The sequence below is a fragment of the Apaloderma vittatum genome, unplaced genomic scaffold (assembly GCF_000703405.1).
Source record: "Apaloderma vittatum isolate BGI_N311 unplaced genomic scaffold, ASM70340v1 scaffold4807, whole genome shotgun sequence".
In the NCBI taxonomy this organism is placed as follows: Eukaryota; Metazoa; Chordata; class Aves; order Trogoniformes; family Trogonidae; genus Apaloderma; species Apaloderma vittatum.
In genome coordinates this window covers 16,104-87,840 of record NW_009727717.1, presented here as the reverse complement: position 1 = coordinate 87,840, position 71,737 = coordinate 16,104, and the positions used below count along the sequence as shown (strand labels likewise).

Sequence of the window (71,737 nt, the reverse complement as noted above, 5' to 3'; positions counted from 1 at the left end):
TTCTCTCTCTCTCTCTTTTTTTTTTTTTTAATCACATATCTGAAACATAAAAGTTTTTAAAACACCCCTTTTCGGTCTTGAGTGCTGTTAACGTTTGTGAGCCTAGACTGCCACAGTTCAGCTCTACTTTTTAGTTCAGTGGTCACCTGTAGTGATGACAGAAAAATAATTTATAAGCCCATGTCAGTGTAGGCTCTTGGAGACGTTCCAAACCGGCACCCATAGGCTGCAGAGATTGCAGTTTGGCCTATGTGAATGGCCCCAATGCAAAGAGGATTCTGAATTCCAGCTTTGGTTCTGTCCGAAGTAGTTTAGTGCTTTTGTGCTAATTCCCCGTTAAACTACCAGTGAAATGGGAGAGGAAGATCGAAGCATGCAGAATTATTGGTGCCAGTAAATGAAAAAAAAAGAGGATACTCTTGCTTTCCAGAAGGTTACTTTTTTCTGCCTGTGCCTAAAGAAATTTTGATGACTGCCTTAGTCATCTTTCTCATGCTGGAAAATGTGGTTTTTTATTTCCAGCTAAATTGTTGCTATACAGGAGGAGCACAATGGGGAAAAATGATTCCTTAATTAGGTCCCAGATTACTGAATCTAGTTGTTCTTGGCTCACAACTCCTGCTAACTCTTCAGATAACTGAGATTTGCCAGTTGGTGTCTGGCGTGCGTGGGGATATCTGGCTTCTCTCTGAGCTGCAAGGCTCTGTTGGTGAGAGACAACATGTTGTGTACAAGAACAATATTACATTTTAGGGTTCTGTCAGCTAGCTACAGTTCTCTAGGCCTTTCAAGGTGATCTTGTTAGTTCAGGGACCGCAGTCTTTCACGTCTGGCTCGTGGTAGCTGGTGCTGTCTGCCTGAATGGCCAGGTTTGCCCATAGTTTGCTGTGTTTATAATACAGTAAGGGGTGGATCCAGCAGTCCTGGTCACACCAGGAGGCAAAATGGTTTTAATCAGCCACCAGAGGCAGTGATTTGTGGATCAGCATGTGGTACTTGAAATATCTCAGCTAGGTAATGGTGTCTCAAAGCTGTTGCTTCAGTCAGTTCTTGTGAGTGATGAAAATGGAATATTTTCACTGAGTGTGGCTAGGATCTTACTTTAAAAAGTGTGCATTCCACCACTTTGAGTTTTGATATTCAAGTTCTAGTCCTTTTTTTTTTTAAAGGAGAAATGCTATAGGAATCATTTTTGTCTAATTATTTGAAAGGAGTTCATGCCCTTGTAAGCTCTCAGACTAATGTGAGTTAGAAGGCACTTCTGGAGACCATCTAGTTCAGGCTCTTGCTCAGAGCGGCTTCAGCGAGAGTATGATGCTCATGGCTGTGTACAGCTGAGTTTTGAATACCTCCAAATGTGTAGATTTTACAGCCTCTGCAGACAGTGTATTCTAGTGCTGGACCACCCTTCTGTTTTAAAAAAAAATGAGGAGACATTTCAGAAGTTGAAATATTGTTTGTTTCAGCTCATATCTCTTGCAGCTTATTCACCCCTCAGAAGAGTCTGACTCTGTTTTATCTAGACCTTCTTGCTAGATAGTTAGGTAAGCAGTAAAGTCCTGCCAAAGCTTTCTGAAGGCTGAACAAACTCAGTTATCTGTGTCTCTCCCAATGCGTGGTATGTTCTGTCCTGATCATCCTGGTAGCTCTCTGCTGGCCTCACTCTGTTATGTTAGTGTTTGTCTTTTGGTGGGGAGCCCAAAACTGGGCTTCAGACTCAATCAGAGAATTTTAGAGGCAAATATGCTGTTGCAGCTGATTCAGTGTCATTGAGCTGCTGATAAGAGTTCCCACTTCTTCTCCCTGAGGTACCCCTCTTGCAGCCTCCTTTGTATAAAATCTCATGGTCTCACAGTTGCTGGTTGTGACAAACGCATCACCCAGACACAGAATTGATTAGATTTCCCCTAGTTCTTGATACTTTTCTGATTTCCCTGCGGCCATGCACTTGCGAGGTACAATCCAAGCGTGTGAGACCTGGAGTTACCTCAGATATAGGGTAACATGAAACTGTATCCTAGGATTCCTTGTGGAGACTGTGAGTAGGCAAGAAGGGTGTGACTGAAGTTGTCAGCAGTGAGAGAAACAGTAGAGTTTGCGGTGATCCTTGCTTATTCCTGTAAAACTCTTCTGTGTTAAAGCAGGACGAGATTACATGTATGAGAAAGTCGGAAAAGAGCAGGAAGAGATGACATGGATGAGAAAGTTGGAAAAGTGCAAATTGTTCAGGAGGGTGGTTTTTTTTTGGTTGATTCTTTTTGAGGTAAGAATACAGTAGCCCTATTTAAGTCAAATAGGAAGAGCTCTGGTAATATTATTGGATTCAAATAAGAAAGACTTCCAGAGGTGAAGAGAAACAAATTCACAGTGTCAATTGAAGCATCAGAGAGCAGAATCCTATATTTTCTATTAATTTTTATATTTAGGGTAGTTGCTGAGACCTGCCTTTTAAACTGATGCTTTGGGTCAATAAATACCATGGAGATGTGAATTGTATCTCCTGTCTGTCCAGGGAAGTTGAAGCCTTGTTCAGAAGTAGTCAAAAAATTAACTGAAACGGTTGTATTCAGATCAATGCCAATTATTTTTTGTTTTATGCATATATTTACTGCTGAAGTGCACACCAGAGGGCAGTAAAGATATTTCAGCAATATTTCTAATAAGAAACAAAAGGCATTTTTCTCTCCTCTTCAGGAGAAGATGGAACTTTTGTATATTCCCCAAATGAAGCCCACTTGAAAGCTGTAGGTTAGTTCATTGAAAATTTTCATTCCTCTAAAATGATGTGACGTTGAACAAGTCAATTTGTGCCATCTCAATAAAGGCATATCACTTGTCTATCTTTCAGGATATTATGAGGCTTAATTAATATTTTTTTATTCTAATCAGGTTCTTCTACAGTCTCCATCTCCACAGTATCCAAATGACTTGCACAAACTTATTAAACAATGTGACTAGCATAATTACCTGTAGATTTTTCTGCCCTTTTCCCCAGGGAAAACTATGTGGTGGTGGTTTTTTTTTTAAAATTTCATTTCTTACAAAAATAATTTGACTGTTTTTGTATTAACAAGGTTTGCTTATTTAATGCTGAGGTTAGTCTGATCAAGGTGGAGAAACTTTAATGTAGGAGATTTCACAGAAAAAGCGATGGGATTTTTACTGAATTATCAAGTGCACTGATTTATATAGATGGGTATTTGACATATTTTAAAAATATTGAATGTAATGAACTATCTACTGGACAACCATTAGCTGTCATTATTTTCTAGCTAGAAGTGTCTGTGAAATTTGGTCTCTTCAGAAGAGAGAGAAGGGTTTCATTAGCAGAAGACAGCCCCTCCTATCTGAGTGCCCTATTTCCTCTGTAATGGTGTTCCAGGAATGGTGATGATGTAATGGAGCAGAGAATGGAGTTTGGGACAGGAGGAGGAGAAGAGAAACTCAGGAGAGCACTGTTTCTGTCTTAAATATCTCAATATTCTACCAGATCTATGTGCAGTACAATAGAGAAACTTAATCATCTGGTGTACGTGGGATCTGAGACCGTTTATGAGCATGGCAGGTACTTGCTGGAATAGTATTGAATAGTATTGATGGGAAGACTACAAGTTTTGAAGAGTATATGCTATTCATGCAGAAAAAGTATAAGGTTCATCACACTGCAAATGAAATATGCGTTCAAACGTCTGCCCAAGTTGTTTTGGAGACATAAGCTTTATTTCTTTTGTCCTGGGTGTCATTGTATAGTCGCTAGATCAGCAAGAGAAAGATGGTCTTATAGATACAAGTTTGCTGTGAATCCACTTTTCTGAATGGAATGATGAGGAGGGGTTTGCGAATAAATGATCACAAGATGATCTTTTAAATGTAACAGAAGGATGAATAAAAATAGTTGTTTTCCAACACTAGTTTTATTTTCAAAACTAAGTTTGTTATGGCCTTAAAACTAAATCAATATTTTTCCTTGTTTAATGTGGGAATTTTATGAGTAGGGATGCAATGAATGTGAGGGGTGAAGATAAAACAAGTAACAAGAATGAGGTTATGAAAAATGGAACAATCAGTGTTGGTGTAAAAACGATTAAATATATTCAAAATGCAAATCTGAAGATGTAGGTACACTAAACAGTGGAATGACTTATTATTTTCAAGTTTTTCAAGTCAGGGGTAATGCTGTAACTGAAACATGATAAATGGACTATTTAATCCATTCTGAAGTCCTGTACATAATTTTATGTAGGGGAGTAACTGAAAATCAAGATAAATGACCTAAAATGAAGTTTAGAGTTACAAAGATGCTATCAGATTGACCTGGCAGTTTTCCACATCTTCATCTAAAAATTAGATGGCCTTATGTATTTAAACAAAATCCTTTATGGAGGTGCATTGCCAAAAGGAAGATCACTGCTTTTCCTAAGGGAAGGAGGAAGAAGTGGAGAAGTTAGTGTGGAGTGCATAAAGAATAGTCTCATATGGTGGATTTCTTTCAAGCAGTGGTTTTAGGATTGATATACTTTCAGCATTTTTAGTAACGTTATTAGCCCAAAATGTCTCTCAGCTCTGATTAGAGTTTTGAAATATTGCAAATAATTAGGATAATCTGAGCACACGATAACAAGAAGAAAGGAAATTATTCGAAGTAAAATGACATACTATGATTCTTCATGCACCTTTGGAAACATTGCACACACCATTAAATGTTTGTTGAGTTTATCAATTTGGAAGCAGTAGAGGGGGAAGAGGATCTGAGTGTTTTATCTGAAGAAGGGGTGGAAAATTGAACTACCTATGACGTACGTCTCTGAAAAAGGCAGATATATTCTTTTATGGTACCATCATTAATGCAGAATACCAATGTGTCTCTAATAATGAGACCTTGTATCTTATATTGTGCATGCTTTCTGTCCGTATTGATTTAAGAAACAAGAATTCAACCAGGAACAGGTCCAGTGAGGTAATGTGGGTGCTAGAGCTGTCTTGGGAGGAGCAAAGGGACAGCAAGATTTCTTCAGTCTGTTGAAGTGAGTCCTGAAAAGGCATCCGTTTACTTACATTTCTGAGAACATTCCAGCAGAATAAATACTAAAGAGAAGAGAAGCATTTGTCTAGAGGAAAATGTATAGATTGATGATTAATAGATTTAGCTGAAAATTGGAAGGGAGAATCTTGAGGAATCCCTCAGTGGAGCAGCAAGAGTGAAGTCCTGTTTGGGATGAAAAAGCTTTGGTTGCCCTGAGACAAAAAGGAATTACTGCATGCTGTGACTGTAGGATGCAGAGTGGGTAACTCTTGCTACATGCCTCAAGAGTGGTGCTTAGTAGGCTTGTGTTCTTAAAATTCCTTATCTTTAAGAGCTTTTGAAGAGTTGCAACAGATTCCGGGAAGCAGACAGCATGACAATGGCATTTTTGCTGTTTCCAGGTACCTCTATTTGCCCTTTATCATCTCTTTCTTTCTTCATGACATTCTACTAGTTTCTGTGAGAGTTCCAATATAGATACACCCTGAATTGCCATAGATTGTATAGAAATAAAGAACATGGTAGTGTTTTTGCTGTACCTTAGATCTAGATATAATTATTTTTCTCCCATTCTTTGGTGTAGTGAAGAAAGAAGGGTGAACCTGTACCTTTTCTAATATCTTATTCTTAATATCTTAATATCCATATTTATTTAATATCTTATTTAAGCCGTGAAGATTTCTGATCTATAGTTGAATTTAGTACATACGAAAACTACCACAAAAAATTGAGGAACAGGCTATTTCCTGCAAAACTTTATGCCAGATGTGAAGGACGGTGGAGGTTTGATGGCAGGTGACAGCTACCATTGCACTGCCCAGTTAAGCATAAATTAAAGCAGGCAGGTAACAGCATGTTGATCCAAAGTCAGTGTGCACATGAAGGTTTCTCATCTGGCAACCCAATGTGTTTCCTTAGTCTGACAGAAAGAGGCCTCCTGTAGCCCCTGGGGAGGAGCATGCTGGAGCAGAGGGGTAATTCCTGAAGGAGCTGCAGCCCGTGGAGCAGGCTCCATCCCATGATGGAGCAGGGAAAAGCGTGAGGTGGAATGAGCAGCAGAGGAGCCACTACAGACCGACTGTAACTCCCAGTTTCCCCTGTGGTGGGGGAGTTGTGGGGTGAAGCTGTGCCTGGGAAGAAGTGGAGGGGAAAGGTGTTCTGATTTATCTTTGTTTCTCACTGTCAGAACCCATTTTATTTGTCACAGGATCCTCAGAGTTAGAAGAGACCTCTAGACGTGATCTAGTCTAACCCTGCTGCTGAGGCAGAATTGCCCAGAGCACATCACACAAGAACGCCTCTAGGCGAGTTTTGAAAGTCTCCAAAGACAGATGCTCCACAGCCTCCCTGGGCAGCCTGTTCCAGTGCTCTGTCACTCTCACAGTAAAGAAGTTCTTCCTCATTTTTAGATGAAACTTCCTGTGTGCCAGGTTGTGCCCGTTTCCCCTTGTCCTGTCATTGGGCACCACAGAAAAGAGTCCGGCTCCATCCTCCCTGCACCCACCCCTTAGATATTTATAGACATTGATAACGTCTCCTCTCAGCCTTCTCTTCTCCAGGCTAATAAATAATTTGACAAAAAATTACATTAGTTTTCCCCAAGTTTGTTTTACCTGTGAAGGTAAGTGTTAGGCAGTTTCCCTGTCCTTACCTTGACCTTTTCCATCTTATTTTTTCTGCCTGTTCTGTAGGGGAGAGTGGGGTGAGAGAGCAACAGGGAGGGGATCTGGCAGCTGGGCAAGGTCAACCCACCGGACTTCCTTAGGGCTTTGTCTTTTTTGTTTACGCACATCCATGGACTCAACAGGTATCTTTTGCAAGCGTTTTGTGTAAGTTCTTAAATGTTTTCTTTACGCTATTTGCAGATTTCAAGTTTGGCTATGTTAGTGCCGTATTTTTAAAGTAACTTTTAGTGTGAATTCATTATGTTTCTTCCGCCGATTAAGTTGTGTGTTGCTTTTTCACTGATAAGTGAAATAAGTTCTTTACAGTACTAACATTACTTAATGATAATTAGTCTATACCAAGAAGTAAATCATAGTTTTACACTAGAAGTACTAAGAGGTAATCTTCTTAAAGAAAAAAATTAATTGTGGGCAGAATGTTTGATTTCAGAACTACGATCCTGTGGTTATAAACAACAATTTGCAGTGTTTTTTACTCTGCTTAAGCTCCTTTTAGAAGCAGCTGTTTTTATTGGTTTGGCTGAATCAAACGATTGATAAAAGAAGGTGTAAAGCCTTTCAATTAGATTGCTTTAGTTAAACTCAGTCCCGGGTGGAAGTGACTAATGATTGTTCCTGTCTTGTTGCTTAGTGATAATTGTGCAATAAATTAAGCTTCAGTCCAGATCTCATAGCTACATGGTGCGCTGCTCTGGTTGGTAAAGTGCACTTGTTAACAAGTTTCAGCAAAGGCCAAGGGCAAACTGAATCTGGAAGCAGCGTGTTTCATCACAGGTGATGGTTGAAAGACTGTGACAGAATATGAGGAAGCCTGCACAGTTTCTCCTTGTGTACTGTTCTGCTGAGAAATAACTTTGTTGGTCAAGGTTGTGCATTTATCTAAATGCAGTGGCTTTGCTGTGGAGTGGAGTTGTTTGAGGCATTTGGAAAATGCTTCCGTTTATTCAGCTTAACTTGGTAGTAAATGTGGTAAGAGAACAGGGATAGAAACTCCCAGAAAGGTTGCTGGAGCTTACCTGTGGATTTTAATTTCTTTTACTGTAATGATTTCGGTTAGTCAGAATAGTTGTAAACAGTGAGGTGCATTTTAGCTTTGATTATTTTACCATTATATTACAACCTCAGGATGTATTTGATGTTATATTCTCAGCGTCGCATTGATTTGGTATTTTTCGTTATTCTTTCCTAGTATTTGTGTGATAGCAAATTTAATTGTTGTATGTGTCACTGATACAGTTTTATCTGTGCTCCGTATCATCCAGGAAGGCAGACTTATTTATTCCTTAGATGCAGAAATTAGGTAGCAGATGCAGCTAATGCCAAGATGTCTTTTGTTTAATTTCTGCATTGTTAATTTTAATCTTTGTTTAATTTAATGTATTATAGATTGAATATGAGCTGGCATATAATGCTGCTTTTCAAGTAGTTCTAGTGTTGTTGATTGTTAGCCAGTCCTGAAAACTTCCCAAGTAGAAGTTTAATTTTGGGGTTCTAGTTCTGAGGACTAGTCCAAATTCAAAAGTTTTTGCAGATGTTTCTTCCTTTATTACATTCACAAGACTATCTTCTAGCATGTAGAAGGTAAGATTCCCATTTGCTAAACAGAGATTTCCCATTGTCTGGATTTCTGAGAAAGTGGCTTCTCTAAGCCCATTGATGCTGGGTTTTTATGCTGTTCTCAGCTGACCTTCCTAAATGTATTACACAGCCTAGCTTCCTGATTTAAAACAAAACCCCCTCAGTCAGTCCTCAAAGGACTTCAAAGAGAGCTTGTGGAGTACCATTCATTATGGTGCTTGCTACCGTAATCTGCAGAATATGATTATTTCTCCTCTCATCTAACCCTGCTGCTGTTCCAAGCGGCAGCACTCCAAGCTGGCACTGTAGCTGTGCACAGCTCACTATGGCAGCTGCCAAGCTGATGTGAGTGATGCATTCCTCGTAGGGCTTCCTTATGTTTTATTGGGCTATTAAAATGGAAGTGGAGAAGTATCCAGCTGAACTTCCTTAGTAATAATAGCGTTTGCAACTCTAGAGCCAGCTCACTCTCTCTCTCTCTGTCTCTCTCTCCCCCTCCCCTTGGGTGTCTTGTGCCATGTTACAATTTTAAATTGGACAAGCAATTAAGCAAAACTGTTCTGTTTTTATTCAGGGTGATTTGTCGGTAACCATAGGTGTCGTTTTGGGAAGGAGTTACGCTCGTTTAATGAGCTGGACATGGGGGGAGATCACTGAGCTGTGTTGCAGTATTATGGACTACTTAAAATTGTTTAGCTTTAATTAATTAACCATTTTCTACAAACAGAGAAGCAGCACATTTAAAATGCAGACTAACCTATCGTCTGTGTATTACAAATGAGTATGATATTTCCCTCTGCCTGTTCACCTTCTACCACCTGAAGAAAAAGATGGTGTGATGGCATGATCTAAACAAGTGACTGGCTTTGGTGGTTTGATGTTTCTCACCGGTGGGTGATCGTAGAATCCTAGAACGTCTTAGGTTGGAAGGGACCTTAGAGATCACCTAATCCACCCTCCCTGCCATGGGCAGGGGTGCCCTTAACTAGACCAGGTTGCTCAAGGCCTCATCCAACCTCGCCTTGAACATCTCCAGAGAGGGGGCACCCACAGCCTCTCTGGGCAATCTATTCCAGAGTCTTGCCACCCTTGTACTGAAGAAATACCAGCAGAGGAGCTCCATCCTCCACCTTTGTGCCGTGCACTGACATGCAGTGGTGGCTCTGACCTGCGCGCTGTCCTTACGACTTCCCTCCTGGGAAGCTCAAATCTTGGCACTAAGGGATCTCCTGCAGGGGCTACTCAGAGGTGGGGAAGGCTGGGGAGCCTGGGCGGTGCGCAGCAGCACTTCGCTGCAAGAAAAAAACACCAAACCAGCAGAAAAGAGTTTCCCATGCCAAAGTGCTGCCTCAGAGCTTTCAGTGAGGGAGTGCTGCGATGGCGTAGGACTTCAAAGGGCCTTCTTCACTGTTATTTGGGAGTAGACAGCAAAATGTGCCACTGAGTAACTACTGAAATATCAGTGTACAAGGTAGAGCTAGGAGTTGGTGGTGCTTTCTTTTATAGCTCTTAAAGTTAAGTGTTATATTTAAATATTTATTTATTTATATTTATAGACTATGTAAGACATACATTCATCTATATTTTCTATATTTATATATTCATATTTTCATTTTTAGAGCTTACTGACTTTCTAGATGTTTTTATCATTTCAAGGAAGTTGAAGAGAGGGCTTTAAGTTCTTTCACCTTAAATCTTTTGACAGTAAACATGCTTCTTAACATCTGGTTGGCATAAATTATGAAATTCTGAGCCTTGTGTGAATGTTGTTATTGATTCTTGTCTCCCACGTCTTAAATCCATGTGACTTTTAAAGTTAAGAGCTGGCTGCGTAGATCCACATGAATTTGGCGTGCTTTCCTACTAGGCTGAGCATTAGTAATGAGTTACACCTTGCTGTGTGGTAGCAGCACACTGATTAAATGAATTAGTACAATGACAGCTCCTTATAGCAAGTCAGTCCTGCAACTTGTGCTTACTGTTAATTCCTCTAAATGTAAAAAATAATTTATAATTTTATTCCCTTAAATGAGAAATGGACACATTATAAGCTTATCAGTGGTCTTTCATATTTTAATTAAGAAGTAAAGCCTATCTTTTTTTTTTTAAAAAAAAAAGTAATATTTTTAACCAGCATTACTGGACACTTTAAAGTGAAGTGTTATAGAGTGTTGTGTGAGAAGTCTATCATAGCAAATATAAATAAAATTGAAGAAAACTTGCAGTACTGAGGTACTTATTTTTCTGTGCTTAGCATGGACTGGGAAAGACTAGTAGGCAGAAATAACAATGGGCTACAGTATGGCAACAGTAGTTTTAGATTATGAAAAGTTACAAACTCAAATGTATAAGCTTATGCTAAATTTTACAAAGCAAATGGGAAGACAGAAATGGCTGGGGCAGGACATATTTGGACAGTGTCTGGTGTTTCCTCTTTAAACAGGTTTTCACCTTTCTTCATTTTTTTTCCCTCCTTGTACAGTGGAGACAATGGTATCTTTTAAGTTCTAAAGGTTGATTGTATACAGATGTACCTACCTAAGGTGGTGATGTCTGAAACAGTTTATTAACAGTCCACATGGAATATTAAGTATTTGATGTCAGCTGAAATGGATCTAATCTAGAAACTATATAAATGGCATTCTTCATGTCTTATAATGCAATGCACTGTGGTTTTTTTATCTTGTGTAATATTTTGACTTTTTTTGTTTTGAATGCAGAGGTATTTTCTTGTTGGAAGTAATCCTGCAGAAACTAAATACCGTGTTTTGAAAATAGATCGCACTGAACCAAAGGATTTGGTTGTAATTGATGATAAGGTGAGTGCGTCTCTAATTTCTTTTTTGGTTATTCCAAATAAATACTGTCTATACTGAGCTGAATTTAAATATTACACATTTAATCTGTTTCAACAAAATTACGTTACAGAATTATAGAATCATATAACAGTTGAGACTGGAGGGGATCTCTGGAGATTGTCTAGTCCTACACTCACACTCAGAGCACTGTCAACTAGGTTGCTCAGGACCATGCCTAGTCACGTTTTGAATACGTCTGGGGACTCCACAACATCTCTCTGCAACCTTTTCTGTTGTTCAGCCATCCTCACAGTACAAAAGCTTTTTCCTATGTTCAGATGGAATTTCCTGTATTTCAATTTGTGCCCGTTGCCTCTTGTCCTTTGACTGGATACCACCAAGAAGAATCAGACTTCTTTACTTGCTTCTGCAAGTTATTTATGCACACTGATAAGATCCCTGCTAAGCTTTCTCTTCTGCAGGCTGATCAATACCAACTCTCTCCGATTCTGTGACTCTCTGATTCTCCTTGTATGTCAGATACATACAGTATTAGGGACCTTCACTTTAATGAAATTTTCTCATGTTCAGCTATACTGTTCTAAGTGCAAACTATATATAATAACTATCTAGCCAAGTTTTTAACATATCTGTTGTAATGTATCTGAAGCAAAATAAGCAGCAGCAAGAGTTTTAATGCACATGTTAGAGTAAGAAGTATATGATTTACAATCTTAATGCCTAAGACTTACATGTGACCACGACTCTTTCTGTTGCACTGTTTTTTGTGTAAAAAACTTGTTGGTAGGACCGAAGCATGACACAGAGGATGTAGAGCAGATGTTTGGTTTATTGTGTATTAGGTAACTTCTACTATTCTCTGACATGAAATAACATTTAACAACCAAAGCATTGACTTAAGTGATCGTTTATTTTAAAGCATGTGTATACACAACAAGAGGTGAGGGAACTTCTTGGACGTTTAGACCTGGGAAACAGAACAAAGATTGGTCAAAAGGGCTCTTCTGGGTTATCTCGAGCCGTCTCTGCTTTTGGTGTAGTAGGTAAGTGTTTCCTTTGGTTTTATAAAATCTCTTGTTTCTTAAGGAGCTGATGCTTACTGTGTCATACTATATATATATTTTTCTATCTCCTCTTGATTTTATTTCTTTTAACTGAATAGGATTGAGAAATTTTGTTCTCAAAGATAAATAAGTTTCTTTGTGAAAACGAGTGGGCCAGTACAGGGATGAGAGTTTTGCTGTAACTAGCCTCTTGTTTGTTACTATGGGAGAGATCTGGGAAATATCTGAACTCTAGAAGCTTGGTTGAAGATCTCACCAAACTCAACTGATTGTAGAATACAAATCGTGGAACCTGGCCTCCTGAATTCCAGATTTCACAGAATGTTTTTTTTAAAAGAAAACAAAAATTGACATCCTTTATTAGGTTTTATTTCTTCATCACACACTTTTCAGAAAGATGACTTAATCTTCCTTTGGATTAACTTTTTGCAATGACATATTTAATTATTTCCTTTACATATTTGAACAGGTATAACTGACTACAATGTCAATTGAATTTTTGAATGCTGATCAGCTGTCCGTAATCCTAGAGAACTGCTTCAAGGATTTGATAGTGTCTTCTTAGGAAGGTCACTACTTTCCTCCCTGTTGTCAGACACTGAGGTTGATATATTGATGGGTGATGTCTTGAAAGTAAATGTTGATGTGAGCTCTTACAGCCCCCAAGAATACTTTTTTTGCTTTATTTGCATCGAAGTACACTTGAAAATCTAAATCAAAAACTGCAGAGGAAGTGGAGAATGTAATTACTTTAAAAGATGCTTCTGAAATTTGCATTATTAACCAAAACATAGGAGAATATTATTAGTATTCCAGTGTAAAGCGACAGATAAAGCAAACTTTCTTTTGTATTCTTTTTGCCCATAAAGTATTTTGTAACTTATCCATGAATCCACTTTTCAAAAATTCCTTACATGAGGTTTATGTTTTATTAATAATATGGGTAAACCTAAAGAAGCGTCTAACAGTCTTGCAGCATTGGGATTTTTTGCACAAGCCATTAGTCCTCACTCTCTAAATATACGATAATACCTTTGGTTAGAGAGTGGTGATGTTCAATGAAAATTTTGCATCCCAACTGTATATTTGTTTACGTGTACTCTTTCTATTCTGTAGCTGGACAGCTACATTGGTTATCAGATATGGTGTACTATTTTGTTTTAGAAGTAACATGCTTCGTGATCTTCAGATTATCTTGCACTTCTAAAGTACATCCTTTAGACATCTTTCATCTTGACCTTATCTAATCATGTCTGTATGAACATATAATTTGAGGGAATGCAACTGGTTGTTTATTTCTGTTTTCTGGCTCAGGTCAGGAAGACAGGGCTATTTTCTGCAGGATTGGAACGGACAGCTTTGTTCTGTTCTTTGATTATTTTGTTAAACAGAGACAGTGCATTCAGTGCACTCAAATGGAGGTACTGATAGGCTAGGTTCTGGTTCACTGAGGAATGTTTAAAAGTAGAAATCACTTTTCACTGCAGAGAACCAGGCCAAGGGGCAAGGCTGGGTTCCTCATCAGACTTTGGTATAATACTTAGTGAAATTCAAAGGAGAGAAGCTGTTCACGTGATTTTGGTATCTGGAGGATACAGGAAGAACTTTGCTATTTAACAACTGAAATTCAATAGTCTGGCTGCTTCGAAGACTTTTTTTCTTTTTTTCTTACTGTCAGCAGGGTCTCCTGTCCTTGTGCAGGTGAGAGCATTTTTCCAAGGGAGGCTAATAAGGCAGAAGAAAAATTGCAGTTCATGCAATCACATTGCAGCCTCCAGCAGTGACAAGGAGGAAAATACGTGCTTTTCTCATCCTTCTTTAATTTGTAATGCAAAACTGAAAGGATTGAATATAAATACAAGTAAAAATGTGAATTGTGGGATGTAGGGGTTTGACCCTGACCGGCAGCCAGGTGCCCACACAGCCACTCTACCACCCCCCCTTCTCTGCTCAGCAGGGGGAGAAAATACATTGAAGGGCTCAAGGTTTGAGATAAGGACAGAGAGATCACCCGCATCTACTGTCACAGGCAAAACAGACTCAATTTTGGGGAAATTAGTTAAATTTATTAAAGAACAAAACAGAGAAGAGCAGTGAGAGATAAAAACAGATCTTAAAAAAAATCAACCCAGCACCTTTCTCCCATCTCTTCCTTCCTCATGGGCAAAGCATCAATCCCAGTTTCTCCACCTCCCCCCGCTGAGCGGGGCAGGGGGACAGGGAATGGGGGCTGCAGTCCGTTCATCCAATGTTGTTTCCATCACTGCTTCTTCCTCTGAGGAGGACTCCTCACTCTTCCCCATGGCCATTGTGGGGTCCCTCTCACGGGAGATGATCTTCACACACCCTTTTGCAATATGAGTCCTCTCATGAGGGGCAATTCATCACAAACTACCCCAAGATGAGTCCTCTCACGAGGTGCAATCTGCCCCAAAGTGAGTCTGGGGTGCAGTCCTTCGGGAGGAAACTGCTCCAGTGCAAGTTCCCCACCATCACAGAAGTCCTGCGAGACAACATGCTCCAGTGTGGGCTTCTCTCTTTCCACAGGCTATAGGCTCTGGCAGCAACCTGAACCAGTGCAGGCTTCCAATGGGGTCACAGCCCCCTTGAGGCATCCATCTGCTCAGGCGTGCGGTCCTCAACGGGCTACAGATGGACATCTACACCCTGTCACATCCATGGGCTGCAGGGGGACAGACCGCCTCACCATGGTCTTCACCATGACCCAGGGGACTCTGCTCCGGCACCTGGAGCACATCCTCTCCCCGCTTCTTCACTGACCTTGATTTCTTCACATATTCTCACTCCTCTCTCTCTGCCAGTTGTTGTGTGGTGCAGTTCTTTTTTCCCTGTTTCTTAAATATGTTTTCACAGAGGTGCTCCTGTCCTGTCATCACTGACAGGCTCAGCCTTGGCCAGTGACGGGTCCATCTTTGGAGCTGGCCGGCATTGGCCCTGTCAGACCTAGAGGAAACTTCTAGCAGCTTCTTGCAGAAGCTCCCCCTACAGTCCCCCCCCACCACTGAAATATGGCCAAGCAAACCCAATACATGGGGATGTATGGGTTTTTGTTTTTTTTTTTCTCTCTCCCAATTAATATGTTTGTTGACAGTGCAGCAGTGACTAGGTTTCAGGCTCTTTACTGCTAGCAGTCTACCAAAGCCACACCTCAAATGCTGTGCTCAGTTTGGAGCCCCTCACTACAAGAAGGACATTGAGGTGCTGGAGCGTGTCCAAAGAAGGGGTAACAAAGCTGGTGAAGGGTCTTGAGAACAAGTCTTATGAGGAGCTGCTGAGGCAACTGGGGTTGTTTAGCCTGGGGAAAAAAAGGCTTTGGGGAGACATCACTCTCTACAACTACCTGAAAGGAGGTTGTAACAAGGTAGGGATCAGTCTCATTGCCAAAGTAACAAGTGACAGGACAAGAGGAAATGGCCTCAAGTTGTGCCAGGGGAAGTATAGGCTGGATATCATGAAAAATTTCTTTACTGAAAGAGAAGTGAGGCATTGGAATAGGCTGCCCAGGAAAGTGGTAGAGTTGCTATCCCTGGAGGTGTTCAAAACACATGTAGACGTGGCACTTTGGTACATGGTTTAGTGGTGGACTTGGCAGTGCTAGATTAATGGTTGGACTCAATGGTCTTAAAGGTCTTTTCTAACCTAAACAATTCTATTCTATAAAGCAGCTACCTCCAAGAGCTAATTCATGTGATTTAGTTATTAAAACGTAATACTGGTGTATCACTGCCTATACAGTATTAAAAAGAAATGCAGGTTCAGAGGTGATTGTGTATTCCTACTTTTAATTTGAATTTATACATTTGTATTGTAGTTTAAAGGTTTGTTATGCTTTTTCCTTATTGTGTGTAATAGAGGCATCCAAAGAAGCAACTCGGTGAAGAAGCATGGCTATACCCTGTAGTGTTATGGAATGAGGATGGAGGCTTCAGAAGGCTTCCTTTTGCAGGCGATAAAGCCTGACACTGCTTATTCTACCTCCTTAGTCCTCTGGACTTCAGTGTTGGTGTCTGAGAGAGAAAATAGAAAGAAAGGGTTACCCTTGATGCTCCAAAAGGCTAATATAGGGGAGATGCTGCTGTAGACAGGGAATTTAATCCCTGCTGTTAAGGAGAGAGAGCACAAAGGTGTTGTAGTACTCTTATCTTCTTTTGCTGTTCTGTGCACCTCCCCAGCAGGCAAGACACAAACGTGAAAAGAAAACTGGAGTTTGGGATTCCTCCTTGCCCTTGAAAATTAACCTTTTGGGATCTTTTAGGGCATGCTTTGCTCTGAGCAGTGAGTTTCCTATTAAAAGCAAATACAAGTATCTTAAGTAGACAGCAGCTTATTCTGAGTTTTCAGTGTCTTAACTTTGCTATCTAATGTTACAAATATACATAGTGGAAGGGAAAAAAAGTAAAAAAAACTATGTACTTCATTAATTGTCACTTACTGGCAGTGAGTTGTAAGACTGTGGCTATATGTATGTATATATTTGTATGTGTAAATATATGCACTTTTTATATATAACATTAAGAACAAACAGAAATTCTGTGAAGTTTTGAAACAAGTCTGATACTGTTTTTCTAAATATGTTTGATCAAATCAATGCACACATCCAAGTAATAGCATTTTAATGTTGTTTTAACAGGTTTTGTCAGGTTTTTGGAAGGCTACTACATTGTGTTAATTACAAAAAGAAGAAAAATGGCAGATATTGGAGGTCATGCCATATATAAAATAGAAGATACAAATATGATCTACATTCCAAATGACTCAGTAAGAGTCACTCATCCTGATGAAGCCAGGTAAATAATGGTGGTAAACAGTGTGTACTTTCTGAATATTTTCTAAGCAATGGTGAACTGCATCTAGAAGTTTCAGTCACAGATTTCGTTCTGTTAGTATGTCATTCCAGCCATTTTATCTTTGTTGATAAATTAGTGTGGAAGAATGGAGAATGGACCACAACTTCCGTGGCCCCTAACCTGGAGGGTGACTATTAAAATCTTTCAGAGCTTTTTGTCCACATCTCCGTATCTCCTAAATGTCAAAGCTACATCCTAGGAAATGTGCACCCAGAAGCATCCAATTTAAACATTGCTCTTAAAAAGCAAAGTAATGCTAATACTGGTTTATATTGTTTTGGATAGTGTTCTTTTGTTAGTAGCTCTAGCATCATGTTAATCTCACCCGAGGAGATCTTTGGTGCCCTTCAAAAAGTGTTAAGTAGATTATTTAATGATTCTGTGCTGTCAGAATCTTACAAGTGCTGCTGTTGTAAAGGGTGACAAAGTGACCCACTGGTAAGTTTAATTTCTTTTTTCCTTCTGTGACGTTTTTCTGAAGAAATAAATTTGAGCCTTTGATCAGCAGGGAAACTTGTATGAAATGTACAACTACATCCTGGTGGGGTTTTTATCAAGGTGGGGTAATTTCATTTCTGTATATACCAGGCAAATGGTATCAATAAACTCTTTTTAGTCTGTGCCAAGTGTGAATATTCAAAAAGTGATGGGTTATGATAAACTGATATCGGATTATAAGTCAATGGTAACTATTACAGATTCCACTTTAAGGTATGACTGATCATAAACCTCAGTCTCCTCCCTTAGAGTGCAGCGGTGTGTATTATCTAGCCTATATAGTTATAGTGTTAGCTATTTTATCATTCTGTCAGGGGTTAGGGCTGGGCTGGCTACTGAATGCTGACAGATGCTCTCTAACCCCTCTCCCTCCCCAAACAGGAAGGGAGAGATGTACAGGCTGGAAAAGAAAGCTAAAGCAGCTTTAATAAACAATAAAAGTACTAATAAGGAAATAAAGACAATAATGAAAATATATACAACCAATATTGAACATGACTCCACCTCACCCCGTTCCCCTCCCCCCCATCCACCCCGCATATCAATCCCCACTGATGCTGCAGGGCTGGGAAGCCCCAGGCTCAGGGGCAAAGGGAAACCAGACACAGGATTCAGGAACTCAGGACTGAGATCAAAGGCAGAAGATCGGATGGAGTTGTCCTTGGACACCAGTTGTTGAAGAAGAATCCTTAACCTCTGTGATCCTTCAAGTTTATACGGAATATGATGTATATGGAATGGAATAGTCTTGCTGGTCACTGTCCTGTCCATTCCTCACTGGAGGTGCAAACTTTTACTTCCTTGTGACCTTTTTACTTCCTGACTACCCCAATATGTTACACAAGATCTGGCAGTGACCTTGGTCACTATTGGAGCAAATATAAGCAAGAGCCTTTCTGCATACCAATCTCTGGTAGTAACTGTAAACGTCAGGTGTTACCAGTTCCAGCAGCAGACACTGTCTGCAGAAACATGCTGCTGACTTCAGAAAGTGCAGCTTCTTAGAAGAGACTGAGCTGATACGTAAAATCGCTGGACAGAATTGCTTCTCTTTATAGGATCATAGAATCACTAAGGTTGGAAAAAACCTTTAAAAACATCAAGTCCAACCATCAACCCAACTCTACATGCCCACAAGTCCAACCATCAACCCAACTCTACCGTGACCACTAAACCATGTCACGAAGTGCCACATCTACATGTTTTTTGAACACCTCCAGGGATGATGACTTCCACTGCTTCCTTGTTCCAATGCCTCACCGCTCTTTCGGTAAAGAAATTTTCCCTATTATCACATCTAAACCTCCTCTGGTACAACTTGAGCCCATTTCTTCTTGTCCTGTCACTAGTTACTTGGGAGAAGAGACCAACACTTACCTCACTAAAACCTCCTTTCAGGTACTTGTAGAGAGCGATAAGGTCTCCTCTGAACCTCCTCTTTTCCAGGCTAAACAACCCCAGTTCCCTCAGCCACTCCTCATAAGACTTGTTCTCCAGACCCCTCACCAGCTTTATTGCCCTTCTCTGGACACACTCCGGCACCTCAATGTCTCTCTTGTACTGCGACGTCCAAAACTGAGCACAGTACTCAGGCTGTGGCCTCACCAGTGCTGAGTACATGGGCATGATCACTTCCCTACTCCTGCTGGCCGCACTATTTTTGATCCGGGCCAGGATGCTGTTGGCCTTCTTGGCCACCTGGGCACGCTGCTGGCTCATGTTCAGCCGGCTGTCCCCCATCACCCCCGCATCCTTTTCCACCAGGCAACTCTCCAGCCACTCCTCCCAAGCCTGTAGTGCTGCCTGGGGTTTTTGTGACCCAAGTGCAGGACCCAGCACTTGGCCTTGTTGAACCTCGTTCACCTGGCCTTGACCCATTGATCCAGCCTGTCCAGGTGCCTCTGCAGTGCCTTCCTGCCCTCGAGCAAATCAACACTCCCACCCATGGCCTTCTTGCCCCCCTGGGCACGCTGCTGGCTCATGTTCAGCCGGCTGTCCCCCATCACCCCCGCATCCTTTTCCACCAGGCAACTCTCCAGCCACTCCTCCCAAGCCTGTAGTGCTGCCTGGGGTTTTTGTGACCCAAGTGCAGGACCCAGCACTTGGCCTTGTTGAACCTCGTTCACCTGGCCTTGACCCATTGATCCAGCCTGTCCAGGTGCCTCTGCAGTGCCTTCCTGCCCTCGAGCACTCAGCCACTCCTCATAAGACTTGTTCTCCAGACCCCTCACCAGCTTTATTGCCCTTCTCTGGACACACTCCGGCACCTCAATGTCTCTCTTGTACTGCGACGTCCAAAACTGAGCACAGTACTCAGGCTGTGGCCTCACCAGTGCTGAGTACATGGGCATGATCACTTCCCTACTCCTGCTGGCCGCACTATTTTTGATCCGGGCCAGGATGCTGTTGGCCTTCTTGGCCACCTGGGCACGCTGCTGGCTCATGTTCAGCCGGCTGTCCCCCATCACCCCCGCATCCTTTTCCACCAGGCAACTCTCCAGCCACTCCTCCCAAGCCTGTAGTGCTGCCTGGGGTTTTTGTGACCCAAGTGCAGGACCCAGCACTTGGCCTTGTTGAACCTCGTTCACCTGGCCTTGACCCATTGATCCAGCCTGTCCAGGTGCCTCTGCAGTGCCTTCCTGCCCTCGAGCAAATCAACACTCCCACCCAACTTGGTGTCATCTGCAAACTTACTGAGGGTTTACTTGATCCCATCATCCAGATCAAACCAGGACACGTTCAAAGACAACATTCTAGTTTCTTCTGAGAATTTGCAAGGGTATGACAGGTTGAAGATGTTCTTCTTCATTTATATGAGAATAATTGAAACTCTTCAGCTCTTCTGCAGTATTGTTGGGAGTTTGCTTGTGTAAGTCCTAGAGAATTTGACCCATATATGTGGCAAATAGAATTACAACTTTATCTACAACTTCCTAAAATTCCTGAGTATGTGCATGAGTAGACACTGGATTTTTTTTTTTTTTAAAGGCTATTTCATTTATTTGATTCAGATGCGGACATTCTAGCGGAATACCTGTCAAAACAATTACAGTAAGATAGGTAGGGGACATATGCTAAGAGCCAATATTTTTATGTAGTTTAATTTCTGAGATACTCTGAATGGATTGTTTAGGTCTGTCTGGTTAAACTAATAATTTTCCCTTGAATTATTTTGCTAGGTATCTGAGAATCTTTCAAAATGTGGACCTTTCTAGTAACTTCTATTTTAGGTACGTATTAGTTATTAATTCCTTTAAAAATGTATATATGTATGCCTATACTTGCTGTAAGATTCTGCTTTTGGATTTTGATATGAAGATCTTTGGGTTTGTACTGAGGGGAAAACATGTGTGTGATCACATTGCTTGTCCACTTTCCTCTCTGTGTTTTGAGCCTGCTTCTCCTTCAACAAATTGACCAGGAATGTAGTCTCCATGAAGTTTAAAACTATAGAACTATTAGTGCTAGAAGGTCGACACTGAAATTACTGTTCCTACTGACTGTTCAAACTTCCCAGATTATGCAGACGTTCTCTCTTTGGAAAAGTATTATATGTCAGGTGGGTTGCTCATCCTGTCAGTTTTCCTTTCTTGATCTTGTTTTCCAGAAATAAAGCTTTGCCTTGATTTGGAAATAATGATAGAGAAATAGGTCCTCATCTAAGATGTACCCTGTGTAGGGTACGTCTTTCATAGGGTCTTCTAGGCATTACCCATTCTCTTGGTTACTGTTTCATAAATGCCATACCTAAGAGAAGTTTCTGTGTCCCAGCTACTGTTACACATGGGATTTTTGGGACAGCAGAAAAATGAGAGAGATGTGGTGATAAATATGGCAGTAACAGTTAGAAGACTTTGACCAAAAAATTAAAAAAAACCCCTCTTGCAAGTCCCGAAAGATGTGTCAGTCTAGAAGTTACCATTGGTGATAATCTTAATGTCCAATGTTTAAATAATTATTTTTATTAGATCATTAATGAGTATCGAGAACTTACAGGAGAGCCAGTAATCATTAATGCTGTCCTAGGCTAAAATGGAAATCTGTGCATACTTCTCATTCAAGTGTTGTGTACATTTGGTTTCTCTTTGGGGAAATGAATCCGAGTGGCTTATAAAATTTAGCAATTAGTGTAGAGTGTTGTCAGTATAATGACATGAGATGCAGAATTTGTTACTGTTATGGAACTAATGAAAACACAAACATCTTTTTGTTTATTCAGCACTCACTGTCTTAACATACATCTGTGCTGCAGTCACAAGTTGGAGGACAGATACAGTTTTGCAGACCAAATTTTTGGCTGGTTTGAGTTCAGTCAGAAAGTAGTACTTAAATCTCAGAAAAATGAGGTTGTCTGTGTATGGATATTTCTGGTGGAAGAGCTATTTTTGGTCTTCAGAACTGCTTCTTGGGGCACAGTGAATTAAATCTGTTGATATGCTTTGTTCAAAAGGCATGTTCAGTTTTTATTTATTACAAGAATATAAATACAATTTCAACTATTGTACTGTAAACAGTTTCTGTGTAAAGTCTCTTTTGGAAATCATTTGTATTATTTGTCTTTATAGAATTAGAATCTGTGTATCTTGTTTAAAAGCCTTTTTTTATAACGGATAAAATAGTACCATGTTAAAGGTAAGTACAGATGGAGAGTGAGGGTCTTCAGAAAAGGCCTGTGCATCTACAGTTATTAATAAATGTTAACTGTCTATCAGTTACAGCTATGATCTGTCTCACTCCCTTCAATATAATCTTACTGTCCTGAGAATGCCACTTGAGACATTAAAAACTGAAACAGCCCAGACCCGACAAGAGAGTTTTGATATATTTGAAGATGAAGGACTTTCAACACAGGGTGGAAGTGGTAAGCGCACAGCCCTAATTAAACTAATGTTGTTCATCATGAATACATATAGCATATGCTTAAGTTTACTTCTGAGAAACATTTGAGTCTTCTCTGTTGCTCAATGATCTTGTAATAGTCATGAGTTAATAGAAGATTACATAAAGTGCAAATTACAGACATTTAAATTTGAACAATGCAATTTCTAGAGGTGATTAATCATTGCTTTGTTAATTTACATCACAACTCAGACATAACTGAGCATGCTGATGCTATTTAACCATTGATTATGCAACTGACTTCTAAGATTCCACAGACGTGTGAAGTACAGAGAGAGTGGGAAGCAGTAACTGGTTAAGTACAAATAAATCTTTTTTTTTTGTGTTGGAAAATACTGATGACAGAAGAATTGTGTGAAATTAGTATCAACTCGATGTAGTAAGAACTACTGGGAAGTATTAATTGCTGATTTCAGGTGAAAATTGCAGCCTTCACTTTGGATCTGGCATATTCATAAGAGTGTAAAGAGGATCAGTCAGACAGAAAAACTATTTTCTCTCCCTTTTGTTTCACTTTCACACATACACACAAAAAGTTTCCCCTGAAATTCTTAGTATTGGACTTCTTTCCATTGAAGTTGATTTTTTAAATGTTTTATTGCCCTATGACTTGTACTAATTATCTGAATGCTTGTCAAAAAATTACTTTTTTAAAAACCTTTTTGTCATTGTATATATGACACCACTTTTTTCCTTGTTTAATTGTGAAATATCAGAAATAACAGTGCCTTCTTAGGTAGTAATAGAACACTAGGCCTTTTAAATACGTCACTGATAAACAAAACAATAGCATAGAGAAAGTCTACTAGTGTTTTGTTTAATGCTACAAATTTGATATGGAAGCCAGCTTAGATGCAACATAGTTTGAACACAGAAATGCCTGAAACAACCCCTGACAGATTTTATGCAAGATAAAATTGGACACTGTCCACCGTTTCATTTCTGACACCCTTTTATCACAACACCTACAACAGACCTATGTCGAAGAATGATAATGAACGTTAAGTAAGTAACTAATCATCTTGGGTAATGGAGCTTGCTGTGTTCAGTAGTTGTCAACTATCACACGTCCATTTAAAAGCCAAAAGTAGTGCTGTATACAGTATGCCCTAAATCTGATGGAAAATTTGAAAGATAATCCAATAATATATTTCCTTTTAAAGAAAAGTGATCCCCCCCCTGCCCAAGGAAAAGATGACAGACTGAAAGAGTTGGGGCTGTTCAGTCTGCAGAAAAGAAGGCTCTGAGGAGACCTTATTGTGACCTTCCAGTATCTTAAGGGGGCCGACAAGAAAGCTGGTGAGGGGCTTTTTAGGATGTTGAGTAGTGGCAGGACTGGAGGGAATGGATTAAAGCTAGAGATGGATCAGTTCAGATTGGACATTAGGAAGAAGTTCTTCCCCATGAGGGTGGTGAGAGACTGGCACAGGTTGCCCAGAGAGGTGATGGAAGCCCCATCCCTGGAAGTTTTTAAGGCCAGGCTGGATGGGGCTCTGAGCAGCCTGATCTAGTGGGGGACATCCCTGCCCATGGCAGCGGGGTTGGAGCTAGATGATCTTTAAGGTCCCTTCCAACCCTGACAATTCTATGATTCTGTGTTAGTAACGTGGTGATATATATCAGAATATCAGGAACTGGTTGTCAAATACTGCAATGATTAAAATGGCCGTAAAGAGTGGAGGGAGCAATAATTCCTCCTCTGCAAAGGCTCTTATCTGCAGGGTCCCTCAGGAATCCATACAATGGCATCATCTCTTTTATGTCTTCATGAAAACGTTGGGAAACAAAGATGCCATAGCCTTGACCCCATCAGCAGCATGCTGATAGCACACATGACTCCATTTCCAGTAGATATTAGTAACACATCTGTTCTTATGATAGAAGATGTGTAAGAAACACATTGCTGATGAAGTGCTTGTGGCCAGGTTCTGCTGAGTGTACGCACTCCTTCACTAAAATGGTTACATCAGTTTTCCCTGGGCTTGTGGTAAATTGGGTGACTAGGTAGCAACAATTTGTTCAACAGCTGCACTTTTACCTTCAGTCTCATCGTTTTACCCAGCAGAACAGTTGGCTGCTCTAATGGATATACGTACTGATATGATATAACTCATCCTGCCAAAAACTTAATTTGAAAAAACTACACAAAATGTAGGTAATAGAAGACTTGTCCTATTCCTTCCCTATAAGATTGAGACTCATTCATTTCCTTTAATCACCTTTTCGTGCCAGTTGTCATCTTGGTCCTGATGTATTGAAACAGAAAAAGGCTCAGGTTCCAGATATATCAAAAATTGAATTTTAATTTGTGGATCTACAAGAACTGCATTTCTTGGTGTCAGTGCAAATTAGAAAAAAACTATGATAAATTAAATGAGGATTGATGTGCTTTTTGTAGAAGAGGGTCAGGGCGTGATCATCCAGAGTCTAGCAGGTAATTCCAGAGCTGACCCAGAATTTAAAAGCTTATGGAGTCCTCTTATGAAAGTATTTTTCGTGTTAACTGGAATTCACAACTTATTTCCCTTATTAGCAAATCATCTGGTGCTACCAGGCAGAGATCTCTTTTCACTACTGAAACTTCCGCATGAAGGCACTCAAATAGTACTGGCAACCATAGAAAAATTATAAATCCTCATAAATTCTGACCTTCAGCGCGTGCCTGAAGTTATTTGTGTCTGGCAAACTTCAAAGATGCATGTAAATGATATGCTAAATTGCATTCAAGTGAAAATCAAAATAAAGATGCAATGAGCTGAATTTTAAAACAGTTCAGTGCAGATAAGCTGGTTTCTTAATTGCTGATGCATTTTTGTTTTAACAACTTCCTAGGTGTATTTGGGATTTGCAGTAAGCCTTACAAAAAGTATGTGTGGAATGGCAAGCTTCTGGAGGCAGTAAAAAATACTGTTCATCGTGACTGGCTGCTGTATATTATTCATGGATTCTGTGGGCAATCAAGTATCCTTTTAACGTTGCAACAAATGTTAGTTTATTGATATTTTTTTTAAAAAAAGTTTGAGCATGTGAAATGCATTGGATTATTTGTCAAGTACTTCCAATTTTAGAATTATTGGTTGGCTTTTATTTTCATTACTTTTCTAGGTTTTATGCTAAATAAGAAATACGTTTATGTTCTTGTAATAGGGCCCTGACAGAGGTAGACTCCATTCTCGGTGAGGCACTCTGACATGGGGTTTAGTAATAAAGAACTTGAGAGGATTTTAAGGCTCAGCTGTATTTTTTTTCACAGATGTTTGAGTCAAGAAGGGGAGAAAAGATAAACAGAACTGAATTGCTGATATAGAAATGTTTTTCTTATTAGTCTTCTTTAAAGCATTTTTTAGTAACTGAGATTTGCAGAAATTCTTTATTTGCTGTTTCCGTTGAAAGTGATGTCAGGCCTGTTGTGTAAAGAGAGTTGAGTAAACACTAGAACATCTGAAATCTTTTTCGATGACTATATATTCTTTAAAGTGGATAAATGAGTCTACGTACATTGTAGCAGGAGAAGAAGTCCAAATGCAGATCACACTCCAAAGAAATGCCATCTCAGTATCTTTGTTGATAAGAATTTAGTACACTAGGGAGACATTCTAATTCAATCATCAACAGTATCATATTGATTTAAAAGCCTGTCAACAAAATATCTGGGGAGGCGAATACAATTACAAAGTTAAGGTTAGTGGTATCTTTGCAGAATTAAATTTTACTTTTTCCTGATTTTAAGGTTGCTGGTCGTTGGCTTAGACTCCAGACAGCTAGATCTGTTTTCATATCACTATTTTTATTTTGTATCACTAGTTCATCTGTGGTCTCACTTAATCAAAGTAGTAGCTGTGGATCTGACCACCAGCATTTTGCCTGCAGCTACTTGGTGAGTGACAATAGCCTTTGCTCTAGCTATTTGACAAGCAAATGTCTTCTTCCCTCTTTCTTGTGCCTCCCTTATGCTAAGGAAGCAGCAGTAGTCACACCAGACATCCGATTCTATCTTTTTGTTTGTTTGTTTTTAATAAAAAGTAGCTTAAAAGAAAGCCAGCACTGCATCTGTAGCTGTTTGCCTCTGGCTTTCCATTGTTACTTAAGTAGTTGCAAATTTGCCTACTTTTCCAGACAAATAATTAGAGGGTGACTAATGTACCTCCTCTGAAAATAGAAGCTCCCAGGCTTTAATCCCAGAATTCACAACAGCTGTATTTGCAGCCCAAGGGGAATTTTCTGCTTATTTCACCTCCATTGTCACTTCATAAAATAGAAATACTTTTCTTCTGTATATTGCGAAAAGCAGTTGGTGTATTGTAATTTAGATTCCCATTTCAAAATTCCTAAAAAAAATTGTTGAAAAGGACAATGCTTTCTCTCAGCTGTAAAAAAAATTTGGTAGTGTACTCATCACTTGGTAAATCAGATGCTTCAGGGTCATTCTTTTCTAGAATTTATTTTTACTCACTTCAAGTAAATGAATGAAAAATTGCATGTGACATGTAAACCTTAACTTCTCTTTCAAGAATTGTTAATATACGGTCGCCCTATATATGTCACTCTGATAGCCAGAAGATCAAGCAAATTTGCTGGGACACGTTTTCTGAAACGAGGAGCAAACTGTATGGTAAAGTACATGGGATTTTAGGGATTCCTCCCTACCACCATAAAATATAAAAGTTTGAGCTTGACTAACTGGAGAAGTGAAATGTCTTAGAGGGTTGTTAGGGTTTTGGCTTAAATTATGCTATTAGATAATGTTACCACAGCTATCATTACATTTTTTAATTGAGGTAGTAAAGCTGTTCTTAAAATACTAAGTCTTAACCAGCAGTTCTTTTTTGCACTTAGAGATAATGTAGTTTCCCAAATAGAGAACAAATAAATAAATAAATCTGATACTATACTTTCAGGGACAGATGGACATTTAATCTTCAGTGGTGTTCTCATTGCTATGATTCGGTGTCTTACAGTTTAATTGTACTTTTTAATGATCAGTTCTCCTTCAGGCATGCAGCTCTGAAGTGTCATGTCTACATTGTGTATATTTCTGTTTGCTTTAGGGAGATGTTGCTAATGAAGTGGAAACTGAACAAATACTTTATGATGCTTCAGTTATGTCATTTTCTGCGGGGAGTTATTCTTCCTATGTTCAGGTTCGAGGATCTGTCCCTCTGTACTGGTCTCAAGATATTTCAACTATGATGCCTAAGCCACCCATAACATGTATGTACAAATTATTCATTGTGGTAGGTTATGGTTAGTGCTGTGTCCTTAAAGGAACCGCAGAGGGAATAAGTGAAAATTAAATGTGCAAAAATGAATGAATTGTCTATGCGTTTGTTCTTTAGGAAGCCATAATTTAAGGTAAATCAATGTTTTTAATAAACACCATGGCATACAGACATTCAACCATATAAAAAGCTGCATTTGATGTAATGGAATAGAAAAAATCTCTTCTTAGACTTCACATTCAGAAGTGGAATACAAACAACGTGTGTTTGAAATTGTGAGCTTTCTTTGTGCTTATTTTGTATACAAAGTAAGCTACATTGATCTTACTATTGTGCATAAAATTGTATACCTGTTAAAAAGGGTGGAAAATGTCTAAGCTAAGTTTAATGGGGCCAGAATAATTGCTCCTTGTAAGCATCTCGTAAAAGGTTTTATTAAGAAGTTGCTCTCAGTTTGCAAAAGGTAAGATTTATTTATTTTTAACAGCTTTTACATGAAAAGAGGGGTAAGTATGTAATTGTATCATTTATCAGAGAATTAGTATGTATTCTGTGAAGAGTAATTTTAAGGGAAAGTTATTTAAATTACTACAGCTCGCTTAATATCATCCTGAATATATGTATTTGTTGCAGTGGACCAAGCAGATCCTTTTGCACATGTTGCTGCTCTTCACTTTGACCAAATGCTTCAGAGATTTGGCTCTCCCATTATTATTTTGAATCTTGTGAAGGTACAATATCTTGAATGTGTTCTATATGTTATCTAATTTTTAATATGCTTATTTCTGTAGAGTGTCTGTGTAACTTTGGTTGTGTTCAAAAATAATAGTAACTTATAAATGGTGCATTTTCTTCATAAATGTCATCCTACAGAGTATAGTATATAGTTCTCTGTTTCCACTACCACCCTTCAAAAATAGAAGTTTCCCATGTTTGTAGACTTAGAGTAACCTTTGTTGCTTAGATGTAAGTCCAAACAAATTTGCCACTGAATTACTAAAACAGTATGGTACCATGCAAAGTGAGAGTTGATTGAGTTATTTGAGATACTGTGATGAAGACTTATCTTCTGTTGTTTGCTTCATCTGGTAGAATCGTGGAAGTATGAGCAGGAGAGGCAACTGAAGCATCAGGTGTTAGCAGACAGGCACTGCCACTGGCAGCAGGGCTGGACTCATGGGGGGAGTTTCATGATTGCTGCAATAATTCATTTCTCTCCTGCATGAGGGGCTGGGGTACAAAGCCTACATTCTCGTTGGCACTGTAATTTTGGTTATGACGTATTTGTGGCAGGGTTTGTCTGTTTTTCCATTCTGATCCAGCCTTTTGCTGTGGTGGTGTTTCTCTTCACATTTCAGTTTAATGTATTGATTTGTTTTGCTTGAGTCATATCTTATTTCTTTTTACTCTTTAAAAAAATCGTTTAATTTATCATGTTTTTCAGTAGAAAAGAGAATCTTCTTTGTGCGTGCAGGATCCATTCCTAATATAAAAAAATAGGGAAAATACTCAAGGAAGGCTTTTAAAACTCTAAATTGCGATAAATGGATGGGTAGTCTATTTTCTATTTCTAGAAGCTTTCCTGTGTAGGAGTGCTTTCAAGACTGTCCAAGAGTCTGTGGCATCAACTTAGGATACTATTTATTGGCAAGAAAATGATATTATCTTTTGCAGCCTTAGCCTTCAAAAACCACTATAGACCTTGACACGTGAATCATTATGTGCTTTTATTCACAGAGCTTTTGATACAGTGGCTGAAAATGCATCTGCCTCTTTCTCTCTCTGTAGATGCTCAATATTAGGATGCTAAAATTCATGTTCCTGTATTACTTTATGTACTGCTTGGGGTGGGGGGAAAGCAAGGACAGGAAGCCCCCAAGTCTGAACACCTTTTTTTGGATGTTTCTGTTGCTTTTACACATATGCTAAGCACTTCTATCTCCAGTACTTTTATTATTTGATTTATTAAGTGTTGATGAAATACAAATCTATGTCCTCCTATATCTGACTATCGTAGAAACTTATTAACTAGTAAAGACTGTATTAGGATTCTTTTGGGTTTGTTTATTTAGGACTGCTGTTAGATATTAAAAGTAATTTCTGTAACACAGATTATAGAAAACATATTGTAGAAAACATATGGTATATTCAGAGAATTGCAACATAATTCTATTTTTTTTAAATTATTGCAAAGCTGGGAGATGGGAGGTGTTGTTCCCATCTCTTGTCAGTAACAGAGAATTTACCTGGGTCCTCTTGTACCCTAGAACTGGATGGGATACTTTCCTCTCTGTCTTTTTCCTTGTCTTTGTCCATTTCCTCTGTACTACCACTTCTGTTTCCAGGTGCTCCTCTTTGGTCTTATAGGGTTCCATTTTTCAACCAATGAATATGCACAGTTTAAAGAGATGACTTTTAGTACTAGTACAGATCAATTGTTAAAAACTCAGAATGTTTAGATTTTTCTGTCTCTTCTGTTCTTAATTTAATTGTTCTACTTAGGAAGAACTGCCCACTGTTGTTACAGCTTCCACTTTTAATTTCTGTTATATATACATATATGTATAGGTATATGGGTATGTACATTTGTTAATGGAAATTGTAATGTTAATTTCCTTTTCTTTTTATTAAAGGAACGTGAAAAAAGAAAGCATGAAAGGATTCTTAGTGAAGAACTTGTCGCTGCTGTGACATACCTCAACCAGTTTTTACCTCCAGAGCATGCAATTATATATATACCCTGGGATATGGCCAAATACACGAAAAGGTAGAAAAGATCCTTCTGTGTACTCTTAGCCACAATGCACATAACTCTGTGCTACTGAGTGTGGTGCTTTTCAGTTGGATTTAGCTTAGGAGTGATAGGAAAATTTTACTAAGATCTATGGACACAATAAAACCTCAGCTTCTTGAAGCATTTTTAATGTTTTCTATGGTTTCTTAGCAAAGTTAAGCATGACCTGAAAAATGAAATTCTCTGCTAAGGAAAAATTTTAGAGAAAAGGCACAAAAAAGCCATCCACATTCACTTCCTATTTTGAGTTAGTCAAAACACTGCATTTTGGTCCATTTTAGTAATTGAATTTGTTGATGTAAAAAAATTTGGAAAGCGATGGATTTCATATAAATCACTCTTTGCCATTTCTTCTTCCAAAAGGAAGTGAGAGCATTCATTTCAATGTTATAAAACATTTAGATTATTAAAAGCATGTATCTTTGAAAGGCAAATATATTCGTTAACTTTTTATTCTATAATGAATAAAAAAATAGAATATGTGGAATAATATAATAGAATGCCATACTAGGGTCGTGTGAAAGGGCTAAATGTTTTTCCTAAATGTAGAAATATTTACAAGGCACAAACATTTTAAATCTACAGATGTAGATAGCTATTCTTAAGTGACACACAACTCAGTTGTGAAGTTCTCTGATCTGCATCTTATAATGCCACACACAAAAATAAATGTTACTGAACAAAACAGCACCTTGCAAACAGAATGAGGGAATCTGATTTAGCATAATCGTATATCTTTTTTTTTCACTCCTTCTTATTTTGTGAATCACAGAAAGTTTGGTTAGTGTGATATACAAGTCAAGGAGTTCCAGAATTTTTAAGTCTTCCACTTCTCGTTTATGTAATATGCTTTATTAAAAAGCAAGTAAGATTGTCTGCTTCTTATGTCTCTAAAATCTAAGAAAACTATCGACATAATTACTGTTGGCTAAATAAAGCTGTAATGTGAGTCTTCCTTTTTGTTAATAAAAGATTTACCAAGCAGTGAATTTCTTTTTAGTATTAATGTATCTTGACTGTGTATATTGTTTTTTTCTCTCCACAGCAAACTTTGCAATGTCCTTGATAGACTGAATGTGATTGCAGAAAGTGTAGTTAAGAAGACTGGATTTTTTGTCAATCGACCTGATTCCTACTGCAGTATCTTGCGGCCAGATGAAAAGTAACACATAATTTAACTGATACATAGTCAATAATAACTGCATCTTGGAAAGTTTTCTGGGATTTATTTGTCTATTACATTATTTCTTATTTTAAGGTTTAAATTAATGTGAAAAAATTAACACATTTATTAAGTTATAGCTAAAAGAATTGCAGTCAGAGACACATGTTAAGAAGTACTCACTGAAAAAGTACAGCTGCGCTGCTGCTGTTCTACTTTTAATGAATTCTTACTTCAAAACAATATTTGTAACTTGTAATCTGTGCCATGTGTGCTTGCATAAAGGGATATAAATTTTAATTTGTAGGATTTTAATTGTCACCCTTTTTCACTGAGCAGATCAATATATAGTATTATCTGTTATTTTTAAAAATGTTTTGTAAGGCATTCTGGTTTGTTTCTCTTCCAGGTGGAATGAACTGGGAGGTTATGTTGTTTCCACTGGTCGCTTGCAGGTACTAAAATATACTTTATTAATTCATAATTATAGTGATGTAGGTCAGCACTTCCAAAGTGCCAGTGAACCATTTCACTTAGATGCCTGACTGGTGATTCACAGAGTAATCTTAAATTAATATTTATGGTAAACAGCATTATTATTCTCCATCCCAGAAATCTAATCGGGAAATAGTGCTTAAGTTCTTGTGTGGTACCACAAAACCTTATGCTGCTGGAATTGTATTTTGCTGCAGACGGTCTTAGAAATGCTCATATTCTAAACTAGTTTCCATTACTATTTGGCATGTAGTTTTACCAGCGCGGTGAAAGTTAAAACAGCAGCATTTTAACAAACTGCATAATATAATGTTATACAGAGGAGGTGAGGAATAAGCATACTTAAGCCTGGTGACATAGTCATATACATAAAAATAGGTTATTAAAAGCATTTACACCGGTGCTGCATATTCTGTACGTTGTTAGAATTTCCATCACCGGAAGAAAATAAAACTAGAAACACTACTATTTTTAAGGTCCAAAAAGTGCTGGCTAAATTATAGACCATACAGTACTAGATTTATACTTGAATGTTATATTCTATTAATATATAATGTATAATATTATATGTGGTAATATATATTCTGACCACAAGGCATATTCTTAAGAAGCATTAGTTGCTTTTGACTTAGCATTTATAGTATTATACTTGTGAGTTAGAAAGCATGTGACCATTCCTTTATTAGCTGATCACTGGGATGTTTGCTGAGGGCTGATAAACAGCAGAGTAGATAGAATTTGATCTGTTTTAAAATAACACGTATCAACACTAGTTAGAACTCTTAATGTTAATCTTAAAGGTTTACCTGTATTAAGGGAATGATTTTTTTGTCTGTCTTTCAACTTTAATCACTTGAAGTAGTCACCATTGGCACGCATGTAAGCATTTGGATGACAGTTCATCATAGAATAGGCATCTTGTGAGTCACATCTGAAAAGTGCTTCTTTACTAAGGCAATAAAAGTTTAGCTGACTAGCTTGGATATGGCTGTATATATTTGAGCTGAAGAATTGCCCGTGCTGTTACAGTAAAATCTGTTTCTTGCAGATGCTCGTATTATAAAATAGCTTTGTGTGCATTACAGAATAGATGAATGGTGGTGCAAGCAGCATAAAAGAGTATGTGCATGGCTGTGGCTGTCAACATGTGTGTTGGTCCAGATATAGAAGCTTAAAATATAAGCACCGTCACAGTAGAACCACAGCAAGTTAGAAGTGTGTTGTATTTTTTTTGCAGTAGTTACAGCATACTTGAAAGTAAGACCTTCTTTGCTGAAGTATCATAGCTTTTCTTTTTAAGGGAAAGCTTTAGGGCTGTTTCTGTGTTGAAGGAGAGATGCAGCTGATGTGATGATGGAAGCAAGAATACTTTGAAAGTAGGCATTACAGCAGTCTGATGTGGCTTGCTAGAGATGAATTACTTTTGAATGGTTTTTTTTAGAAATGCCTTTCCTTGAATTCTTGTGAACTGATGTAATTTGAGTTTTAGAAAGTCTTGGATAGTAGGTAGAACTCATGAGTGCAGTAATTTTTTACTTAAGAAAAATCTTATTTGGATTGCTTTACTAGACTGGAGTTCTCCGAACCAATTGTGTGGACTGTTTAGATCGCACTAACACAGCCCAATTTATGGTGGGAAAATGTGCTTTGGCGTACCAACTCTATTCGTTGGGGTTGATTGATAAACCAAATTTACAATTTGATACGGATGCTGTTAGGTAAGCATGTCCTGGTGGGTTTGTGTTTGTTTTTTTTTAAATCAAGAGATTTAGGAAAACTATATCTATCTAGAAGAACAGTGCAATTCCTTCTATTGGACTGATTTAATGTTTATTAATCCAAGTTTAAAAAATCTTACGTACTTGCAATCTTCTTGAGAAAATCCAGTCACACTGAATATTTGCTCTTCAGGAAAAGTATGTTAATGAGAGTTCCTAGAAGATAACTGCTTGACTTCATTCTCTTTAAATGCCTAAACTTTAAGCTAAGAATTTCAAATAAATGTAACAAAAAAAAATCCCAGGCTTTTACACTTAGCTCACTTGCTTGAGGCTGAAAATGAATGTGAAACAAGTACATGGTTTAAAGTAGAATGCCAAACTGACATTTATATAGAAGTATATCTTACCTTGCTACTTTTCCTTTAAAGAAAATATGTGCTTTTTGATTCATTGAAAACAAGTGTTCAGCAAAGTTGTTCTCTCAGTGTCAATGATACTTATTCAAGCATCCTCAAACCATTTAAGAAAACCCAGCATTTAAACTGGAGTGCTTTGGGCATCAGGAGTAACTAAGCTACTTAATTTGTGAATATGCTTCAGAAATTAATGTAAGTCCTTGATGTGATGTGTTTTTATTCCTTAAAACTGTTGTCATGACTGTGAAACTTAAGGATTCATTACTGGTTTTGATGAGTGCTTTGATAGTCATAGAACATGGAGATGTGGGAGAAGAAAATATATTGCTTGTTAAACAGAAAGACTTCATTAGTACAATACCTTATTATTTCATCTCTTAGAATAATATTTACAGCAGTTTGATAGATTACACATTTTTGTTTTCGTTCAGATTATTTGAAGAATTGTATGAAGATCATGGAGACACGCTTTCTCTGCAGTATGGAGGTTCTCAGCTTGTTCACAGAGTAAAAACCTACAGAAAGATAGCTCCATGGACTCAGCATTCCAAAGATATTATGCAAACGCTCTCAAGATATTATAGTAATGCTTTCTCAGGTAAATTTAAAGTGCTTTCTTTTAAGCCGTTATTTAAAAAGCATCTTCCTTGTGATGTTTCAGTAATCTGCACTGGGTATTCTGATCTGATGAAGTATTGATATCCTGTGCAAATGCATGTTACAGCATGCAGCTTTATTTGACAAATGTGTAAGAAGTAACTTGATGTAAGGAGTATTTATAAAATGTCAACATGTAGCACTGAAATTGCCAGTGATATTTGTAGATCAATAGGGAAGCAGGTAGCTGTTATAGAGCTGTTAAAATGATAGACAGAATAGCTTCAACAAATACAAGGAAACTGGTAAAACTAAACACAAGTAGAAGGCTTCAAGTGGAGTATTTCTTGTGATGTTCCTGGGGACTTCAAACAAAAAGCAAGCTCCAATGCACGTATTGTTTTGTGGGAATAGAAGCTACTAACTGTTGAATCTGGTAGAGGAAACAAAATTAAATTAATAAAGCAAGGTCCGCCAAGTAAGTAAGCTATTTTTTTTGGTAAATAAGTTGTAAAATTGGTTTACTACTTTGCTAGCTCCTATGAGTCACTGATACTGTTCTACTTTGTTCTGGACAACACTGCTGAGAGAAAAGCTCTTTGAAAAATGCTTAACCGTACCTTATGCAACGTGACTGAAAAAGAAAAAAGCTTAGTATTTTTAGAAGTCACGAGAAGGATCTAGAAGAGTGAACAAAGGAGAGTCTAAGACATGTCAGAATGACAAACACTGAGTGCTGCCGTGTTCTAAATGTGGTGTCAGTCTGTAACTTTTTCAAAAAAGCTGGATAGCCAGGAAAGGAAGTAGCATTGCTGGGTTTTGGTTGTCTTTTTTTTTTTTCCCCCCCCAGAAGACTGCAATTATTTAGCTTTCATATGAACTTTAAAACAGTGAGCTGGACACTGTCTAGAATACTTCAGTAATCTCTGGTTTCTTTGGCCAAAGTTATTACTTTTGTTAGTGACCATTCTGTGTATGTAAGAAAATGTGAGAGCACGACTTTTGAAGTAGTGTTTCTGAATGTAATTCATGTCATTTGTGTATCATATTTGCCCAAATTAAATAAGAAATGGAGAGCTTGTTTATTTCAGTGATATATTCTCTTATTATTTGCAGTGGCAGTAAGATACTGCTTCATCAAATCTTGTACCGATAAGTACAAGATGGAACAAAGCTCTGAAGCTGTTCACTTTTATGCCAACCACTTAACTGGTTAGGTCTGTTTGCAAGGACAGTCACAATATGCATGTGTTTTAGTACTAAAAGAATTTGTTCTGAAAAAGATGTTACAGAAGAAAGAAAGAATACATAATGAAAAAAATCCATCTTGTCACCTGAGCAAACTTGTAGCTGTGTACACAAACCGATGTTAGTCTTCACTGAAGTCAGTATGAAAAATGAAAGTTTCATAAAGATGCTGCACACTTCGCTCAGTTTATGGTTTCGGTATTTGAAACATAACAGTCAGTGTTTTAGTTACTGCGTTTTTAGTATGAAATCTTGAAAGATTCATTCCAGTGAAAGTTCATTGTCCAACACTGCCTGTTCAGATGGCATCTGCAAGCCCTCTAATGTGACACACCGAGTTTATTTTATTCTTGAAATTTTTCTCAGAAAGCAGAGATAAAGGAAGCATTTTTTAAAAAGATTCTGGTTTGCTGTATTGCACTTGTTAGTACCCATCGTATATCGTTTAAAACACAATTAAAAGTCTGAGGGCTGGCCAATTCATGAGCCAGCATTTCCTTGCATTTCTAATCTGAGAAACCTGCAAATTTTATGTACCACTAAAAGATTTTAGTGATTTGCTTATGTCATGCAGAATATCAGATTCAGAACAAGATTACAAGCAGGCTGCTAACAGTGCCTCCTAAATAAATCACTTAGCCACAATTATCTATTTTAAAATATACATGATTGTAAAAAATAAGAAAATTATTTCATCTATTGATGTCAAAGCTCTTAGGATAATCACTACTAATTAAGTTGTACAGATGAGAAAAAGTAAGGTGTGTATTGATTGCCTGGAGATATTAATCCAGTAGATAAGACTTGGACTTTAAAGAAAGATAATTATGAATGCAGCTTCACTCTAATTCATGGTACATGGCTTAGCTTTTATATAGATTTTCTGTACCTATAAATTTGTAATATGTTGCTTATATAATAGAAGAGTGAAGAATTTAAAAAATGTACTCAGAATCAAGTTAGTGACAGAAAAATAGAAGAAAACCAAGGTTTCGTTCTAAAAGTACAGGACAATTAATTTTATGGTAACTTAAATATTACAGATTTAGACAAACATTCTGACCCTTTTTTCATGCATGTTTTTAATTCTGGGATTTGAGAATAGTACAGTGTCCAATGTAGTTTGGGAAATCAACTGTTTGAAGTACCCTGGTTATGAGCAAATTACTTGTACCAAAAAAACCCATAATCCAACTAAGAATTAGGTGTCCTTTCAACACCCTCTGAGGCAGGCATTCTAACATTTTTTTTCATTTATGGTTGTCAAAGAACTTAGGTAATAGTATTGCAAATAACATTCTTCTAGTTTATATGCCTTTAAAGCAATGTGACATTGCAGACTTCACTGCTAGGCTTGCAACATACATAATAAGCTTCTGGAATCTGAAATAATCTGTTTATCCACAAACAGGACTGGACATAGTAAACTACCTTGTAGTACTGGGTGAAAGTCAATTTAATTACTATAACCTTTTAGTCATGAGATGTTACAGCCCCATTTGTGTTGAATCTCTCATGATTTAGTAATTTGTCGTGTGGTGCAGTTGCAAACTCAGGTTGAGAGCAGTAGATTATTTTAGACTAATCCAATTAAACAGCCCCTTCAGTTCCTGTTTTCTCAAACAGTCTTAAAAATATGCCAATATACACGTACATTGCAGTATCTTTTGCAAAATCAGTGCAGTCTTCCTGGTACATAATTATAGCATTCAGTGCTAACAGTAAAGGGAGAAAACCTGTTTGCTCTTTTGTATTTGCTCCACAGTACATTGACACATTCTTACTTATTTATTTTTGAAAAGAGAGATTTTTTTTTTCCTACCCAGATAAGAAAATTGATCTGAAAAGCTCGATATCTTGTTTTCTCTGGCCAGTGATTCAAAGAAAGACAAAAACTTTCATTACGTTTGTTGAAGATTAAGTCATAAAATTGTTCAAGCCTTAATGTAAGGAACGGGGGAGGATTGTCACTTTTCAAGTTAGCTGTCTGCTTCCCTGGTCACATAAATGTTTGTGTCTGCTTGAAGACTTACGCCCCAAGAATCTTTTATGGAGGTTTGGGGTTTTTTACCTGGTTTTAAATTGTGGGTTGAGAAGTAAGACAATAGAAGGACGTTTTCTGCTAAATGTCCTATATTTCTGTTAAGTTTAAAACACAACTGAAACAGCAAATGCTACTATAGACCATTTCTAACGGTGAATTGGTTAATTCAGTTGATATGAGTTTAAGTTCAAGCTGTTTTTCACAGAACAAATTTCACTTAGTTTTATTTCATTTTAGCATCTATGATGTTAAGTAGTGACGTAGTTTGTTAACTGAATTATCTTCTTATACTTTAGTTGTTTTACAGTTAGTTAGCAATTTCAGTATGTCTTCTGTTCGGGGAAGATGAAGCAATGGTAAATGAGCTTTCAGAAATTATTACCAATTTTAATGTGTTTGCTCAAGTTAGTTAATTTTGTCTCTAGGGCTCTTCCAGTTTTCTATGCTTAAAGTACACAGAGCTTTCTGGGGTTTTGTTCAGCACTTTCTTTAAACCACTAGCTAAATAACTTACCAGAAAGAGAGAATAAATGTTATTGCGTATAACTTTTCCTTTCTTTTTAATTCTCACTGTCCTTAACAAGTGAAGTTTTTTAATTGTTGGGTTGCTTTTTGTTTGCCTTTTTTTTTCTTTTCTCCAGACTATTTTACTGAGTTTTCATTAGCTTTCTTGGACTGTTCCTGGCCTTCCAAATTATCTCCTTATGTCTTGGTGACACTATTTTGCAGAAACAATATGCCTGCAATCCATAAGGAACTACATAAGCTTTTCAGTATTAATATGAGAAGAGTTATTGTTTATAAGTTGATCCTCTTAAAAAAACAAGGAAGCTCAGGAGCCCGAGGGAAGATAAAATAAGTATCTTTTTGGCAGAGTGCTCTGAAGGGACAGTAAAAGTGTTTGGTGAGAGTATTAGTGGATAGAAAAGGAAAAAAAAAGCCAGATTCCGGATGAAAGGCCCTCTAAGTAGAGAAGGGAAGCCAAGCAACATCAAGAGGTTCTCCCTTTCTTTTCCTTTTCCTGGTGCCTTGCTCTGTTACATCATGTGGCTTTTTACGGAAGATTCCACTTCTAAATATTGACCTCGACTATTGCACACTTCTGCAAAATGCCATCCTTTTCTATAATCCTATTGTTCTACACAGCACTTCATTTGTCAGCTGCTTCTGTGTCTTAATTCCCTGTAAAAAATATTCTGTGCTGTGCAGAGGGAAGAGACATTCCAGTTCTGGCAAGAAGGATGTATTGACTGAAACTTTGGTGGTGGCAGAGATCCAACTTTGTTCTTGCTGTCATACCACTGCTTTGTGGATTCTGCCTTTTTTTTAACCTGCTTTCTGGTATATAGAGACTTTAATTTGTCTTTTTGATGCAGTGTGTAGCTAAAGGGACACTCAGCTCTTGTAATACTCTCTTTGAAATGTGGAGAGAAATGAGGCAGTAGCAATCTCTATGGAACTAGTCTGAACTCTTCTTTGTCTGATGATGACTGAAGTGGAGACTAGAGTGGAGATGAGAGCTTTCCATATACTAATTCCACAGAGCACAAATAGAGCTCAATTCTCCACCTATTCCCCTGTAGCTTATCCTTTGTGTGTAAGCCTTCCTCTACCCTTAGGACCTGATGATCTTAAGGTCCTCTCCAACCTTGATGTTTCTATGAATCTGGGATTCTATGACTCTATCTGCAAATTTGTCTATATCAAAGTTCACCATCCTCAAGCCCTCACCTGAGTTCAGGATTTCTTCATATCTGTTGTAACTCATCTTATCTGCAGCTGGGTAGCAAGAGAGATTTTAAAGATGTACGCAAATAACATTTCTTGTCATGCTTCATCTACAGTGGTATGTAACTACTGGATTTAAGCACTTGCCTTCTTTAGTTTGGTGAAGCTTAGAATACAAGAGAATTTGATTTAAACCAACAGGAAAAAAAGAGTCGGAATTATTAAAAGGTGTTTATGAAGTTTAATCATTTTACTGACTTACGTTTTGGCTAGAAAAACCCGAAGAATTCATAGCTTGTGTGTTATGTGGGAACCTTGTGTATTGTATGGTTACTGTTTAGTTTCATGAAATCATCCGTTATTTATACTGCAGTAAATCATCATGACATGTCAGTTTTCCTGAAACATGCGTAAATACGTGCCCATGCTTCATGCATACACGTATATGCAGAGATGGGAGATGGGGCTGCAGCGTGAGGTCTCACTTCTGCAAAGCCTTGAAGCAGAGCCTCAGCTCCTGCGAGAGAAGCCAAGGAAAGAGGCAGTGCTGCTCCCAGCCCCACGTGCGCTGCACCGTGGCAGAAGGTCAGGGCTAAAGGAAGTTTTCGTTACGGTGGTTGAAGCCCAAAGGTCCTTGTAGAAATCGTAGGACATACACACTTTGTTTGTGAGGATCAAACTTAAGCAAATGTCTGAATGGGCTTGAGCTCTGCAGTGTTCCTGGCGTTAAGTGTACCTCTTGTCTAACAGATGCAGACAGGCAAGATTCTATCAATCTCTTCCTGGGAGTATTCAAGCCTACTGAAGGAAAACCTCATCTCTGGGAACTACCCACTGATTTTTATTTGCATCACAAGAACACCCTCAGTCTCTCGCAGTCCAGGCGAAGGTATTTTGCTGTTTTATGGGATTTTTTTGCTTGGTATTGCTCTAACAGATTTAAAAAAAAAATATGTGGTGCTAACCAAATAATTTGGTCAGCCTTTCAAAACTTTGCTTGCTGTTTAAGTTTTTGTAAAAAACCGTCAAGAATTTACACAAAATGTTGGATCTTTTGAAGGATTTGCTTTGGTTTGTTATTTTTCCTGTTGTGCTGAAAAAAGACACTTCGTTTAATCTAAAATTTTGTCCTGCAGTGTGAAATACATCACTATTTTACTGAAGTACAATTACAACTGTCTCATTAAGTAATATACAAATGCATTTTTGATGGTCAAATTTATTAACTTGTTGTTGTGTTTAGGAGGTAAGGATAGCCTTTGTTTATTAAGTGTAATGCACTTAGTCTGCAGCTATGCACACCAAGAAGCCCATGATTTTCTGCGTACCTTTCAGCCATATGTAGCCTGTTTTGAAGCCTGTTTGTCTTCATTTTCATTCCACTGAAGATGAATGATAATATACAGAAATAATAGAGCTAAAGCATAGAATTTTTAAAGTAGTTTTAGAGTGTTTCACAATAAATACCATGTGTAAGAAAAGAAGAAAAATAATAAAGACAGTACTAGACTTGTTAACTATATCATCTCTTTTAGGAATTTTATTGCTTCTACCTGCTCATTTTGCAAGCCTTAAAGCTCTGTATCAGAAATGGTAGTTCTGCACATCTGCACTTAGATTTTAGTCTGGGGAAAATCGCAAGTGTTTACACAGTGCGTTCAATCCCCGTTGACGGTTTATTCCATTAACACGTTGTGGCAGCTGGTATGTGATATGCCTGTTTCTAAATTTCGGTCCTTTTGTATTGTCTCCTGAGGCTTCCTGATCAAGTGTACATCCAACTGCTATTTCAGGCACACATGAAACACGCAAAATTAATTTTATTGCTTATTGGTTCCAAACATTATATTAAAAATGAATTCAGCTGATATATTACAAACCTATGAATGTCCTAGTCTCCTTTTAATGTGTTATGCTGTCAACAACTGTCTCTTACTTGTCACAGATACTGTTTTCAAATGAGGTGGAACATTTTTTAAAAAAAGTTGGTGTTCTTCATTTACTTGTTAGTTTTACATTTTATTCTGCCCAGAATTTCTTCTGAGCACTTATACAACCAAAGTGTTTTCTCATGTGAACAAATTGACACCTCCATTTAATAAATCATTAGGTATAAACAGCTCTTCCAAGTATTTTTTGTTTCTACTAAACTGTGGACAAGTTCTTCGTATAACTTCTTTCTGCCTCTCTGTGCAGTACCTCTTTTGGATTATTTGGGCACAGCAGCAAAGGAAATAATGAAAACTCATAATGAAATCAAGGACATAGGAAGATAAGGAAGATTTTGTTTCCTGTCATTGACTTCTTTTGACTCTGTGCCTTTCCTGTATTGTATTTGCCTCTCCATCAGAAAGAAGATGAGTATAGAATAGATGAGATAGAATAGATGAGATAGAATAGAATAGAATAGAATAGGATCATTCAGGTTGGAAAAGATCCTTGGGATCATTGAGTCCAACCAATAACCCTACTCTGCATAGCTCAGCCCTAAGCTGTATCACCCAACACCACAACTAAACACATCCAGGGATGGTGACTCAACCACCTCCCTGGGCAGCCTATTCCAGTGTCTGACCACTCTTTCTGTGAAGAATTTTTTCCTAATGTACAGTCTAAACCTACCCTGTGGCAGTTTGAAGCCGTTCCCTCTTGTTCTGTTGCTAATCACCTGTGAGAAGAGACCAGCACCAACCTCTTTACAACATCCTTTCAGGTAGTGTCATGTGCACTTTCATATAATTTGTAATTCATGTGAAAGGATGGTGAATATGGAAGAGGAAACTTTCTGTTGCCACATTACGTATCACTTATGCAAGCAGCAAAACTGGATATGCCTGCATAGTTTCTGAAGGCACTGGAGAAAATGGCTTGTTAGCATGGCCTGGTACAGTATTTCCAGAAGAGATGGGACCATCAGGCATAACTCATTCCTATCTGTCCAGGACATACACAGTTCTTGGATTGGAAGTGTGTTGCTCTCCCTGTTCTTCACCATTTGCTAAGTCCCACTAACAAGTCTGTCTCTGGGCATTGTTTCTGCTCCAGATGGCTACATTGACATGAGTAGGAGATAACTGCATTAATATTCTGATTACAGCCCTTACAGTATTGTGAATACACACATATTTGTACTAAAAATCAGTAAAGACAAAATGTCAGCCCGAGTAATGAAATAAACTATCAGTATAATTTAGATAAGAAATTAAAATGTGTTTGAGAAGAGAACATAAAAATATGTATGAATACATGAATGAAAGATAAAACAGGCTTTATTTTATGAATGTTGCTTGACTTCATCTGTTTTTCAGAAATCCTGAAAAAGCTTCCAGCAGGGCGTATTTTTTGCTGTTAGCTACGCCAACATATAGTTCTCAGACTTAGACAGCTGTCACATCACAATGCATTTCTGTGTCTAGAAGTAAATGACAATCTGACAATTTTATTACCATTGACCTTCATCTCTTCATACCCTTTTCCTAAATTTTAGGATCTGGATAACAAGTGGTGGGTTGAGTACGAGTTGATGCTTTTTTTGTTGTGTTTGGGTTTTTTTTTTAAGACCAGAACAAGAGAAATATGTAAATACCTTCTACCTTCTACTAAGACCTTAATTTTTAGTACTGTTACAGGTAGGCATCTGAAATGTATTTTGTTTAGTGGAACAAAACCACTCCTCTCTCCATACTTGTATTGAGCTTCATGTGTTTAACTTCAGTGGCCTGAGATCAAATTAGTACAGTGTTGAAATCTTCCATCCAAGGATAATTCTTTATTTTCTTCCACAACTGAATTGAAAACAAACGTTTACTATAGTGATGCTGTGTGGTTGGGTAGTTGTTATGTGCAAATGTTTCGGCTGGATATAAGAGCAAATTTTCTGTATCAATTGTGTGTCTGTTTTCCCTGTACAGCTATACTTACTGGTGGACCACAGGTGTGCTAAAGCATTTACCTCTTCCTTTTGATGAAGGTAGGAACTATATTTGCTCCTTGCTTCAGAGAGTATCTTGAAAAAGAAGTTTTACTCACAACCGTTTTTTAACTTTTAGATCGCAGATCAGGGAGGGGGAGATGTTTTTATAATGTTTGTGGATTTTTTTCCTCAGAATGGGCTGATTTTTCAACCGCAGGATGCACAAGATACCTAATTGCCTAGAACTTGACCTCCATATGTTTATGTGCCATGGCACGCCTCATTCTTTTTTTTTTCTTGCTTATTAAACATACATTTGTAGTCATGCTGATGATTACATTCCTGTTGCAGATAACAGGATATACCTACTGTGTTTTGTCTTATTTCTCTGGGATATTGTGGAGTATGTTTTATTAGGAATTGTGAAGGGAAATCAAATTATGGTGGTCAGTAATGCATATCTATTAAAGATGTGCTGTGCTTCTTCTCAAGATCGTATTTTCTTTTCTTAGAAGGGATATAGTTGTAGGAAAATGTGTGGTAGGGTGGCTACATAAGCAGGCTACTGTTTGTTTAGATTTTTGCAGAGTCAGTAATTGTTAGTACAAATATCTTTTTTTTTTTCCATAGTGACATGTACTGAAAATAGACACAAGTTGACAGTGAAAAAATTCCACAAATATGAAGAAGAAATTGATATCCACAATGAGTTCTTTCGACCGTATGAGTTAAGCAGTTTTGATGAAACCTTCTGCTTGGCAATGACCAATTCTACACGGTATATTGTATTCCAGAATCATAGAATATTGTCATGTTTTGTGACTATAAATCCTTAAGTGGAAGTTGATTTGGTGTGAATTAAATATACATTTAATTTATTTGTTTAAATTTGTGTAACAATGTTTTTTGTGTGAAGTTTGTTCTTTTAGTTTTTCTTTTTTTAAAGTTCAAATTTAATGAACATCTAGGAACCGCATCACAGTACTGAAATGGAAATGCTAATCTAAAAAAATTCAGTTAAGGTAGCACCTAAATTCCCAGTTATTTTCTATTACAGGGTGCCAGATGTCTGGGCACTTGAAGGCTGAACATTTTTCTCTAAACTCAGCTCAGAGAGGCTACCTTCAAAGCAGTTGTTTTCTCATTTTTCTGCTCTCATTTTACAATTGTTTTCTTCAGTTCATTGGGTTCTCAAAGATATTTTTTATTGTTTTAGTTTTGTTTGTTTATTTGTTTGGTTTTGTTGTGGTTTTTTTTGTGGTTGATTGGTTGGTTGGTTGGGGGCTTTTTTTACCAATCAGCTGGATATTCTAAACATAATCTTAGTCACTCTTTATCTCAAACACTTCCAGGCAGGTTTTGTTGGGTGTAGCTTTTTGGGCAAGTGTTTTGAAAACAATGTAACTGAGTTACAGGGCTTCGTTAGCACAGGAATGGAGCACATTGCTCTAGTTTCCTTGTCAAGTGGTTGTGTTTGCAGCTGTTTTATGGGACTAAATAATGAAAATGAAAGCTTTTTAAATACCTAGGGGGGTTATACTTACATGTCTTTTACATATAATGATGAAGTTAGAACTTTATTTCCTTCTATAATGTCATTTTTTTAATCTGAGGTAGATGATAGAGGTGGTTCTTTCAGAAAAAAAAATTAACTCTGTGTTGAACTTTGCTAATTAATAGTTTTTCTTTTCTGTTTTGCCAGAGATTTTATGCCTAAGAATGTGGGGATTGATCCAAGTCCATTTACTGTTCGTAAGCCTGATGAAACTGGAAAATCAGTGTTAGGGTAGGTCTAAAATATGGAATTTTGTTCTGGTTTAATAGTAATGAAGTTGTAATGCGATATATAAACTCTATATCTTTGTGTAGCATATTCTCTGTTACGTGGGAAATAATTAAAAAAAAATCATTGGTATTATACTGAAGAGTTGTACACTTTGAAAATCATACCTAATTTGAGATTTTTATTTGACACTGGCGATTCTTTATTCAGCTTTGTTTAATCTTTTCTATTTTCTTTTACTCCTCTAAGTGAAACCCATGATAACATTTTCTCTAGAATAAAGATACAGGTTGTTAAAATTTGATCATCTCTTCATACCAGTGGCAACTGTATTATCTTATTGGAGATGCTAGGAATGCATAATAAATAAATTTTGAATATATAACATATCCTGAAATAGCATTAAATAGCATTAAATTCCAATTTCAACAACATGGTTTTAGGTAAAAATTGTTATTAAAATATTTATAGGTAGTATTATATAAAACAATTTGGCAACAGTTATTGGGACAAAGGAATGCTTCAATTAGCTGCTTTTGCATCCTGGCCTTGTTTTGTTACTTTATTTATTCCACTGTTGTGTTTCATCTGCTGTATCACAAGAGCTGTGGGGACTCTTCCTGAGTTCATTCTCTCTTTGTTACTTCATGTTAAGGAAACCTTTTGTCAGTAACGACTAAATCTGTGCTGTCACAACATTCTAAGTTCTTTTGAAAACTTGTGCTTCTATTAAAGTCTACAAAATTTGACTGTCTCATAAAGAACATCTATTGGTTTTTGACTCTGAGGGACTCACTGTCAGTAAATGTTGAGGGTAGACTATGCTTGTCTTTAGTAGAGCCTGATTTCGTGCCACTGATACTCCCTAAGAATGAGAAGAACAACTTTTCAACAGTTAATACAATTTACCTCTGCTAAGTATTGTGAGTTTATGGATACTTTTGAGGATGAGCTTTATTCTTCCGCTTTGGTATAATGTCAGATTTTGGACTAATTTCTCTCCAGATATTGCATTAAGTACTTGACCATTATACACTTTTCTCAGGCACTTTGCTTCAAGCTCTGCACTGTGATTTTTAGGAATTATTATGAGATAGAGAATCAGAACTCCCTGGGGATTGCTTGTAAGGCTTCACATGCGTTGGCTGCATGGCAGTGTAAAAAGCGGCCTCAATCTTCCACCTTACCCATATTTAGCCCTTGACAGAGGTTCTATCTTGCACATTTGTCATCATATCTTGATCTCCTATATTTCTGGAGAGTTTGGTCATCTGTTTTCATCTGTGAGTGTTCTGGTCCCCTAGGACAATTAGATTAGAGTCTTGACTGCTTTCTGAGTATGTGTTGAGGGTGGGGATATCACTCTTACTGGTGTTTGGCTACTTGCTCCATTGTTCAGCTGCTTTTCTTATGACCTTCACCTTATTTAGCAAAGTAGGAAAGATAACCTTAATTTTATCTAAAAAGAATGCAGTATGTCTTCATAGCTTTCTGTATATTTTAGTCTAAGGAGGAGGTAGTTTCTGCAGAGTCAAAAATATTTTTTTTTGTTTTTTTTTTCCCCTAAGGCATTTGTTTCAGCTGTAGGAGTTCTGATATGTTAATGTCCTGGGGGGTGGGATATGCGCTCAGATCGAGAACCTTTGGGAGAATTCTCCTGCTTGTTTATATGTGTTCCTAAAGAGTATAAAGTTTAGCTAATTAACTACAGGGATAAACTGCTGTCTGAGTTTGACTGCAAAAGGCAGAACTCTTTATGACAGTCATGATATGCTCCAGCGGAGCTCAAGTGATACTCCATGCTTTTGCTGATGAGAACACTAGAGCTACAACACAAAATAGCATTTGCACCAAACTGCAGGCTCCTGTCAAAGCCTCTTGGCATGCTGCTGTCTTCCTTCAGGGCCTTCCTTTAGAGTAAGTCACACGTAATGTCAGTGTATATATGGACAGTCACGTCAGCAAGGAGGAGATGTTTCTTCCCAGTTTCCAGAACTGATTTGTCTGTAACATATTCATTGCCTACCTTCCTGTCACTCTTACTCCAGAGTCCCTGAAAGATTGTGACAGTGTCTGAGAGAAAAGTGCAACCATATCTACGGCCAGTAGGAAAGGCTGAAGGGGACAGAAGGATGATACAATTTCTGAAGGGTTAAGCAATATATACCCTTCAGAGCTTGTTAAACCCAGTGTTAGCCTATTAAAATATAGGTGCTTATCTTAAAGAAGTCTTATAGATAAGGCGCCTCTTTGTATTGACTAGTATTGATAGAGAAATACATGTTGCATTAAAAAATGTTGCTGATTAAAGGACTACATTGAGGGGAGTGGTACAGAAAGGGAAAGGGAAAAAGTGCCATTGTGATTAAGATTTTTATGTCCAAGATTAAGAAAACAAGTGGAGTGGATGATGTTAATTAGAAAGTAAAACTTCTTCCCACTTCGAAACCAAAGATATTATGTCTCAATGAATGTCTCTTCATTTTCATTTACTCAGTCACAGGGAGAGGTTAACGTAAATAATTGAAGAATTGGTGGAGAAAAGCTGACATGACCCTTTGAGCTCTCTTAAAATGCTCTGGAATAAGAGGAGATTGACAAAAAGTAAATCTGTTGGAGGATTCCAAAGATGACCAACAAGTTGCTCCAGAGGGTAGAACTAATTTCCCCTAGTAAGATTGTAACCAAAATTAGGAATCTGGAATACTTGTTGTTGATATCTCACTGGATTTTTGAATATGCACTGCCTTTCATAACAGGAACAAAAGTAACAGAGAAGAAGCCGTGCTGCAGCGCAAAACAGCTGCGAGTGCTCCTCCACCCCCCAGTGAGGAAGCCGTGTCAAGTAGTTCTGAAGATGATTCTGGGACAGACAAAGAAGATGAAGGTGCTGTTTCTCAACGTTCAACTCCAGTAAAAGTGACTGATACAGGAGACAATACAAAAATCACAGAGGTAAGAAATTTTTCTGGCAGGCAGGAAAGCCAATCATGGACTTAAAATTCACATCTTTAAAGAAAAAACAATATGATAGAACAGTCAGGAGTAAAGCACTGAGAACTTAAATGAAAAAAAGTCTCTAGTGTAAATTCTTTGTGTAGATATTAGTACATCAGCTTGCAAAACTTTGTTATTATTCTTGTCACATAGTAGTGGAAAATAACATTTTTCAAAAAAATGAAAATTACTGCTAGAAACCTGTTGAATTCGAAAGATGCTCAGGACAGGTGTAACCCATTACATAAACCATAAAACATATCTGTTAGTGTGTTAATTCAGAGCAGTAGTGCACTTCTACTCGTCCCTTACCATACTCTGGCTCACATCATGAGGTGGTCTTGGAGAATGCAAATGGGATTCCATTTTGGAAGAACTAAACTGGGAGGTGCTTCTCCAGGAATCTGTCTGATTTACCTACCTAAGCAAGATTTAATCCATGGGACCTAATCTGGAGCAAACCCCCTGAAAGACACATACCGTGGATCTGTTCCTTTGGAATGATGCCTCGTGCTCAGGCGGATATTACTGTAAATTAATGCTCAATCTGGTTAAATTTCAACCTGCTTAATGTGAACACTTTTAAATTGTTGTTTCGTAATTATATCATCTGACAAAAAAACCCCACAACCTCAAACTAAAAATGCGCATGGTAATGTCACATTGTCCTATGCTATTACTTCTATTAAGGTTGAAGGTAATGGCAGGTTAATAATGGAATTGTGTATGCACAGTCATATGAAAAGAATGTTTATTCTCAGTTGTAGGCTATTAATCTTCTTTTGCTAGCATAACTTCAGTTCTGTTGGAAACCCTTGAGTGCTAGTTTAACGAAAATATTAATTTGTATGAACTATTGTGGAAATATCTATTTTATTAATTCATGTAACATTTCTTTAAATTCTGTCTTGTAGATACCCATAAAATGTCTTTGCAAAAGAATATACTGATGAAGACTATACAAATTTGGAAAGTACTTATGTTGTTCTGAGGTTTTTTTTAGAGAATTGAGGTTTTGTTTGAGTTTAGGGTTTTTTTAAGTCACAGCTAATTTAAATAGTGTTATGCTTACACATTATCACTTTTGAAGAAATTTCAGTATTTATGACCTTAGAGATTATAAAATGTAGTGCCTGATAGGCAACAGAGAATAAAACTGCCTTTTTTTCTGCTACAGCTCAAATTTTCATTCCATTCAGTCTTTACCCTAAGGTTGTGTGTTCTCACATAACAGATTTTTAGCCTCCTGCAAACTACCGTCTTCTTTCCAATCTTAACAAAGTATTTGCAAGAAAATAGCTATGAATTTTTCCAGTATTAATTTTGGACAATTTGGATTACTTGTCATGCCAATACAAGAGCATTTACTTCTGTTTATGCAAGATATTTTATCTGAAAAATTTCCACTATCTCTAAATAATAGAGTACCTGTTTTCTAGCAAGTCAGATTGTTTCTAGATGTTTTTTTTAAAAACAGAAATCCAGCCTGAAATTGTATTCTTGATTCTTACCGTTGCACAAGTTACATCATGTCAGTTTTTCCATCTGTGTATTGAACACACTTCAAGACTCAGACCTAAGATATCTTTTTTTTAGATTTTAAAGATGCTTAAATGAAAGATGTAAACACAAAGTATGATTTTATATAGTATTGAATATTAATGGCTTACAATTATTGAGCTGTTCTGATTCTTTTAGTAACACACAATGAAGAAATATTTTCCATTTTATTGGCACCTTTTCTTGCATTGAGTTTTATTTGTAATTTCCATTATTAATTTGTGGTGTTGCTTATTAATGTTGCAGTGCTGAGAAGGATTACCTATTCACTTACGCTGAATTGCCACGTTAACAATTACCCTGGGTTATCATTAATGTCTGCCTACCATTGTAAATTTGTTTATTCTCTTCACAAGTACAAAGCTTCTGGTAGATACATTATTTTGGGGGGCACGATGTTTACGGAAACTTTCTGTTCAGAAACCAAACATAGAAATTAGTAATCTGAAAGATTGTGTTGGACATGAGATTTTAGCATATTTACCAGCTGTTGGACTTGAGAATTGTTTTTTTTTCTATTACCGGGCTAAACAGAGATTCAAATACAGGCTTTTTGAGAAATGTTTTGAAATTATATTCCTGGCAATGGCAGTTATTTCTTGCATACACATATGTAGTTAGAATTTTAAAAAGAAGACCTGTAATGGAGGGTTTCAAAACTTGATGGCTAACTTTGATAATATAACAAGCAACGAAAGAACTATGACTGGAATAGGTGATCATCTCTTAGTTGATTAATTAAGCATCTATTTTCTAGAACTGGTAAACCATACAAATGTTTCAGATACTTTTTATTTTCCTTCAAGTTAAGCTTAAGAAACCTTAATGAAGCATGCACACAAGCCCTAAGTTTACAAATACTCCATTTTATGTCTTTGTTAGCTAAACCGACGACTTACTAGCACTCTGACCAGTATAAGCCTGCACTTTACCTTTTCCCATTTGTGAAAATGGGTTGTATAGTATTGTTCAAAAATACTACAAGTTTGGGTGAAAAACAGAGGTGTAGGATATTGTGCGTAAAAAAGTTGATATTTGTAAACCTGATATTTAGTATTTTTTGGTATTTTCTATTTTTTTACACCAACAACTGCAGACAGCAATTGTATCATTAGAGGGGGAGGAAAAAAAACCAAACGCATCTATTCGCATCTCAGAGAAGGAAATAATAAAATGCTTTTGTACTTTGGGTCAGGACATATATTTCCAAAGTTCTTCTTTGACTTTGGATCTTTTTGAACTAAAAGAAAACTGGTTTTGTGGTTGACTTACTTGCAGTCACATTTGTCTTGTCAGTAACTCCCCTTAGTTCAAGACTGAATCATTAGACATAGTGAGGTATTGCAGGTGCGTTGGATCCTTGTTGTAGTTGACTGACATGATTGTGTAATGTATAAAAATAGTTTTGTTAAACGCGAAGTTCAGAATTATTTCAGAATTGACAGCAGGAAATGTGAAAGCAAGTGTGGGAGCATGCTCTGAATGAGTATAATTTATTCTATATTAAGTTTCAACCCAGAACAGAATTTAATACCTACATCATTGTATGTCCCATAAGTATAATTTCTTCTAATATCTTGTTTTATCTGCTGTTATCTTTCAAGAATCCTTTACTTGTTGAACAAATGTCTTGAATAGTATTTTTAATAAATTATTTTTGCTTAAAGAAATAAATAAAATGCACAGGTTAAGATTACTATGTATATGAGAAACTTGTTTGGTGTTGCTTGCACTTCTGAAATTATTTTCAGGTTTAGAAAGAATTCCTTGCTTGAAAGCAAACTTTTGTTTGGATATTATTATGGTATCCTGAGTCTGACTCTTTCTTCTTATGTTCCAGAATGTGGTGCAATCAACAAAAGATGTGTATGGAGTCAATCTTTCAGATGTTCCTTCAGAAGATGATCTTGCAATATACACTAGGTGAGATAGATTTCCAGTGGTAATTAGTGAAAGATGGTTGGAACTAGTTAAATACAGTCTGTCAAAGTGCTGTCTTTCATTAAACTTATGTAAATTATAAATTTTAGAGATACTTGGATATATATACTATTCTGTTTTTAAAATCAAACTGTTTTCAGATCACAGAGTCACAGAATGTTCGGGGTTGGAAGGGACCGCTGATGTCTGTGTCAACTCTGATTTCAGCGGAAGTTATTTATTCAGTACCCTGGTGGAAGAGATTATTTTCTGAACTGCCATCTTTTTCTTCGGAAACCAGTCAGAATAATGGAAATTCAGTACTGGAGATCATTTGGAGAAATCCAAATTGAAGACCTTCTTAGTTCCTAAAAGCTTATAATGCTGTTGCCAAGAGAGCGATTACTTATGCAAGACATCAGGAAGGCAAATGAGTGGCATTTGCTAATAAACCAACGTTTCAAACACCTGCTTAGAATGTAGAATTAAGGGGAGTTTGAGAAAATAGGTGTAAGAAAACTATGTCATCTCGGAAAAACACATGGTGTATATTGAAATGAATACTAGTGAGACATGCATTGAAATGGGCTTTTGTGCATTTGTTTTTATTTTCTAATGTGTAATAGCCATGACTACCTTGTTATGTTTGAAGCCTTTTCGATTTGTGAGGGAAATTTTAATTCACTATGGTATCTTCTCATTTGGTGGTATGTGATGGTTAATCCTGACTTAGTTCATTAATCCTTTCAAATATTTTTTTTCTTTTAATTTAAAATCTTTTTCTGTTTATTTTTCTTTATGGGTAGCTACTTCTCTTGCACTCTTTAGTCCTTTGAAATTCCCATTTCTAACTATTTCCCATATGCTGAGTAATTTGAAGACAGTAGACTTGAATAGGGTTGAGGAGGTTTTTTCTCATTATCTCTGAAATGTTTAACTTCACCTATGCCTCTAACTTTGGTTCTTTATTTTAACCACTAGAAAATGGATGCCAAATTGACAGTTACCCTTGGTATACCGGATGGTTATTGTTGTTCTGCAGATGGTCCAGAGTGAGCTGGCGTCTACTACGAGCACTATGTCACTTTGTGCACATGAACAGCTCTGTGATAACATCCAGAATTGCAATTACTTCTCACTTTATCATTTTTCAGGCTAGACAGACATTCAGCATGGCATTACACTAGTGCTATGCATTTTATGGGGGCTTTGAAGCTCCCTATTCATATCTTTTTCAAGACAAAAAAATTTGCATTTATTGCATTTCTTTCAAGCAACACAGATTTAAAAAATAAAACTATTTCAAATTCCTCACCTCTTTTAGCTAACAAGACATAGTGCTTTTTATGGTCTGATAACACTGATTTATGTGGAAAATATAGATTTTACTGACATCCTGTATTAAAATGTGCCTTGTTTGAGAATAGCAACAATTTATTTCACTTTGTGATTATAGTTCTCACTTCAAGTCTCTTTCTGCTCATGTAATAAGAGAAACGGAGATGTAAGATCCTGACTCGACATTGTTGGGCATGTAACATATTTCCTTCTTTATTAGAATCAGGGACTTGCAGATTTAAAGTACCTCGGGCTAAGTTACTTTATGTCAGCTGATGTTTGTTAAGTATGTATGCAAATGAAAAGTAACTTGAATCTGTTCAGCATATTTTCACTGGGCTCATTTGTGTTAATTCTCATCAAAGCAGAAATCACAGAACCACAGATTGCTTGAGGTTGGAAGGGACAGGACGTCCCACATAATGTGAGGATGTGTACTGCAGATCAACTGTGAACAGTGTCTTACTGATGTCTGGCTTAATTTAGGCCTTATTTGTTTCAGAATATTGGGAAATCTGAAGCTATTAATAATTGCCTCTATTTCTTTCTTAAGCTTGTTTCAATAGCAAGCTCCTGCACTCTAAGATCATAGTTAACTTTATTTTTACTTATATTTCTCTTACTAAGAAATATAAGTATTTATTCGTTTGACATCCAACATGATGTGTCTTGTTTCTGAGGCTTTTGTTTCCACAGTGTAGAATCTGAATGGAGCAGAAAGAAAAGCCATAACAAGCTGTTTAGAAATGTGTTGTTCCTTTGTCTCCTGTACACTTCTCCATGCAATTGCTTTTACACTGTTGATTGTTCCATTAAAATGTAGTAAATATTTCTGAAATACACCAGTAAGACTATTTTTAAGCTAGTGTGCACTAACCATTAAGAAAGGCCCTTGTCCTCAGGAAGTTAATGTGTTAAATGACAATGAACATTTACTTCTATTTTCAGTAGCACATAAGTGTTGGAGAGTGAAGAAATTGAGTGTTAGATAACCACATATACATATATTTGAAACCCTCTGATTTTTCCTCTTAGACTAAGTGAGTAAGATTAGTGATTAACTATTTTTTTCAAATTTTGCTCCAATTCATTTTGCTGCATTCAAGAGGAAAAAAATAAAAGCCATAACAGTATTTTCCATCATCAGTGTCTTCCATCAAATATTTGGAGATGGGGGAATTCTCCTCAAATGTTGTGCTTGTAAGTGATCTGGACTGTAACAGCATTTCAGCTGAATAAACTAGTTGAATTTGGCTGAGGACTGGCTTAAATCTGAAACTTCTGGGAATTTCTCTCTCTTCTGTTGACTTTTCCCATAGGCTATTCATCTGACCGGTTGTTTTGAAAAAGACACAGAAAATTTTACCGTAGCGGGATACCTGTTTCATAGGAACAGAGACCTCTTTCTATGCCATGACATTCTAGGTGACACCAGTTAATAGGCAAATATTTTTCAGGCTAGAAGAAGCTGCTGAGTTCTCACATGTTCCTCCTACAAAGTTTTTAAAAATCACATTTGCCAGAGAGATGGTTCATGATCAGTAACATGACTTTAATACTGATTTTTTAGTGTCATTTTCTTTGAATTGTTGAATTTTGGGGACTGTCCTTTTACTTCATTTTTTTTCTCCTATCTACTGCTTTTCCCAGGTTTGTGCAGCTGGGACAGAGTCAGCATAAACAAGACAAGAGCAGCCAGCAATTTTTAAATCACCACTTGGATGGGGTTATAAATTTGTAAGTACTCTTTTTCTTCTTCCCCTACTTTTCTTTGCCTTTGTCATTACACCTGAAAAATCATCAGGTAAATTTAGTGTTAAATTGTTTGAGTCACATTGTTTTTACTGTTTAAGGGAATTCAATGTATAGCATGAAGAATTTGGTTCCTACTTCTTTCTTGCAATGCCTCATTTCTTGTGGTTTGTTTTGGGTTTGTGGGGGAAGGTGTGCAAGGTTTGTTTTTTTGGTTTTTGCAGTGCCAATATTTTTGTATTCAAAATTCTTAGCAGTCATGAGTTATCACAAGACAAAGTGCTGAAGCTGAATTTCTTCTTGCCATGATAGCTTCTGAAAGAGATAATTTGAAAGGGATTGGCTGACCTGCCTATTTCTCATTAAAATGGTGGCAGGACAGTTGGAACTAGATGATCTTTAGGGTCCCTTCCAACCTAAACCATTCCGTGATTTTATGAAACAAAACATTCGAAGTTGCAACTCGGTCTTTAGTGGTTATCTGAATTTATTTGTTCTGAGAAGGCTTTGAGGGGTCAAATGGGATTTTTGTGTGGTTTTTTTTTTTCTGGTGAGTGGCCAGGTGCTGGAGAAACTAGGGTACAGTGCAAATCGATTCCTGCTTTGTGCACTCGATGCCTGTCTGTGTCACAGGAGTCAGAAGATCTACACTAGCTTTAATCAGTATGCAGTGTTTTAACTGAAGAAAAGGCCATCTTGAATCCTCACAAAATGTCAGGGGTTGGAAGGGACCTCTAGAGATCATCCAGTCCAACCCCCCTGCCAGAGCAGGATCACCTACAGTAGGTCACGCAGGAACGCATACAGGCAGGTTTTGAAAGTCTCCAGAGAAGGAGACTCCACAGCCTCTCTGGGCAGCCTGTGCCAGTGCTCTGTCACCCTCACAGGGAGAAAGTTTTTCCTAATATTTTTGTGGAACCTGCTATGCTTCAGCTTGTACCCGTTTTCTTCAGAAGTATCTCCTCAGGTTTTTTTTGCTTGTCTGCTCTTTGTTACATGCTAGTTCTATGCATTTGTCAGAGATACTTTGAGCTGATAGGGCAATTTTTTAAAGCAGGTCATTTGTTACAATAGATACATTTTGCATAGGTTCTAAGGGCAGATCAAGTTCTGAGTGCTTTTTGTCAATCAAACACTTGAATGCTTTCATTCCAAAAGATTAGTACAGGACCCGTATTCAACAAAGCCAATAGTGGTGGGATGGTAGGAGGATTGCTATCCAGGTAGGGTAATTGCTCTCCAACCCTGCCACATGGAACAACTTCTGTGTATCCTATTGCAAATAGAATAATTTTTCATTACCATGAAAAATAACTCTTAACATTAAAATAGCAATAGGTGCACATGTTTAATTTATACTGAAATAAGGAATTAAACTGTGATTATGGATTGATTGTTGCTGTACAAGAATGGCCGCTAGTGATCAACCTGATCATTTGAATCTTTTCTTAGTACTAAGGGGTCATGATATTATCCAAATATACTATTAACAAAGCAGGTCTTGGAATTTAGATGTTCACTTCCTGACTTTCCACTTAACATCTTCCTGTAAACCGAGCACTGACAAGTTCCTCACTAAAGCACAAAATCACACAGAACCACGTCACTAAGCACAACATCTACCCGCAAGCAGCTTGAAGTTTCGCTGAGGCAGGTTTTTATTTGCTTTTGTCTCTGGGGCACATGATCTCCTACCCAGCAGCAGAGCCTTCCATACTTCTGCAGACCTTTACTGCAGACACTGATTTACAGAAGCCTCAGCTTTGTTTCCCATTCCTATTCCCTCTCTGCTGTTTCCCATTCCCTCTGTGCTGTATTTACCTAAGTAGGGATAAAGACTGGGGGTGTCTCTGTGGGGCTGAGAGAGCAGGATAACCTGAAACAGATTTAGTATTGTTTATGAGACAATACTGCCTACTATCATTTCTCAGTCATTTGGTATTATGTACATTTAAAGTGATGATGCCACTATGCATGATTTGTCATTACTAAGCTTACATTTTGTAGGTGTATGTGCCTGTAGTTTTATTATAAAATACATCTGATGAGTATCGAAATAGTAAGTTAGGTTGGCAAACTGGAAAACTAATTTTGAAATTGACAGAACGACCCTGAATGTTTTGCAGGGAAATGAAATTTATTAAGAAATTACTTTATAATAATAGGAATATTTTTTCTATGAATGAAGGCAATTCCTTTTGTGTAATTGCAAAGTATCCCAGCATGTCTGAAGTGTAGGAGATAAGCATTCCTTTTTTGGCCCCTTTAGATTAAATTATTCCCACTGCTGTGCTGCTGCGAAATGAACATGTTGAAGAAAGTCTATACCCACAATTCTGGTGGATTTTGGGTACTCGGGTGTTAATTTTTCTCCTTTCCCAAGTGTAATTTCCACGTTTTTTCAAATAATGGAAGTGTAAAAGTCATAGAGCCCACAAATCTGTGCCTGCTGTCACTCTTCCTCTTAGAATCATAGAATAGTTTCAGCTGAAAGAGACCTTGAAGATCATCAAGTCCAGGCTTTGTCCCAGCCTTATCAACCCACTAAACTATGTCCCCCAACGCAACAACCACCCGTCTCTTAAACACTTCCAGGGATGGTGACTCAAGCACCTCCCTGGGCAGCCTGCTCCAATGGCTGACAACCCTTTCAGTACAGAAATTCATCCTAACATCCAGCCTGAACTTCCCCTGGCACAATTTAAATCCATTTCCCCTCGTCCTATCACTCTCCACTAAGGAGAACAGACCAACCTCTGCCTCTCTACAACCTCCCTTCAGGCAGTTGTAGAGAGTGATGAAGTCTCCTCTCAGTCTCCTCTTCTCCAGGCTAAACAGCCCCAGATCTCTCAGCCTTTCCTCATATGACTTGTGTTCTAAGCCCTCTGCCAGCTTGGCAGCCCGCCTCTGTACCCTCTGCAGCACCTCAATGTCCCTCTTGTAATGAGGGGCCCAAAACTGGATGCAGTCACGTAGTTCCTTGTAGATAAAAATGTAATTAAGCCCCAGTCCTTTTCATAGTGAAATGAAGTACTCAATCTAAAACTCTCATTTCTCATCAGCAGTGAGATATAATTTAGGCTGAGGTTAGTTGCTGTGATTTCCACAATTTTCAAGAAAATAATCTTTGTATCCTCTTTCAATCTTAAAAAAATGTACCTCACTACCCTATACCTTGTGGCCATTTCTATGAAATAAATAAAGCCAATACAAAAAGAAGTATTTCTTATTTTTACAGTGTCTCCTCAGTGATATTTATGAAGTCAAATATCCATTGTAGAAATATTAAAGAGAAGCTCCTGGCTTAAATTTAGAAACTAAGTGTAGATTAGAAGCAAAAAATAGACACTTGAACAGGGTCTACAGTGATGCAGTGGAGAACTTGGAAGGATGTTGAAGTTCCTCTTTTTGTTCATAGAAATTCCCTGAAAGGAAAAATGGTAGATTTTCAGAGCTAAATGGAGCTGGACTACTTTTAGCACAATCAATTATCATGTACGTGAAGAAAGACTGTGAGTATAATTGCTGTTGACTGACACAGTGCAGCGGCTCCTTGTTCCCCAGCACTCATTGTGGTGTGGTTTAAATAATACTGTAGAAAAATATACTCTCAATCAGTTTCAAAATGTACTGCTTTACATCTAGGAGTATCAGAAATTGGATTTCCTCCTGAGTGGGGAATTGAGCATTTTTAATTGCTGCAGCACTTTTGGAGAAGAATGCTGTGCTTGTGCCTGTGCAATATATAGCAAAGATGCTTGTGCACTGACTTTAATTCATCCGTTAGGTATCTACTCTCTTTGGTTTTGTGGGGTGCTGGTGATTTCAAGCAGGAGAACACTTTAGTGAGTGATACCTGCAGCATGGTCCACGGCTACGTTCTCAAATATTTGGAAAATATACCCCGTCTTCAGAGACATATCATTGCACGTTTTCAAAAGTTCCCTTGATGTTAAATGTATATTTTTTTTACTTTTGTTTTTTATCAAGACTACCTACTTGTCATCCAAGTATTGATCAAACATGACACAAATTGGGTAGCAATATCTAGAAGTTAGCAGCTGACTATGTACAAGCAGTATATGGGGTTTTTTACTGTTTGTTCCTGTGTATAAGCACATTATGTGCATTATTTTCTCACCAAGATAAAAGTAATGAAGCAAATTTCAGTGAAAAATTAAGCACTCTGTTTTCCATTTTTCTTAAATACTCTACTGGAGTATTTTTAATCTATAACTGCACTTTATAGAAGTAAAAATAGAGCAGTACATTTTTTAGTTATAATGAAGTGGTTAATGGCTCTGGTTACTTTTGAAAGCTTTTACCTCAGTTTAGAGCAATTAGCTTCTTCATTCAGTACTTACATATGACTTCTGTAGTATAAGATCTATTTCTTGGAGAGGATTAGATGAAGAATAACTACATGGCATTTTCACAGCTTTATAACTGCTCTAAAGAAAGAGTTGGTATTGAACTTATCTTTCTGTATATTCACGTCATAGGAATTCTTAAGGGGTTTCTTAAGTTGAAAGGCAGAAGTTAATGAATAAGGGATGTTTAGAGTGTTAAATATTTTTATTTTTACATTAACCACATGCAAAATAGCTAAGTAGTTTCTTGACACTGCTGTGGAAACAGTGAATCAAAAGGTATTCATGATTAGTCAATGAGTAAATTTAGAAATTGCAAGTTATCTTGGATTCTCAAGCATGTTAGTTTCACAGCACAGTGCTTTTTGCATGCTTTCTGCTTCAAATATGCACCCCGATATGTTGCTTCACATCAGAAAGTTACATGAACTTCAATGCAAACATGTATTCACAAAATACAAAATCCTTGGAAAGGGTGAAAGTATTGTTTATATTCTGTCATCAGTTCACACTAAGCTTAAATTACAAAGGTGTCTTATCTTGTTGCTGTCTTCTCCTTATAAGGGGGCAGTCAGGATTTCACTTTTAAAAAAAACCATAATGCAACCAAATGTATTCCACGCTTCAATAGAGCACCTTCTTGCTAGATAGCCTTTTTTCAGAGCAGCATCTAGTCTTCAGCAAGGGTTTTATATCCTTAGTCTCCCCTTTGAAATCTGTCAGAGTGTCTGAATAGATATTATGTTTTTACCTACAACTCATTTTATGTCTTCCTTTTCTGGGAAACAGGGTGGCCATGCCTCTTAATTAAAACAAGTACTGCTTCAGCTCCTTGGAGATGTGAATGACTGTGTTAAAATGGGAATCATCTACCTCACTTTCCTCCTTAACTGAAAACTCTACCCCTGTGATGGATGCAATTCTTTCCTGTTTGGTGGTTATTTGGATTCATTTTAGTTTGAGATGTCCTGTACTGGATCTCATACTCTGTAACAACAGTGTGTTTAGAAGCATATATTATCTAAACCTCTGTGTGCCTCTAAATAAAGTAGAAGCATGTAGCTCACTATTAGCTTTGGGTTAACTGATTCAATGTAGATGTGTTACAATAACTCTCATTTCTCATATTCTTTTGACTCGCATATATTCACTGTTCTGGTGTTCTAAAAATAGCTTTAAGGATTAGTCTTTTTCACTTAATTTGAGTCTTTCCTCTTTCTGACTCTCAGTATTTCAAACAAAGCATTTTTGTGATTCTTCAGCATTTATTGCAAGTGAGCAATCTCTTGAAATTTACTGGTCAGGCTGTTTATAAATTACCTGGATTTTTTTCTTCTATCTCATTAAAGTTTATAAATATGTCAAGGGGGAATGTTAGGAGGACGGAGCCAGGCTCTTTTCAGCGACATCCAATGACAGGACAAGGGGCAATGGATACAAGCTGGAGCATAGGAGGTTCCACAAAAATATTAAGAAAAACTTTTTCCCTGTGATGGTGACAGAGCACTGGCACAGGCTGCCCAGGGTGGTTATGGAGTCTCCTCCTCTGGAGACATTCAAAACCCGCCTGGACGCATTCCTGTGTGACCTACTGTAGGTGACCCTGCTCTGGCAGGGGGGCTGGACTAGATGATCTTTTGAGGTCCCTTCCAACCCCTGACACTCTGTGATCTGAAGATGAGAGATTGCCCTTCATTGGGATTCTGAATGGTTTTAGCACTGTCTGTGTGCTTGTCTCTTGCAAAAAGGCTTGACTAAGCTGACTGCTACTGAGAGTATCTTCATCTTGTCTTCAGGGGGAAGTGGTTTTAAAATCACCCTAGGCACTTCTCCTTAAAAGTACTTGGTACTTCTTGTTGGCTAGAAAATACAAAAGAGTATTGGGAATCAACACCTAAAAGGAAACATTTTGAATGTTTGAATGCTCTTCATTTTTAGTTACAAATCTCAAAAAGATACTGTTAGGAAAGGTCTGGAGAAAAGCAATAGTATGATCAGAGTTGCAGGACTCTCCAGAAGAGAACTGGCTGGGGATTGAAGGAAATAAGTAAGTCCATGCTGTGATGGTTTATGAAATGCTCTAATGAAGTTTGATGATTGAAATGTTTTGGTGTTGCAATTTAAGTCACAGTATGACTGGATTTGATGGGAGAAGTTAGCAAAATAGTTGAGCCTATTCTAACATCTCATTGCCACCAAAAGGGGGTCCCTCCTTCCTTATCACATACTTTTTCAATTAGTTGTGCAAGCTTTGTTCCTTGTTACAGTGCTCCATAAATCAGTATCAGCTCATCAGTCTGCAGCAAACTAATTCAATAACAAAAAAGCAAATAGTTTCCTGGTAGATTAATGAGATTATTTAGACCAGTGAAGGTGCCAGTTATCACCAGGGCCAGCACAGAAGAGAGCAAGCTGTGGGGTCAAACGCTGCGGAACTTGCTTTGTGGCTGGTGGCTATTTGTTAGATTGGCTCAGTCAGCTCGTGTAACACCCGTATGGCTGATCTGAGAGCAGGTCACGAGCTTTTTCCAGGCATCTGGGGAAAATGATTTGAACTCCTTGTGGTTCAGATCCCCCTGCATGTAGGAAGAATTGTCTTTCTCCCATTCATCTGCTCTGTCAATATTGAGCTCTGAGCTTTTCAGATGAAAAAGCTCATGTGCCTACCATTTTTTGTAGAGTTGTTAACCAAGGTGCTGAATATTATTTTAAGAAATAAAACTGTTAGCATTTATCTGCCTTACAGTGATTTAGAACATAGTTTTCATTTACTGATGTCTGTTTCAAACTAAAAAAAAAAAACACAACCTTTTTAATACCCGAACATTCACACCTGATCTCTAGGTCTTCCCTACTTCCTCCCTATCTACATTGAACCCTGAATAAAAATCTACACGTCAAATCTTACACCATCCATTGATGTAAGAAAAAGCCTGCAACAGTGACATGCATACTTTCAGAATGATATAAGAATTGTGATGAAATTTAGCCATAATTTTTCAAAATCCAAGGGCTTTTTTTAATCTGAAAAAGTACTTCAGGGTATAAAACAGTAGTTCAGTACAATTCTGACTTGACAGCAGCCTTGTTGTTACTGAAACGCACATAAAAATTTGGTTCTGGTCCAAATTTTAAGTTAAGAACTATTGTATCTTTTAGTACAGTAATTACTGTTAAAATGCTTCAGAAGTTCTCTGGCTTTAAGCTTGGGGGTTTTACGTTTTATTTTGGGATTAGTGGGCTGGTATTTCTTACTTCTGCCTATGAAGTCTCATTTTGATCCTAATGTCAGCAGCACTGATGACATATTCTCTAAAAATGTGACCGTAACAAATTCCTGTGAAATATGACAATAAATCTAGTTATTTCTACATTGTCTGCTATGGTTTTGTTGAATTTGAGAGTTTGTAGTACTAACAGAATCTAGCAAAACCCAGAAAATATTAAGCTATATGCCACCTTAGCCCATCTACTTTTAGACTTTTTTCTTTGTGAGTTCTTTTGATACTTGTTTTGTTTTGTCCTGTACTATCCTGAGGTTCCTTTCGATGTTTGATCTTTAAATTTTGAATTAGTTTGTGGTCGGCATAAATCACCCCTTCTTAAGATCTGTCTTCCCTCAGAGATCACCTTTCCACCTCAGATGTTCTGACCTCTCCTATTCCGTCTGTCTGTGCTCTAGAGAAGCTGCTTCTAATTTGAATTATAAAATGCTCAGTTAGATGCGTACCCATGTAAAGAGAGTCTCTTCTTTCTCTAACCTTTGAAATTGTGCATGCCAATGGAGTTTCAGGGCATTGCTTTGCTGCTGGTTGGTTCTTTACGATACAAGTTGCAGTATTACTGGGCAGAAAAGGCTTCCTGGTTTTCAGTCTTCTTCACTCGCAGAGAATGTGACTGAAGCTTTGTTGTATGGAGGTGTCGGTGTCTAAGGAAGGAAAAATCCATTGAAGACGTTTCTGAACACACAGCAAGCAATTTAAAAGGATACCATCTGGGGGGGAAAAATAACCCAAACAAACCAAACCACACACAAAAAAAACCCACATATGAAACAAACCCCCTGAATTTCCCAGAGTTTATTAGGTCAGATATATTTGCTTCAGATTCAGACAAGGCAACAGAGTACATTTTGCCTCTTTCTTCAGAGTTACTTTAGACACGTGGGGAGAACTAATCAATGTTGAAACACATGTGGTGGCTTTCTGGGGACTGCTGTATTTCTGAGAGCTAAATACATCACTGTGCACTTTTCCTTCAAAGTGTGGAGCATCCTCATGGTAACTGAAGATTTTAGCTCTATTATCTTTTACTGTGGAGACGGTGTTACTGCTGGTGAAACCATAACACCTCAAAGCCTGCTCGCAAGTGGGATGAAAATAATTGCACTTTGCACGTCAAGGGCACTGTCCTTCATGACATGGTGTTTATGTTCCCATCTGTGTCATTTTCATTGGAAGGCCATCAAGCCATGGGTCTCTTGGGAGATCTGATAGCCAAGTCATATCAAATGTGCTCTCCCTTATGACTCTATTTTAAGATACTGAGTTTATTATGTAGATTCGATTTTTACATGAATGGTATTAGAGAAGTGACTTTAATTAAATGAGTGGATAATACAGGCACTCTACAAATAGTTACAGCTTAATACAGGGTTATTAATCAAAATTGGCATGCATGAACATGCAGTTCTTTCAATATATTTTTATTATGCTGAGGCAAATAGGTAGAAAATTGAGATTTAGTTACTAAATACTCAAAATATACTTTGCTGTGTAGCTTCCATTGTGCCCAAGGAAATGACTTTTGACTTATTAGTGCTTCAGAAACGTTTTGTCCTTAAAAACCAATCAATAAGTAGAGAAGGCACCAAATTAGTGTTAGGGCTTTATTTTGTTCTTTTGCTTAGTTGTTCACTTGTCTAGTGGGCTAGACATGCCAGCTACATTTTAGTAAGTGACATCTTCTGGTCTTAGTGAAATTGGTTGGTACAGCGTGCTAGTGTCAAATACCCTTGGTAGAGTCTAGGCTCGAATGCTCTAAACTAGATAAAAAAGATTTTGCAGAAGCTGTGGGTGCTTTGAAAAGCAATCTGCTTTTAAAACATTTAGACACAAGGTTGGATGGACTAATGTTTGGTACCAGTTCTGAAAACACCCACCTTAATGTTTTTTATTGAACTAGAAAAAGTGATGAGAAGAAACTGTCACTCTGTTGAGAAAAAGGATAGAAATTAAAAGTCAAGTTTGATAGAATTTCCGTAGTGTTATCCATACAGTTTGCCAACAAAAACTAAAATAAAATGCTGATAAAATAAAGTGCTGATAAAATGCTGACAGCATAATAGCAGAGGTTGGACACTTCAGATGAATTTCAACTCTTTTGGAATAAGAGTTTTGTGTTGTTTAAGAAAAGCGTAAAAATGGTAAGCCTTTTCGAAATTTATCCTAATCGTACAGGCAGGTAACTTGCTCACAATTTTAGTATTTGTTTACATTCCACTGTAATTCCACAGAATTCTAAGACTAAGAAGCCTATATGGGAATCATAATACAATCTGGAATTTACATCATGGTAAAATGTAACTTAGTTTTAAGTATGCAGTGACCAGTGATTTTATTGTCTCAAATTAGATAATATACCTATAAGTACTTCTATCATTGCAATCAAAGTACAATTAACTGAATATATTGCAATGTAAAATGGAAGGATACAAATTTTAAAAAATGAAATTCATAAATACTACTTAAACATGGAAACCTTTTTATTTTATATACCATATGCCAGTTGTAGTGGAATATTAGGCAAACTATATTGCATAACATTTCAATCATTTTGTAAGACTAACAAACCATCATGTCATGAAACATCCCAAAGTCAACATATTCTAATAAAATTAAAGGCTACAAAGTAAGGGAGAAAGTTTTTTAGCACTTTTAATAGAGATCGTGGTTTAGAAACAGTGTTAAACATTAGTTTGTGCTCATAATGCAACTAGAAGATTATTGATGCATTTCATTTATAAAAGGGCTCTGCCATTGTTTGAGTGTTCCAGTTCTTCCTTAGTTTTTTTCCCTGTAATAGAGGAGGTTACACACATAAAAATAACTTCTTGTCCTTCAAGAGCACCTCGATAGTGAGTCATGGGTGTGGCTTCTGTGCAATATGTCAACGATGCCGATATTTGAGTCTTCATTGCATTTAGGCTGGTAAATGTTTCCTCTTGGAAACAGATTTGACAACAAGTTGCTGCTCTAATTTCTCACCTGAGAAGTTTTGAGCCCAAAAAAATACGTTCACATACTAATACATTATTTAACAATAGCATTCTGACTGTTTTTCAGCCACTGGCACTGTCTATTATTCCAATATGCTATTAAGTATTTAAAAAATTTATCTTCAGTAGCTAAAATAGTAGAAAATGATGAGAAGCAGACAAATTAAAAGCTAGGTGAAAAAAGTCTCAGGTGTTAAACTCAGTTTTGGTCCATCAAAGAAGATGGAGGAGACCTTGGAACTCTGCATTAATGGAAAGGTGAAAAGGTTGATCAGAAAATAACTGGTGTATGAGGAGAGATGAAGTACAGTATGAAGTAGAGATGAAGTAGTGACGTGGAGGAGGCAAACAGAGGATGACGGTTCACCATTTCTCCCAGTGTGAGAATTATGAGCAACCAAGGCCCATGATAGCAAATCAAGGGAGCACTGGGCACAGTTAAGTAATGGAACACGTTCCCACAGGATTCTGTAAGCCATTAGAAGAGCAAGACCTACGGACATCATTTTTCATGAAACAGTAGTCCAGTTTCAAATTTTGCTTTAGGTAAATACTAAATCCTGGTTGCTGAAATCTGGGAGGATACACAGGAGAAGGGATTGTTCAGTACCTGTTCTGTTTTGATAGTTTGTCCTCAGACATGGCTGCTAGTTACTCCATGGGAGTATCGAGTATTTATAAAGCAGCATTTTAATAGCTATCTAGAAAGTAATTCAGCTTCTCCATCTGAAATACGAGCTCAAAATGCACGAAACTGATGATTTAGAAAACTCAAATTGTATATTTTTTCATAATTGAGAAATAAATGCTAAACAAGATAAATAAATTATAGGTGCATTGCATCCACTGCTCTAGATAATCATAGTTCTGTCTTTTATTTTCCTTGTTGTAAATTTAAAATTTTGATTTCCTCTAAATCAAATAGTATTGTCAGAAGGAAAAGTTAATGCACAGGTTACCCTCAGATGACAGTGTATTAGGCATTGAATGTTCTGTTGTGGAACCCAAACTGATTTGCCATCACACAGGTAAAATCAACTCTGGGAGTATTTTATAAATAAATTGTTAAAATATTGCTGGGAAGTGTACATAGTGTATTTATGAATACAGCTTTCACAATAGCTGAAGTGCTATAAAATTAATATTACTTACTATACAGGTACATTTAGTGTCTATTCACTTTTTATGTATTGAGTATAAATAGTTTTGTTGCTACCTTGCCATTGGTTGTGGAGAACACATTGCTACTGGATGGTTTGACTTAGAACCGTAGAATATTAAAAACTGGAACAGACCTTGGAGGTGATCTGATCCAGTTCCCGGCTCAGAGGAGGACCGATGGAGGATTAGATGAGGTTGCTCAGGGTTACTTACATTTGACTTTTGAATATCCTTAGTGAGGGAGGTCCCACAGCCTCTCTGAGCAACAGCACTGACTGACACTCCTCACAGTGGGAAAAAAGTTTGCTTGTATCTAATCAGAATATCCCTCGTTGCAATTTGCATTCCCTTTTTAAAATTTGTCTTTTCAAGAAGAGTCTGGGTCCACACAGACACCCTCCCACTAAGTAGATGAGATAGCAATGAGGTCCCCTTTAGATTCTCTTGTCCGGGCTGGACAAACCCAGCACTCGCTGTCTCTCTGTGCTCCAGCTCTCTGTGCATTTTGGTGACCTTTGCTGGACTTACCCAAATATTTCATTGTCGGTCTTGTACTGGAGAGCCCAAAAGTGGGCTCAGTGCTCCGAATACGGTCTCTGAAGCCCTGAATAGAGGGAAAACTCGTGAAAGTCCTGTGAGGAGAGGCTGAGGGAGCTGGGGGTGTTTAGCCTGGAGAAGAGGAGACTCAGGGGGGACCTGATCACTCTCTACAACTGCCTGAAGGGAGGGTGTAGTCAGGTGGGGGTTGGGCTCTTCTCCTGGGCAACTCATGACAGGAGGAGAGGGCGCGGCCTGAAACTGCATCAGGGGAGGTTTAGGTTGGATCTCAGGAAACATTTCCTCATGGAGAGGGTGCTCAGGCACTGGGATGCACTGCCCAGGGAAGGGGTGCAGCCACCGTCCCTGGAGGTGTTTTAAGGAGAGGCTGGATGTGGCACTTAGTGCCGTGGTCTGGTGGATGTGGTGGTGTTGGGTCATAGGCTAGGCTTGATGATCTCAGAGATCTTTTCCAGCCTCAACTATTCTGTGATTCTGTGAAACCCGCACTTTCCTTGACCTGCTGGCTCCGCAGTTTTCAAGAGTTACAATTAAAAGACCAACTTCTACCTTATAAATTAGTCTGACTGACAATAGCACTTAGAAAAGGTTCAAACTCAGGTTCTTCCAAACTTTCAAACTTCATGTATTTGTCATGAGTAGGTTTAAATATTAGGATTCAAAGATAGTACATGTTGCACGAAGCTATTTAAAAATATATTTTCATAAAATATCATCAGTCCCAATGTACAGAGTGCTGTTGCTGGTAATAAATAGTTTCCTGATAATTAGATGGAAATTTCTTATCTGATAAAACCTTTCTGTATTTTGGTTCAGAGTATAATCACTTGCTTGTTATAATTGCTGCTGAGCAGAGAGCTCAGTAAAGCTTTTCTGTAATCTGTTATAATGCATGACACAGTTCTGTTTCAGCTTGAGTACTTACTAACCATAGCAGATCTGAGGAAGGATGAAGCAATGAGGGCAGAGTGGAGGGAAGTGAGAAAGTATTCTGTAATGTAATTAGTGACAACTTACCTAATTACCCCACTTGGAAGGCTGGGTCTTACCAGTTCTGCAATAGTGCTAAAAATCTAGGTAAGTGAATTGTCTAGTGGGAAGTTGTCCTTTTATTAACTCTCATGTATGTATTTCAAGGAAAAGAAACACTGTTCTCTCTCTGTAGAAAGTTTTTACCTAAAGTTCTAAATATTCTGCATGTTTGTGTTTTTATAGAATACCCATCTCCTCCTTTTCTCAAGACAATATTTATGAAGTTCAGCCTCCAAGAGCTGATAGAAAATCAATAGAGATTTTTCATGCACACATTCAGGCTGGAAGAGGAAACATGCAGCCCCTGGGAAAAGATGACTTCCTCATGTACAGAGACTACATTCGAAACAGATACATGTAAATACAAGCTGGATTCTCCTGCCAAGCCTACTGTACTGATAGGTCATAAAAATGATTTCAGAAATGAAATCTAGTTTTGTTGGTTTTCAGTAATAAATTTGTTATGTAACATTTCTATTTATTATTCTTTACTATTATCCACTTATAATATTGTGCTTTACGGAAAAAAAAAGTTACTTAATTTCGGCTTTTCAGCTGAAAGTGAAAGTGTATCTTTGAATAATCAGAGCATCTACAGTCACTGAAGAGTTTGCAGCAATTTGTGGCAAAAGGAAATATTGCATCTTTAGGTTTTTATTTTAATTTCTTACATTGTTATATTCGCTAATAAAGCTGAAGTGACTTGTACATAAAATCAGAATAGTTTTCCTCCTCTTTGTTCCATGACAGAAATCTTTTTTACAACAGACTGTTTCCTGAGATTTCCTGAGATTTTCAGCAAACTGAAAGCTGAAATCAGGGCTTGTAATTTGCTGCTTTCTTAAGCAAATTTGAAAAATATGTCAAAGTCAAAATTTGCATCAAGACTAACGAACTTTGTAACCCTAATCTGTGTCAAAACTAATCTCACTGGTAGCTGCAGAATCTGTGCCACATGCAGCGTGACGATGGCTTGTGGCTAATCGTCGTGGGCTTCTAGTGGGAATCCGAGGTGAACCACTTACCGACTGCATCTACAAAGGCAGGGATGCTCTCCGCTTTCCTGGGTTTAGTCTCATAGAGAGCACAAAAACATCCTGTATGACAGGCATTATCCTTTTCGCAGCGTACTCTTTCCACCCCTGTATTTTTGCTCCTGCAAGATGCTTTCAGGTCCAAGCCTACATCCTCCCAGGAAATCGTTGGTAAGTGCCGTGTAGAGGCTAGGTCAGCTGGGGTGGTCCTGCAAGAGGAAGCAGTAGTTGGGTTAGGTGCCCAGTGCTAGGTGAGAAGTGGAAAGGCAGCAGGTGTCTGAAATAGGTTGTTTAATTTGAGCTCGTGAATAAAACATTTCAGTAATAATTAAAAAAAAATACTATTACTTGGAATTACAAGCTTAAATTCCCAACGCTGCTTTCTAGCCCTTTGTCTTGAAGAGTGCTGATAGTATCCTTGACAAACCGTGTTATTAAGCAAGTTTGCACAGACTATATTTCAGAATTTTCTGCAATATTTGAATAACTGGTTTAGGGGTGTCAGCCAACCACATGTAGAAAACATGTTTGTGTTCATAGTAATTCTTGCAGGCAGTTACTGCAGTTTCTTAGCTGCATGCTGTAAACATGTTCTGAATATTTTTGAATATTTCATGCAATAAGTTGCACTTCCTCAGTAACTCAATGTGAAAAAAAAATGCAGTGGGTAAACGGAGAAAAGTTTCTTGTAATAGAAGTTTGTGTGTTTCAGAGACTGACTTGTATGGAGTCAGTAAGAGAAGATGATACCTCAAGTTACCAAAACATTTTGGTGTCCATTCTCTTGTTAATTGATTAATATTGTTTTGAGAGAAAAGGGTGTATTTTAGAAGTACAAAAATGAAATGTCACTTTAGATAATACTGCAATGCAACTGTCAGTGGGGTTATTTCCCTCTGGAACAACAACAACAAAAAAGCAACTGTAATTAATTCATCCAATATGAAAAATAATTTAAAGGAATAAATGCTGGCTTTGGAAAAATGTAGAGCTAGAATCCTTATCCTAATGAGGCAAATGCATGCTTTTCTTACTGCACTTAAACTATTGCAAATAATGTTTTCTACACTGTCACAATCCTAACACTTCTGTTGTTCATAAATAGTGGTAGTCCATAAAAGTTGCCCTTGAAAGCGTACTGCGTAACCACAGATAAGGCAGAAGATGATGCTTCCTTTCTCAACATCATTGTGGCAAAACAAAGGAAGTATAATAATTTTGCATCTCTGAGAGAAAATATACTCCTCCTTCAGCAATTCAAGACTCTTGGGGAAAAGAGGATTAAAGGGGTTTGTTTTTACAGGATGGATGAATGACATCTCTCTGGCCGGGGGGTTATACTAGACAATCTTTCGAGGTCCCTTCCAACCCCAAACATTCTGTGATTCTATGATCTCAGTCCATTAGCCATGTTATGCTGCCAAGCTTTCTGGTGTCTCTAAACATGTACCAAGACAGTCCTGATAATGGCCTCCCCTTGAACCTTTTGGTATGTGTTAACTGCTGCTTGTTTCTTATAGCTGCTTATAGGGATTTAAGCCATGTGCGTTGCTTCATATGATGAGATGCTGGGGTATTAATATTCAGGCGAAAGCTTGCATGATCTGCCATCGTTGAACTCTCTTAGCATCTGCTAAGGATACTTCAGGGTGCTAATGTCAACTGTTTACTAGGTTTGTTTAAAAAAAAAAACACACTAGGTTTGTTTAAAAAATTAAACGGCGCACAAACCAAGCCTCCCAGCTTAATGCTGCCTGAATGCTAAACTTTCAACAGTCTGAATAGATCTGCTGCTTAATGCGTGTAAAAGGTTAATTTAAAGAGAAAGTACGCTCATCACCCATCTAACGTGTGCAAAGGACTCCAGAGATGGTGCCTCTGCATCTACCTGCTTAGTTCTGTTCCTGTGATAATAAGGTTCAGTTCTCAACCATGTTAGACATTCTGAACAGATGCAAATTTTTTCCTGTGAGAAGCTGAGGAGAAAGTGTGTGAGTATAAACACAAAAAGAATGGGCTGTGTTGGCTCTGAATACTTAATGAGGTGCTTTTATTGACTCTTAAGTACTAATGATCATCTTTAACATTAAACTGTATGGACGAATGAAATATTTATGAGGAATGTGTTGAAAACCCTCCAAAATATATTTAGTTCGTGTTTGAAGGTTACACTGAAATACAATA

At 37.6% G+C, this 71,737-nt stretch overlaps 1 protein-coding gene across 1 annotated transcript; it reads left to right on the top strand.

Annotated features, from left to right (window-relative positions):
• Nucleotides 1–11,006: 11,006 nt before the first annotated feature.
• On the top strand, nucleotides 11,007–68,880 carry FIG4 (FIG4 phosphoinositide 5-phosphatase; the record flags this gene model as incomplete). The annotated part of the gene is made up of 22 exons (XM_009873766.1): nucleotides 11,007–11,105; nucleotides 12,025–12,148; nucleotides 16,821–16,977; nucleotides 20,715–20,765; nucleotides 22,248–22,396; nucleotides 25,267–25,395; nucleotides 26,946–27,046; nucleotides 27,483–27,645; nucleotides 28,287–28,384; nucleotides 30,287–30,420; nucleotides 31,493–31,609; nucleotides 32,019–32,064; nucleotides 33,674–33,822; nucleotides 34,673–34,839; nucleotides 40,609–40,747; nucleotides 43,770–43,828; nucleotides 44,402–44,549; nucleotides 45,474–45,557; nucleotides 48,314–48,509; nucleotides 51,952–52,034; nucleotides 55,020–55,106; nucleotides 68,703–68,880. Coding segments are annotated over 22 exons (2,658 nt in total), but the record flags the coding sequence as incomplete, so codon positions are not given.
• Nucleotides 68,881–71,737: the final 2,857 nt, after the last annotated feature.